This window comes from Macaca fascicularis, chromosome 1 (genome assembly GCF_037993035.2).
Source record: "Macaca fascicularis isolate 582-1 chromosome 1, T2T-MFA8v1.1".
Lineage (NCBI taxonomy): Eukaryota > Metazoa > Chordata > Mammalia > Primates > Cercopithecidae > Macaca > Macaca fascicularis.
In genome coordinates, this window is record NC_088375.1 from 130,606,478 (window position 1) to 130,678,566 (window position 72,089).

Here is a 72,089-nt window from a genome sequence, read left to right on the forward strand (position 1 = left end):
AGGTTTAATTGGCTCATGGTTCTGTAGACTGTACAGGAAACATGGCAACATCTGCTTCTGGGGAGGCCACAGGGAGTTTTTACTCATGGCAGAAGGCAAAGAATGAGCAGGTGTCCCAGATCGCAGAAGGAGGACCAAAAGAGAGAGGAAAAAGATGCTACACATTATTAAGTAACCAGATATCATGAGAACTCACTCACTATTTTGACAGAGTACCAAGGGGAAAATCCACCCCCATAATCCAATCACCCCCACCAGGACCCACCTCCAACACTGAATATTACAACTCCAAACAACATAAGTCCACTCCTGACCTCTCCAAATCTTATGTCCTTCTCACATTTCAAAATACAATCATCCCTTCTCAACAGTCCCCCAAAGTCATAACTAATTCTAGTATTAACTAAAAAATCCAAAGTCCAAAATCTCATCTGAGACAAAGCAAGTCCCTTCCACCTATGAACCTGTAAAATCAATAGCAAGTTAGTTACTTTCAAGATACATGGGAGGTATAAACATTGGGTAAATATTCCAATTCTAAAAGGGATAAATCAGCCCAAAAGGAAGGGCTACAGGAACCATGGAAGTCTGGATGAAACCCAGCAGGGAAATCACTTAAAACTACAAAATCTTCTTCTTTTTTTTTTTTTTAATTTATTTATTATTATTGTACTTTAAGTTGTAGGGTACATGTGCATAACGTGCAGGTTTGTTACATATGTATACTTGTGCCATGTTGGTGTGCTGCACCCATCAACTCATCATTTACATCAGGTATAACTCCCAATGCAATCCCTCCCCCCTCCCCCCTCCCCATGATAGGCCCCGGTGTGTGATGTTCCCCTTCCTGAGTCCAAGTGATCTCATTGTTCAGTTCCCACCTATGAGTGAGAACATGCGATGTTTGGTTTTCTGTTCTTGTGATAGTTTGCTAAGAATGATGGTTTCCAGCTGCATCCATGTCCCTACAAAGGACGCAAGCTCATCCTTTTTGATGGCTGCATAGTATTCCATGGTGTATATGTGCCACATTTTCTTAATCCAATCTGTCACTGATGGACATTTGGGTTGATTCCAAGTCTTTGCTATTGTGAATAGTGCTGCAATATACATACGTGTGCATGTGTCTTTATAGCAGCATAATTTATAATCCTTTGGGTATATACCCAGTAATGGGATGGCTGGGTCATATGGTACATCTAGTTCTAGATCCTTGAGGAATCGCCATACTGTTTTCCATAATGGTTGAACTAGTTTACAATCCCACCAACAGTGTAAAAGTGTTCCTATTTCTCCACATCCTCTCCAGCACCTGTTGTTTCCTGAGTTTTTAATGATCGCCATTCTAACTGGTGTGAGATGGTATCTCATTGTGGTTTTGATTTGCATTTCTCTGATGGCCAGTGATGATGAGCATTTTTTCATGTGTCTGTTGGCTGTATGAATGTCTTCATGTCTCACATCCAGGCACACTAATGCAAAGGCTCCCAAGGTCTTGGGCATCTCTGCCCCTGTGACTTTCCAGGCTTCAGCCCCCACTGCTGTTCTCATGGGCTGGTGCTGAGTGCCTATGGCTTCTCCAGGCAACAGGTGCAAGCTGTGGTGTACCTACTATTCTGGGGGCTGAAGGATGGTGCCCTCTTTTCACAGCTCTAGTAGGCAGTCCCTCAGTGAGGACTCTGTGGTGGGGCTCCAACCCCACTTTTCCCCTCAGCACTGCTTCAGTAGAGGTTCTCAAAAGAGGGCTCTGCCCCTGCACTAGGTTTCTGCCTGGATATCTTTTTTTTCATACATCCTCTGAAACCTAGGTGGAGGCTCCCAAACATCATCTCGTGCCTTCTGTGCACATGCAGGTTTAACAGCATGTGGAAGCCACCAAGACTTATGACTTAAACAATCTGATATGGTTTGGGTCTGTGTTCCAACTGAAATCTTATGCTAAATTGTACTCCCATATTTCCCACTTGTGGTGGGAGGGACCTGGTGGGAGATAATTTGAATCATGGAGGTGGTTTCCCCCATGCTGTTCTCACAGTAGTGAATAAATCTCACGAGATCTGATTGTTTTTATCAGGAATGTCCACTTTTGCATCTTCCACATTTCCTTTTGCTGCCACCATGTAAGAAGTGCTTTTCACCTCCTGCTATGATTCTGAGGCCTCCTCAGTCATGCAGAACTGTAAGTCCACTTAAACCATTTTTTCTTCCCAGTCTTGGGTATGTCTTTATCAGCAGTGTGAAAATGGACTAATATAGTAAATTGGTACCAGTGGAGTGGGACATTGCTGAAAAGATATTCAAAACTGTGAAAATAACTTTGAAGCTGGGTAACAGGCAGAGGTTGGAAGAGTTTGGAGGGCTCAGAAGAACACAGGAAAATGTGGGAAAGTCTGGAACTTCCTAGAGACTTGTTGAATGACTATGACAGAAATGCTGATAGTGATATGAGCAATAAGGTCCAGCCTGAGGCAGTCTCAGCTGGAGATGCAAAACTTGTTGTGAACTGAAACAAAGGTGACTCTTGTTATGCTTCAGCGAAGAGACTGGTGCCATTTTACCCCTGCCCGAGATATCTGTGGAACTTTGAACTTGACATGATTTAGACTATCTGGTGGAAGAAATTTCTAAGGAGCAAAACATTCAAGAGGTGACTTGGGTGCTTTTCAAAGCATTCAGTTTTAAAAGGAAAGCAGAGCATAAAAGTTTGGGAAATTTGCAGCTTGACAATTTAATAAAAAAGAAAAACCTATTTTCTGAAGAGAAATGTAAGCCAACTGCAAAAAAAAAAATTGCGTAAGTAATGAGGAGTCAAATGTTAATTGCAAAAACAATGGGGAAAAATATCTCTGGGGAGGCCGGGTGCGGTGGCTCACGCTTGTAATCCCAGCACTTTGGGAGGCCCAGGCGGGAGGATCACGAGGTCAGGAGATTGAGAACATCCTGGCTAATGCAGTGAAACCCATCTCTACTAAAAACACACACACACACAAAAAAAACATATCCGGGGCATGTCAGAGGTCTTCACAACAGCCTCTCCCATCATAGACCTGGAGACCTAGGAGAAAATGGTTTCATGGACTGGACTCAGGGTCCCCATGCAGTATGCAGCCTAGGGACTTAGTTCCCTGCATCCCAGCTGCTCCAGGCATGGCTGAAAGAGGGTTGGGCCATGGTTTCAGAGGGTGCAACATAGAACTTGGGCTGTGGCTTCAGAGGGTGCAAGCCCCAAACCTTGGCAGCTTCCATATGGTGTTGAGCCAGCGGGTCAAGAATTGAGGTTTGGGAACCTCTGTCGGGATTTCAGAAGATGTATGGAAATGCCTCAATGCTGAAGGGGCAGGGTGCTCATGAAGAACCTCTGCTAAGGCAGTGCAGAAGGGAAATGTGGGGTCAAAGCCCCTCACAGAGTCCCAACTGGAGTATCACCTACTGGAGCTGTGAGAGAAGTGCCACTGTCCTCCACACCCCAGAATGATAGATTTACTGACAGTTTGCACCGTGTGCCTGGAAAAGCCTCAGACACTCAACACCAGCCTGTGAAAGCAGCCAGAAAGAAGACTATACCCTGCAAAGCCACAGGGGCAGAGCTATCCAAGACCACGGGAACCCACCTCTTCCATCAGCATGACCCAATGCAAGAAATGGCATTGAAGGAGATCATTTTGGAGCTTTTATATTTGACTGCCCTGCTGGATTTCGGACTTGCATGGGCCTGGTAGCCCCTTTATTTTGGCCAATTTCCCCTATTTGGAATGGCTATATTTACTCAATGACAGTACTCCCATTGCATCTAGGAAGTAACTAACTTGCTTTTGATTTTACAGGCTCAAAGATAGAAGGGACTTGCCTTGTCTCAGGTAAGACTTTGGACTGTGGACTTTTGAATTAATGTTGAAATGAGTTAAGACTTTGGAGGATGGTTGGGAAGGTATGACTGGTCTTGAGATGTGAGGACATGAGATTTGGAGGGGCCAGGGGCAGAATAATATGGTTTGGCTCTGTATCCCCACCCAAATCTTATCTTAAATTGTACTCCCATAATTCCTATGTATTGTGGGAGGGTCCCAGAGGGAGATAATTTGAATCATGGGGGTGGTTTCCTCCATACTGTTCTCATGGTAGTGAATAAGTCTCATGAGATCTGACGGTTTTATGAAGAATTTCCGCTTTTGCATCTGCCTCATTTTTCCTGCCACCTCCATGTAAGAAGTGCCTTTTGCCTCCTGCCATGATTCTGAGGCCTCCCCAGCCATGTGGAACTGTAAGTCCAATTAAACCACTTATTCTTCCCAGTCTCTGGTATGTGTTTATCAGCAGCATGAAAATGGACTAACACTCCCTCTGAAGCAGCAGCCTAAGGACCTGGTACCCTTTGAGCCATGTCTGCTGCTAGCACAGCTGGGATCCAGGAAGCAGTGTTCCAAGGCTGCACAGAGCAGCAGTGGCCTGGGGGCCTGGTTCATAAAACCATTCTTCCCTGTTAGGCCTCCAGGCCTTTGACGGAGGGAGTGCCTGGAAAGTCTCTTAAATGCCTTCAAGGCCTTTCCACCATTGTCTTGCCTATGAACATTTGGCTCTTCTTTAGCTTATGTGAATTTCTGCAGCCTACTTGAATTCCTTCCCTGAGAATGGGCTTTTCTTTTCTACCAATGGCTGGGATAAAAATTTTTCAAACTTTTACACTCTAGTTTGTGCTTCCCTTTTAAATATAAGAGCTCCAGTTTTAGGTCATTTTTGTGCTCACACATATGAGCATAGTTGTTGTTTCAAGCAGCCAGGGCACAGTTTGAACACTTCGCTGCTTAGAAATTTCTTTTGCCAGATACCCTAAATCATCACTCTCAAGTTCAAAATTGCACAGATCTCTAGGGCAAGGGCATAATCCGACCAAGCTCTTTGTTAAAGCATAGTAAAAGTGACCTTTACTTCAGTTCCCCATAAGTTCCCGTTCCCATCTAAGACTTCCTCAGCCTGGACTTCATTGTCCATATCCCTATCAGAATTTTGGTCACAACAATTCAACAAGTTTCTAGAAAGTTCCAAATTTTTCCTTATCTTCCTGTCTTCCTCTGAGCTGTCCAAACTGTTCCAAACTCTGCCCATTACCCAATTCCAAAGCTACTTCCACATTTTCTGGTATCTTTATAGCAATGTCTCATTCCTCAGTACCAATATTCTGTATTAGTCTGTTCTTGCATTAGTATAAGGAAATATCTAAGACTAGGTAATTTGTAAAGAAAAGTGGTTTAATTGGTTCATGCTCCTCTGGCTGTACCGGAAGCATGGCAGCATCTGCTTCCGGGAAAATATCAGGGAGCTTTTATTCATGGCAGAAGACAAACTGGGAACAATCATTTTACATGGCAGAAGCAGAACTGGGAGAGAGCGAGGAGGTGCTACAAACTTTTAAACAACTGGATCTCACAAGAACTCACTCACTACTGAAACACAGTATCAAGAAGGAAATCCACCCCCATAATCCAATTACCTTCTACTAGGCCCCATCTCTAGCACTGAAAGTTACAATTCAGTGTGAGATTTGAAGGGGGACACAGATCCAAACTATATCAGGGCAACAGTATGAGCTTGTAGAGAAGGCAGGATGATGGGGAATGGGGAAAAGCCAAAGTACAAAGAACTTTGTAGGCTATATTAAGAATTCCTAATTTCACTCCGGGTGAGATGGAAAACCCTGGAGTACTTCTGAAAAGTGACGTGATGTTTTGAGTGATCTATGTGGCTTCTGTGTAGAGATTAGAAGGGGCAGAAGGGAAAATGCAAATTAAAAATGAATGGCTTAATTCTCTCTGTTGAAAATAAGAGAAGAGTCTCCTCTTCCTTTTCTTGGAGCATTTACTTTAGAAATCTTATTACTTCTCTCCCTGCCTCTTTAAAATACACATAAATCCTTTTAAAAGCTAAATAAGCCTATTGCTAGCTTTACAGCCCCAGAAATGTCTTTCTCAAGGACCTCAGAGTCACCTATGTGAGATGCAGTCATCATATATACATATACATGGCACCCTTGTCTCCAAGTTTCTGTGGGAAAGCAAAGACTAACTCTTCAGGGACTCATTCCAAGTTGTAAAACAAACTTTTTCATGAAGATACAAAAACTTCATTATTTCTTTGGATAAAGGCAATTAGCTTACACAGATGGTCACCCCAATTATGAAATGAATTTAGAATGAACTATGTGTGACAAATGGTGCTGTCAAGACCTCTTATTTGGGGCCTAGTTATTGTTTATCTTGAGAACATTTACGTAACGAGTTATAACTGCTTGGCTAAATAAAAGGGTGAATTTTTTTTCTGTCTTTTCAGTCTCTTAGTCCATTGCCTGTGGTACACATCACATTCTAGTTTAATGCTTATTTAATAATCTAACTGTTACTTTCTCTTCTGCAATTGTGAAGAGGTTTTTTGAGTTAGGAGGATATTTTGTTTCTAATTATATTTTCCAATGAAGAGAAAGAGCAGAATCAAATAAAATAGTTAAGAAATTACTGTGGTATTCCAAAAGACCAATAATGGTGAAGTGTGTTGTGTGAAGCAGTGGAAAGTAAAAACGTAAGTTTCATGAGTGCCAAGGCTGTGTTTTCAGCAACTAACAATGTGTCATACGGCCAAAGGCATCTATGTGTTCATTTATTCATCTAATTAGCATTTATAAAATTCTTTACTATCTTTCAAATATGAGCCTAGACTCCAATAGAAATTAAAAGAAATTCTACTTTTGTTATTTATCAAATTTCCAAGTTTTTAATTTTTTTCTGATAATTATTCCATAACTTCTTAATTATTCTAAGCTCTCAATCAGCATATAAGATACAGAGCTTATTTATTCCATTTCATATAAATTTTTAGAGTGTTTTCTTTTACAGATTATTCATCAAATCAAAATATACTAAACTTAACCATTCCAAATCATGTATTTAGCAATAAATTCCATGGAATTATATATAAGTCTATTATTAGATATAAAAATAATAAAAATGACAATTATCCTAAAATAATAAAACAAGATTTAAAAACAAAGTTTGTTAAAGTTTGTGTGCCCATTACTTATGTAGTTGGTGTCTTATTACCTTTCTTTTTTTTTTTTTTTTTTTCGGAGAAAGAGAAAAATTAAAAAAAAAAGGAAAGCATCCTGGATAATTTTTCCCATAATAGAAAAAATAGAATTAATTGATGATTTCCAATCTGCTCACATTTTCTGACTAACCTGTCTGATATGACTTAAAGGGAGACATTTCTACTGGAATTTTTGAAGGGTAAAGGGAATCTGTACTCATAATTTGAAATGCAGAAAAGTTCAGGCTTATCTAAAAAGAAAATAATGTAAAAAGAAATACTAATAAGAGTATAAAGTGAGCATCATTGAAACCAATCGGTATCAAGAGCTGCTTGAGCATTTTGTTTAGCATAATGGTCACTCCGGAGAGTTTCTTTGAATGCACTCTGATGGGTGATATTCCAGTATAACTCTCAACTTCTTGAAACAGGGCAATTTAATTTTCTCAGAACAAGAAAATGAAAATATCCAACTTGTTTCATTGACTTCTGGGCTACCACTGTGGCTAGCTCTCAGCAGGCCTAAGTGTCCCAAACATAAAGGAATGATTTTTATCCTCCTAATTGGTTTTATTTTATTAACACAAAACATATTCCATTATGTTAAGAAATAGGACATTTAAGATAAGCAAATCTAAGCATCTACGTAATCAAACCAAAACATGAAATAATTGTGTATGCTATTTTGGCCAAGGAAAATACCACATTGTAGAAATTAGTCTGAGTTCTTAAATCACTTTGAAGAGCCATCTAAAAAATTTAATTTTATTAGACGTTTGTTCAATTTTCTGGTTTGTGTTGATTAAGCTAAGTAAATGGCAATGCTTTTAAGTAGAAAAAACTTTTTGAATTTGAAATTAGAATACACATGTCCTTAATTTCTACACATGTAAACTTAAGCAAGTGAGGCAACATTAAATTGAGTCTTTCCTCCTCTGCAAAACAGAATTAATTATAACATTTTTCCCTGTGTAACACTGTTAGGATCGGAGGATGCAATTAAAACATGTTTGACAATAGTAATCTATTTCTAAATACGAGGCATGTTATTACCTCCATAATTAGAAATGTTAATTATTGAACGATATTACAAATGTACAAAAATGTTTTCACTTATTTTATTTGACGTTTAGAAATTTTATGATAGTCTATAGCTATTAAAAGTGCTCCAATAACCCAAGTGCTAATATCACCGTGCAGATGAGGATCCAGGTTGATAGGAACAAAATCTGAATTGTTTATGATATATACCTAATGTCTAGATGTTAGTAGATGATATACTCATCTGGAATAGTTAATAAGTAACATATTATATTCTTAGCACTTTAGTGTCCATGAGTGCAGTACCTTGTCATGCCTTTGCTTGAAGGAAGTAACAAAGAAAATTATCTGCCTAAAGGGAAGGAGGGCATTAGAGAAGGTAGAAACCACATTCACACTCCTCTCCTAATTAAGTTTTAAACAATTATTTATTGATTTCCTTTTGTTGCAGGCATGGGATAACTTTGATATAATATATCCTACAAAGGACAAGAGAGTAGAAAAAGGTAAAAGACACATTTATATGTATTGATTTATTCATTCAACAAAAATTTATTGTACCCAGGACCATTCTAAGCAAAAGGGACACAGCAATAAATAGAACCTTATTCTTGTCCCCACAAAACTTACAGAGAGATCAGTAAACAGATGTTTACAGTAAGGAAACCTGATATGATCGGTAAATGCAGAAAACACAAGAACATTAGCCTAAACTTAGAGTCACTGAAGTCTGAACGAATAACAAATGTATACATTGATACCTGAAAAGTGACTTAGACAAACTGAGAGGTGAAGAGTGTCCTAGGAAGAGCCACTTCTTATATAAATATATGCAGACAAGATGAAAGGAATCCCTCCACTCCACTCCTAACCTGGGACTAAGGTTCTTCATTAAACACAACCGTTATCACCCTGCAGTTCTAGAACACTCTTCACATTTGCAACTATTTATTTAAATGGCTATCTTATCAATTATTTTGCGATCTCCACAAAGAAAGTGAAATTATTTGCTTTGTTTATCACTGTATCCTCACGTATTATTACAGGGATGGTTATTTTTTTAAAGCTCAATAAATAAAAGCTAAATACAAAATAAGTTTTAAAAAAAAGTTTAGTGAAGGTACAACTGAGAACACTAAAAGTAGTTCAGAGAAAAAATGAGATTGAAAGTATGGCCAAAGGTCATATCTTTATTTTAATTTAATGATAAAATCACGGAACAGTCTTATGGGGAGACTAAGCTGATCAGAATTGTGCATTTTGGAATATCGCTTTAGCTTGACAATAAGAGGAATTTGAGAGAGATCTCATCAGGAGAAAGAGATACCAGTTAGGAAAGTGTTGCAATAATCCTTATGGTCGATAATGGTAGTCTGGTATAAGGTATAGTGATACATATGAAGAATAGTGGATGCATTCTGGAAATATTTGGAAAGCTAACAAAAAAGGAAAGAAAGAGACAGAGATCACTATTTCAATTCTGCCTTGACTAATCTCTTTACACAATAAAAAATATATTTAATATCTAATATAAATTCAAATGTGAGCATATAGGGAAGCTCACATCCATAATAAGAAACCATTATAATACCATAGCACAAGGGCTATAACAGAGTAAGTACAAATAAAAATTATAGAAACAAATAAGGAACTTCACTCATTTATTCAACAAATATTAAATGATTACCCATTATGTACCAGGTACCATGTCTGTAACTGCCTTCAAGAAACATACGGTATTGTGGGAAACTCAAAGGACTATAGTATAACAGTTAACTAGTGACAAACAGCTAGAATTTCCTGAGTGCTTACTAAAATTGAACCATGGAGCTAAATGGATTTAAAATGGATTTATTGCTGTATCTTTCTTAACGCTTCTGAAAAACTTCTGACGATAATGATTTAATGATTGTTATTTATTTATTTATTTATTTATTTATCTATTGAAATGGAGTTCACTCTTGTTGCCCAGGCTGGAGTGCAGTGGCACAGTCTCGGTTCACTGAAACCTCTGCCTCCCAATGATTCTCGTGTCTTGGCATCCCATGTAGCTGGGATTACAGGCATGTGCCACCCATGTTGGTCACTCTGGTCTCAACACCTGACCTCAGGTGATCCACCTGCCTCGGTCTCCCAAAGTGCTGGGATTACAGATGTTTGAGCCACCGTGCCTGGCGGTAATGATTGTTCTTTCTGTCACCTTTGTTGAGTTCTCTTCTCCTCAACCTCTTAATGTTGAACTGAGTCAAGGACTCAGTTCTTGATTCTCTTCTCATCTCCATCTACACTTATGTGCAATGTGATTTTATTCCTTTCAGTGACTTTAAATGCATGTATTTGCTGTGACTCCTACATATAGATCTGCTACTCAGACCTAGCTCATAAACTCCAAAGTTCTCTATCAACTGCCTACCAGAAATGTCCTCAGGTAACAAAAATGAAATGTTAATACCTGCTTCTTTATCAGCCTTTTCCATTTCAGTGGGTGGTACAGTCACTTCCAATGGCTCAGGGCAAAAAATTGGGGATCATTTTGCACACCTTTCTTACTCTCCTACTGTATAGCTGATTTTATCAGGAAATTCTGTTGGTTTAATCTTCTAAAGATATCCACAATCTGACTGTTTCTTACCTCCTGCATGACCACAAACTTGGTCTGAGCTACTATCATTCCTTACCTTTGTCACGACTAATAGGTCCCTACCTGGTCCCCCGTCATCTGCCATTGCACCCCTGTAGTCCAATCTCAGAGATATCTTTTTAAATTAAAAACTAGATAATGTTACTTGTCTGCTAAAAGACCTGCAATAGCTCCGGTTTCCGTAGAATTCAAAAACAGGGTCTTCTCAATGGCTTATGTACTTCATTGAATAGTCCCCCAAAAGGGCATGTCTATCTGGAATATTGAAGTTTGACTTTTTTTGGAAATATAGTCTTTGCAAATATGATAAAGTTAAGATGAGGTCGTCGTGTATTAGAATGGGCCCTGTTCTAATGACTGGTAGCTAGGAAGAGCAAAGGAAGGATATTTCTCTACAGCTTTGAGAGAAAGCTTGGTGCTACTGACATCTCGACTTTGCATCTATAGCCTTTATAGTCTCTAGAACTATGAAAAAATAAATGTATGTCATTTCAAGCCATCTAGCTTGTAGTAATTTGTTACAACCCTATGAGTCAAATATAGCTTAGAAGGTCCTGTGTGATCCGCACCATCCACTCCCCAGTCTCATCACTAGCTTATTCTACTGTAGCCACCCACAGTGCCTGCTACTTCTCATAAACAACAGGAATAGTTGTACCTTGGGCCAATTGTACTGTCTGACACATTGTCCTGGAATGCTTTTCTGCTGAGTATCTGCACAGCTATCTCATGTCTTTCAAGCCTTTGATCAACTGGGAAGGTCTCAATGAAGCTTGGCTTATCACACTATTTGAAATTGCAATTAGTCACAACTTACAAAAAGCAAATAATCAAATTTTATTGATACTGTGGGCTTATCACATTAGACAAAATGTATTGGTAGAATGCCTTGCAGGAGTTTAATGTACCATAATGGAAATAATGAACCCCACATATCTCTTGTGGACACCATAACATATAAACACAAGAAATATTTTGAGCATAAGTACTAAAGTGAATGGTGTGGGTTCTTCTGATGAATAAGAATTCACATCAAAGAAGATCTCAGCAGGAACAGGACACATGAAAGATGTTTGGAACTGTGAAACTTTGATGGGTCACTTAATATTTCTGGATATATATTCCTCATGTTAAGAACGGAGTGGTGAAACCAGATGATGTTTAAAAAATGCCCCATCCTTAACAATTTATTATCAACTCTACACATGATTAAACAAAATCTTACAGAAAAAGGTGAGCTAATTGGCTATATCATTTTGCTTATAATAGTTTGCTTTCGCCATTAGCATTTGATTTCCTGATGAGTACACAAATGCTACCTTCACAGGCAACAATATGAAAACCACAAATTCCCTAAACTTCTAAAAAATTGCCATTGTTGACAAGATTATAGAAGTTCATTGGCAATATATTTGTGTTTTATCATCCCCAATCTAATTATGAACTATGAAGAAAAAGGTTGATATTGAGGGAACAGTGAAGACTACAGTATTATACTGGGGAAATAAGATATAGTCAATCTGGTAAAAGACAGAAAATATTGAAGAAAGGATCAAATGCTGAAGAAAGAGGCTACTAAAATATATCAGACAGTAATGTATGTGTTTATATGAGAAAACTAGAGAAAGCATGTATCAATAAGATTTAAAATTAGAAGCTGGAATAACAGTCTTAAGAACAACAACAACAGACAAAAAATAAAAAAATAAAAAAAAAATTAAAAAAAAAAACACTACTACTTGGAAAACTTGAAATAGCAACAGGAATTTCCATAGATAAGTATTTTTTAAAACAAAGTTTGTCTAAGTCAGATCCACTTTATCCTTCAATTCACTGCCTGTTCTTCGAAATGATAAAATAACGATCTCAGAGTGCCCAAATAATTGAGTGCTCTTGAATTATATGAATAAGATTACATTCTTTGTTCTTTTACCCTCTACTGAAATTAGTGTAATGCTTGTAAAAAGATATTCACTTGACAGTTCTAAACATGTAAGCCCTCTATTAACCTAGAAAGCAGGGATAGAATACAAAGGAGATTCCAACAGCTTCACATGAGCTGTGTGCATGCTAAACACTGCTCTTATTGGACCACTTGTAAAGTGAGAGGTTCATAGTTCATAGATCATTCAGCTCTTTCACTGTTGCTGGCATATTCAGAGATGAAACTAATTAACCACATATTTGTAAAATTATTTCGGCTCAGAGAGAATCTCCAGAGATATGTTCCTCAGTTTAATGGTGAATTTGCCTCCATTCTGATATTGGCTAAAGAATGTTAATTCATTTCACTCAAGTTAATAAAATAAATGGACTATTCAACCATCCTGTACTCTTATTTTGCCTTAAACGATGTATTTTTATTTCTATGATCTACAATTTTGTTATTTTTACTATGTACGACCTAAATACTTAAGGTGGGAGAAAGATGTACTCTAACCTGAAAATTCCAGGTTATGTAGGTGACATTATAAAAAATTATCTTAAAAGCTTCGCACTCAACATCCATGAGCTAATGTTGAGACCTGCAAAGTGGGTGAAATATTTGAAATTATATCAAATATTTTATATCTTTATAAACTTTATATGTTGACTGTAGCTAATGTAAAAAAAATACACAATTTAGAAAATCTAAGCACCAAACTCATTATGCACTAGTACTTCCCAGGTATCAGCAATGTTCCCTTATACCAAAAGTTGTCCTCAAAGTGTTGTTCACATTCCTGCATTGGCACAAATTGCTAAGAATTTTATCAAACTGTGAAATGTAACTCCACAGATAAGAAAAAAAGACTCTCTATGATAAATCCCCATTTTTCATTTAATACATGTCAGTTTTCCAAAGTTGATGACCCAGAAAATTTAAAACTCAGAAGAAAAATTCCATCAATTTACAATGTGTAATAATATTGAGAAAAGTTATACAAAATTAGAAAATCAAAAGAATGAAGTCATATCGAGAGTATGGCACGCACTTTTAATGTCATACCAGGGAATTACTTAAGAATCTCTACGTGTGTTTGAATTTATTTTTCAGTTAGAGGTCAAACATTTATATGTTTCATCTTCAATTGTGGACTTATATCTGGTAGAAAAAAAAATTCCAAAGATTTTTTAATATTACCATATAGCAAATTAACTATTTAACACTGCAGTCTTATTTTAGCATTTTTTTCCTTCAAAATAGGTATAGACAGATTCTCAATATAATTTTGTTCTATCTTTACAATATTAAGTACTTTATTAAGAATTAATGAATTAAATTAAGATCTGTGGCATGGGTTTATTTATTTAAGAATCATATTTTAAACTACTTGAAAATTATGTTTTGATTATAAAACGTTCATGTTAAATAAACTTCAGTTTCTAAACTTTCCAAGTCACCTTCCTTGTTGCTTGATCCTAGGCAAACTATTTCATTCCTAAATCTCACTTTCCTAATCAAAATAAAGAAAATAATAAAATATAATTTTATTCTAATCAACAGTAGCATATTCCTTTGAAGTACACATGGACATTCTCCAGGATAGCTGATATTTTAGGCCACTAAACAAGTTTTAATAAATGTTAAAGGTTTAAAATTGTACAGTGATTCTTTTCTGATCACAATGGAATGAAACTGAAAAACAATAGTAGAAGTGGGAAATCTACAAATATGTGTAAGTTAAACAACCCACTTTTTTTTCAGTGACACATTCTTGCTTTAATACTTGTTGTCTTTTTCTGCTTTTGAAACGAGCTCTCAATTACAAAATACCAAACTACACTCAAAAGAGGGTGTAGAAAAAGCTGGCCATTGGCACAGCATGGAGAAGCCCACAAGTAAGCACAGATAGCAGCAGCAGGTGGCAAGAGGTGGGAGGTGACTGAAGCAGTGGTTACCAATGTTCACAGGAAGCTAAAAGTATCCAACAGGTTGTACTCTAATGTTGGCACAGGTTAGACAGGTTAGACTAGTTACTACCTTGCTGGGTTGCCTCAGTATGTTTGGGTTCAGATTCTACACAGCAATACGATTTCTTCCAGTTAAGAATTCTTGGCTTGCACTTATCACAGCATGACTGGAAGGTAGTGGACCAGTTTTGTTAGTTTTTCAAAATGCCATCCCAGACTTGATGAATGTATTGAGAGACTTCAGGAGCTCTGCGCTTCAGTGACAGCATATAATGGGGTTTCCCAGGTGGATACGTAGCTCCGCCAAAATCCAAATGCCATTAGTGAGCTTCAGGGACTTGTACAGCATGTCCTGCCCTTCCACATTCCTCTTGGCAATAGTATAAACATTATTGTTTCGCAACTTGCTGGAAACAGTGTCAGCATTTAAATGACATTCCTTAATCTAAAAGTGAAGTTCATTTCATTGGGAATATCCTTTCCTGCTGCAAGGAAGACCTGGTGCTCCATTTTGCTATCTTCTAAAAAGCACACTGAGTGGGGTGAGGTGGCTCAAGTAGAAGACATCAATATTGTTTTTCACAGCCACCAGCAGGTTATTCAGAGTTTCCATCTTCATGACTGCACCCAAGGTGTTGAGAGGAAGGGAGACATCAATGTCCTGGTTTGGCATCAGTGGTGTATGGATGGCCATTCTTGTTAAACTAGGTTGCAAAATCTGTCATATGCTGAAGAGCTGTATTGGTGAAGTTCATTTCCATAAAGATGTGCCCTTGGTGGTGAGTCAATGTTCCTGAAATCTCTAAGCCTTTATCCTTTAATTCAGGTAGCCAGAAAAAGACTTAGGAGCCACATACCCACCAGGCGCCGTGTCTATCCCTGTGGAGACTTCACACAGGTCATTCAGTCCACTGTTGACCACAGCAAGTAGGTGAAGAAACAAAGGTTGCAGACATCCATGATAGGATGAAGAATTTTCCCACCAGACTGTCTAGTCCTCCTCCCAAGAGATCCACTGCTCCCATCTGCATGAAGGACACCTGTGGCACATTGACTGAGGTCAAGTTTTAAAAGATGCCCCATAAAATCACCTTAAGAAGGGATTCCCTGAGGCTGTTTCGGGTTAGTTGCAGTGGTGGTACCAACAGGGCTGTCACCTCAATCAGTGCTCCCATGATGAAATGGCAACTGTTTACAACGGATTCCATGACTTCCTTCCACAAAAATGTTTGGAGACTTATGATACACAGGGACCAAAGAACAAATGTGGCACACGAGCTCTCCAGTAGAGTTAGCTTAATAAGGTCTGTCTCCTCAGAGAGCAGTGACTTCTCAGACAAGACTACTTGTTTAGCTGTGACTTGGTCGGTTGAGAGAACACACCAATAAATATGCCCCTGTCTTGAAGGTCAGGATTATCAGAATTCTGTACAGCACACTCTTAAACAACAAGTGGATCAAAAAAGAAATCATAAGGGAAATTATAAAATATCTTGAAACTGATGAAAATTATAGCATAACAGACCAAAGCTTACAGGATGCAGCAAACACAGTGTTATGTGAAAAATTTATAGGTGTAAATAAATGCTTATATTAAAAAGGAAAAAAAAAAGATATCACATCAATAAGCCTAACATTACACTTTAGCAAACTAGAAATAGAAAAACAAACTAAACACAAAGTTAGCTCTAAAAAGGAAATAATAAAAATTAGAGCAAAGATAAGCAAAATCAATAATAGAAAAACAATAGAAATAATAAAGGCAAGAGTTGGTTCTTTGGAAAGTTCAACAAAATTGATAAACTTTTAGCTAGATGGGCGAAGAAAAACAGAAGATTCAAAAAAGTAACATCAGAAATAAAAGAGAGGACATTACTACTGTTTCTAAAGATACGAAAATATTACGAGAGTACTAAGATAAATTGCACTCCAAAAAATTTAATAGCTTAGATGAAATAGACATGTTCCTAGAAAAACAAAGCATACCAAGACTGAATCATGAAAAAGTAGAATATCTGAATAGACCTATAACTAATAAGGAGATTAAATCAATAATCAACAACCTCCCAACAAAGTAAAGCCCAGGACTAGACAGCTTAATGGGTAAATTTTCTCAAACATTTAAAGAGGAATTAACACCCATTCTCCCTAAACTCTTCTGAAAATTTAGAGAGAACACTTTCAAGCCGATTCTGAGTAAAGTATTAAATTGATATCAAAGCCTAACCAAGAAAATACAGAAAAATAAATCTATAGACCAATACAATGATAAACAAATTACTCACCAAAAACATATTATCAAATTGAATTCAATAGCTCGCTTAAAATATTATACACCATTATGGTGGAATTTATTCCTGGAATGTAAGAATGGTTTAATATATAAAAATCAATCAATGCAATACATTAACAGAGTGAAGGGGAACTAAACCACAAACTGATGCAAAAAAATCAGCAACATGGTAAGATTCAACACTATTCCATGACCAATCAACCAACTATGAATAGAAAGAAATTACTTCAAAATAATAAAGTCCATGTATGAAAAACCCAGCTAACCTCATACATAATGGTGAAAAACTGGAAGCATTACCATTAAGATTTAAAACAAGACAAGAATGCTCACTTTTTGTCATTTCTATTCAACAAAGTACTGGAAGTCCTAGCCATGACAATTAGGCAAGAAAAAGAAATAAAAGGAATTCAAATAGAAAAGGAATAAATAAAATTATCTCTGTTCACAAATAGTATAATTTTATAAGAAGAAAACCCTAAATATTTCACAAAAACACTTTTAGAAATAGTAAATTCAGGCCGGGCATGGTGGCTCACGCCTGTAATCCCAGCCCTTTGGGAGGCCGAGGCAGGTGGAGCACGAGGTCAGTAGATCAAGATCATCCTGGCTAACACGGTGAAACCCCATCTCTACTAAAAATACAAAAAAAAAAGCCGGGTGTGGTGACCGGCGCCTGTAGTCCCAGCTACTCGGGAGGCTGAGGCAGGAGAATGACGTGAACCCGGGAGGCGGAGCTTGCAGTGAGCCAAGATCATGCCACTGCACTCCAGCCTGGGCGACAGAGCGAGACTCCATCTCAAAAAAAAAAAAAAAAAAAAAAAGAAATAATAAATTCGGCAAAGTTGTGAGATACAAATTTAACACAAAAAAAGTTGCATTTTTATACACTAACAATGAACAATATAAAATAAAAACTTTTTCACTTATAATAGTATTGAAATGAATAAAATAAAATTCTTAGGAATAAATTAAACCAAGGTAGTGAAAGACTTGTATACTTAAAGTATAAAACATTGTTGAAAGATATTTTTAAAGACGTTAATAAATTAAGGCATACTGATTTCATAGACTACAAAACATAATATTGTTAAGACATCACTAGCCCAGAGATATCTACAAATTCAATGCAATCTCTATCAAAATACTAATGATGACTTTTTTCCAGAAATTGAAAAATCTATCCTAAAATTTGCATGTAAACTCAAGGAATTCTGAACAGCCAAAACAATCTTGGAAAAGATGAATTAAGATACTTATCTTCTACATTCTGATTTTAAAACATATTACAAAGCTATGGCAATCAAAACAGTGTGGCACTGGCACAAAGATAGACATAAGATTAATGAAATAGAATAGGGAATCCAGAAATAAATCTTCATATGTATTTTCAAATTACCTTGGGCCAGATTTCCCAGACCATTTCAGTAGAAAAAGAAGTCTTTTAAACTAACTTTGTCAGAAAAATTGGAAATCCACATGCAAAAGAATAAAGTTGGAACTTTAACCCATGCTATATTAAAAATTAATGCAAAAGACATCAAGGGCCTAAACATAAGACCCAAAACTATAAAATTCTTAAAAAGAAAACATAGGAAAAAGCTTTATGATGTTTGACTTGACAATATTTTCTTGGTCACGACAACAAAGGCACAGGCAAAATAAGTAGGCAAATTAGACATCAAAAATATTTTTTCTTTAAGCAATAAAAGACACTATCAATAGAGTAAAAGGGCAGTGTGCAGAATTAGAGAAAAAATACTTGCAAATAACATATCTGATAAAGGATTAATATTCAGAATATATGGAGAATTTCTAAAACTCAACAACAAAAAACACAAACAATCCAATTTAAAGTAGACAAAGTAAATAAATAAATGTTTCTCCAAAGGAGATGTACAAATAGTCAGTAAGTACATGCATATATTCTCAACATCATTAATAATTAGGGAAATGCAAGTTAAAACCACAATGAGATACCATTTATCACCCATTAAGGTGGCTATTATGAAAGAAACAGGAAATAACAAGCATTGATGAAGATGTGTAGACACTGGAACCCTTGTGCTTTGTTGGTAGGAATGTAAAATGGTGTAGCCACTGTAGGCAACAGGATAGCATTTCCTCAAAAAGTTAAACATAGAATCATTCTGTGATCTACCAATTCCACTTTGATTACATACCTCCAACAATTGAAAGCAGGGACATGAAGTGATATCTATACAACTATTTTTATAGCAGCATTATTTGCAATAGACAAAAGGTAGAAGACAGTCAATGGATAAACAAAAGATAATTATATACATACAATGAAATACTATTCAGCCTTAACAAGAAATGATATTCTGGCACATGCTAAAACATAAATGGATCTTAAGGACATTATGCTGAGTGAAATAAGCCATTGACAAAAGGACAAATATGAGGATTACACTTAAGTATCTAGAGAAGTCACACTCATTGAGGTAGAAGGTAAAATGCTTGTTTCTCAGGGCTTCCGGGAGGGGGAAATAAGAAGTTATTACTTAATGGATACAGAGTTTCAGTTTCACAAAATAAATAAAAATTCTGTGGATGAATGGTGGTGATGGTAGCACAACAATACTAACACACTTAATTCCACTTAACTGTATACTTTAAAAGGGCTAACATGGTAAGTTTTATGTTATGTATGTTTTACCATAAATTAAAAACAAATATTGAAGAAAAGAAAACTATAAAAGGTGGATAGAATAAATATATCTGTGTTCCTCCTACAATGTCATCCTTAATCTAGCCTTTGAGGAATATAGTGCTAGTGAGAACTCCACAAACTGAATACATGGCTCTTGAAAGACTCCCACAGAAGCAAATTAACAAATTTGCCCTTGTGACTCCTTCAGTTACTAAATCTTCTTGAAGTATTCCTTTTGGTTTAGCGGGAGTATATTGTTTTTCTATAAGCATGAACATACGTTCTTCACTCTACCTTCACCCTAGCATTTCCTAGCATAGAAATTCAGAAACATAACATCCATGCTATTCTCGTGCTGAAGATCCAATATTTGCAAAAGGCAGCACTGTACGCATGATCTTTGTCCTTACAGTGTCTGCAGACTCAATTTCCTGAACTTCTCTCTGCATTGCTTCAAGTGGCAAAAGCATTTTCTATGTCTCTATGAACTGAATGTTTTCCCTCCAGAATTCAAATTTTGAAGCTATAACATCAAATAGTAATATAATAAATAAATAAATAAATAGTATAATAAATAGTATAGAATGAAATAGTAAAAATAGTATTTGAAGATAGGGCCTATAAAGCCATGATAAAGGTTAAATGAGGTAATAAATTGTGGCTCTAATCCAATAGGGCTGGTGCCCTTTATAAGAACAGACACCACAGCAGTCTCTTTTCCAGCACACAAACAAGAGGTCATGTGAGCACACAATGATATATGACCATCTACAAGCCAGGAAGGAAACCCTCACTAGAAACTAAATGCTGTTGAACTGTGATCAGTGAGAAAATATATCTCTGGTGTTTCAGACACCCAATCGATTGCATTTTGTTATGGCTGCCTGAGCAGACTAGGACATAGGCTCTTCTGGCCTGACGTTCTTCTTTTTCTCATATTACCACAAATGAAAATCAGACTCAAAAGATTTTTAAATTGGAAGTATCTTTCACGGAGTTCCCTAAGCCCAAGTGCACAGAGCTTTAGGGAAAAGCAGAGATCCTCAATCATGCTCTTTTTTTTTTTTTTTTTTTTTGGTTTTTATTGAGATGGAGTCTCCTCTATTGCCCAGGCTGGAGTGCAGTGGCACGATCTCTGCTCACTACAACCTCTGCCTCCCAGGTTCAAGTCATTCTCATGCCTCAGCCTCCCAAGTGGCTGGGATTTACAGATGTGCACCACCACTCTTGGCTAATTTTTGAATTTTTAGTAGAGACGGGATTTCACCATGTTGGCCAGTCTGGTCTCAAACTCCCGACCTCATGTGATCCACCCATCTTAGCCTCCAGAAGTGCTGGGATTATAGGTGTGAGCCACCATACCCAGCCTCTATCATTCATTTTTGCCTAAAAGTTCTGTGCTAGATTTCCGCATTTTCCCTGAGTTTCTCCTAAGGCACTATCAAAGACTCTTTTAAAATTGATTACATACTTCTTTGAGGCTGTGATAATTTTCCCCAGTAATAGTTTTTGCTGGTGAATTATGTCCTGTAATACCTGCATTCCCTGATCTGCTAACAAAGATTCTTAGAATTTTTATAAGAAGATTTAGACACACCAAGCAGGTTAGGCAGAGACTTGAAAACACACATGCGCAAACACACATAGATACACACACCTTTGAGTTCGTGATGATTGCATTCAGTTTTTCTCTCTTCACATTAGTTTAGGAAATCTTTCCATGTAGTTAGTTCACCACATGAAATCTATTTTTTGGCAAATTTTATCACTCACCCCCCATAATTGGATCTACATCTCAGAAGTCTTCATGCATGTAGTTTTCTAATATTCACAGGAGCCATCTAGTCAAGACAGAAGGTGGCAAGTCAGGTTGTAGATACCTGGTAGTCAATAAATCACCGAGGGCTGGTCTTCTCCATTAGATTGTTCTGTTTTGCTGTTTAATTTACTGTCAACAACATAGAGCAGGCAAACAAGAGGATTTGGTTGAAACAGTGTGGTTGTGGCTCTTCCAAAACTTTTAAACAAAATGCAACAATATCCCAGTTAGTTATTAGACAAATCATCCCTCCAAGTTTGCCAGAAAAGGTAATTACTTGCTCTTAAAATGGAGATCTTAACACAGGCTACCAAAGATTCCAAAGCCTGCCCTCTAAAGCCATGTTCTGCCTATTTGGAAAAGAGAATTCCTGGTCTATAAAGGATTCTATACCTTTTAAGTTGCTACTTATAATCTATTCAGGCTGTACCAGTCAAACTGGGATCCTTGCTCAATGTAATTTCTCCTTTTTGTGTGAGTCTGTGTGTTTAGTCCAAATTTGTTAAGTGTACAGTCGTCAGCTTTGGGCCTTCTAGGCAAGGTGGTTGTTAGAAGTGAATGTGTCCGTAATCCTTTCCATTCAGGTACCAACTCCTGCCATGCTTGATTCTTAAAGAATTTATGGAAAAGGAACACTCCAAGCAAATATGTACTTTTTATTCTTCTAAGAGCTCCTTCCAAAAATCCTTAAGTGGTTACCTATTCTTATTAAGGGGACTGAAAATGGTGTAAACTCAATAATGCCTGGCCTCTTGCAGCCTAGAATTAGATTGACTTAAGCAATTGACCCCAAAGGCAGCACTTTTTTTTTTACCATGATCCTCACTCTTACCTGCAAAGGGCCTTAGTAACCACCCCTAACTTACACTTACTATTCCAGTTCTGTGAAGATAAGAATAATGGATTTTTCATAATAAAAGAATGCTGGCCACTTGCATTCAGTATCTGAAAGTTTCATCCCCTGACATTGTTACCTAGAAAAGTTTTAGACTACAGTGCCATATGGAGAATGCATTGAAAACACTGGTCTAAGGACTTTTCTTAAACCTATGAACCCAAACTTCTAGACCAGGGCTATTTTAATGTTCTCTATATTGCATTTGTTTCTTAGTGAGAATGGGAGACAGAAGCCAACCATACTAGAAGCTAAGTTACAAAGTATTTTTGACAATGTATTCATGTCATGATAAATATTAATAAATATTAGTCATTAGTGCTTATTTTATTTTATTTTCACCCAGCATGTAATTTTGTTCCTAGAATATAGTAGGCTCTAAGTAAAACCGTGTGAAGTGAATGAATAAATTCCTAACCAGGTATAAAATATTTGCCAATTTACAGCTAATAAACTGTTAAATAACTTAGCCTATATGAACTTCTACTGGAATTATTTTTGAAAAATATTTATTCAGTTCTTATAGTATAGTAAAATGAATGAGTGAATGAATGAACAATAATAACATAAAATAGTATATAACAATGTATTTAAATATATTAAAAGATATAATTTTAAAATCCCTACATTTATTGGGTTTATAGTCTGGTGTTAGAGGTAAGCATTAAGCAAATTAATAAGTAAATATCTAATAAAATGATATCAACTACTGACAAGAAATTTTATGGAGAAAAATAAAGTAGAATGAGGGGACATAGAATGTGTTCGTGCCATTCTTCATAAGATAGAGGAGGGACAATGGGGCAAATACTTAAGGGAAGCAGCCACGGGCATAGCGGGAAAAGACAAGGCAAGTAGTTTTAAAGTATAATCGTAGTAAACAAGTATAATCCATACGTATATCTTATTTAAGAAAGCCTATTTAATATATCTGTGGTCTCTTGGAGAAGATGTTAGTTAAAGACATTTTAAGATAAATTTTAAAAATCAGTACGAACTCTCTCATTGCTGGTAAATATTAACTATATATCATACATATGCAGTAAAGAGTTCCAAAACCTAAAATCTTTATGTTCTTTTAGCATGGTTGCACCACTTACTGAGCATGTCATTATAATATACAGCTTAAGAAAGTGTTTGGAGTCAGAAAACATGAGCTCAAATCCAAGTTCTGTCTCTTCTCATAATTCAGTGCATGTATCTCAATTTGGATTCAGTTTTCTTGCCTGTAAAGTGAGGAAAATGATCTCTACCTCTAACTTCAATGTTTTATATGCATTAATTCATTCGCTCATTTGTTTAGTCATTCAACACATAGTTAATAATTGTTTACAGCATGGCAAGCATCATCTGACCGTGTGGATACAGGGCTGCTGTCCTAGACTTTGTGAAGAGGTCATCAGGAAATTATTAAACAAAGAAATTTGTAATGTGTCAGGTGGTAATAAGTATTAAAAAGAAAAACAGAACAAGAGAAGAGAAAGTACTTGGGACATTCTACTATTCACAATAATGTTGTAAGGAAAATTTGTCTTACAGCATGAGAGAAATTTAAAGGTAATGAGAGATCCACCCTTGTGCAATCATCTAGGGAAAAATGATCCAGATACAAGAATATAAGTCCAAAGGCCCTATGATTGATCATGCAGAGACAGGTGTGGCTATAGTGGAATGTGTGAGGGGCCAAGTGATAGAGCAAGGGCAAGCAGATAAACTGGAGGCATGATTTAGAGACATGTAAACCATGATGAGCATTTTAAATGTAATTTTGAGAGGGAACAGAAACCGTTAGAAAAGTGTATAAGATGTGGGAGAAGAATGAACCATACAATGGCAAGGTTAGAAGTAAGGGGATTAGCTGGAGGTTGTCCTTGAATCCAGATTACAGTGATTTCAACAGTTTGGGGTCAGAGAAGGTGATAAGAAGTGGTCAGACTATGGGTACATTTCAAAAGTAGATTTAGAGCTGGGTGTGGAACTTGTGCCTGTAAACTCAGCACTTTGGGAGCCAAGGTGGGAGGATTGCTTGAGCCGAGGAGTTCAAAATCAGCCTGGGCAACATAGCGAGACTCTGTCTCTATAAAAGCTTGGAAAACTGTAGCCAGGTATGGTAGTGTGCACCTGTAGTCCTAGTTACTCAGGAGACTGAGGTGGGAGGATCACTTGAGTCCAGGAGGTCAAAGCTGCAATGAGCCATGGTTGTGTCACTGCACTCCAGCCTGAGTGATACGGCAAGGCCTGGTTTCAAAAATATATGTGTATACATAGTAGGATTTGTTGATGAATTAGATGTGGTTTGTGAGAGAAAGAGAGCAGTGAAGAATGACTCCAAGGCATATAGTCTGTTGTAGGCTGAATTAATTGCATTCTGAATATGTGCTAATCCCAGGAACCTGTGAATGTTAAATTATATGGCAAAACGGATTTAGGAGTTGAAATTAAGTTAAAGGTCTTGAAATGGGGAGATTATTTTAGATTTTCATGGCAGGCTCAATGTAACCAGAAAAATCATTTTAAGGACAACTCAGGAATCATCACAGAGGAAGAGGGCTATGTGATGACAGAAACGAAGGGAGAAAATGCTATGTAATGTATGGTAAGGAGCCAGGAATAAAAACAGCCTCTAGGTTCTAGAAAAGGTAAGAGAATGAATTATACCTTTGAGCCATCAGTACAAACAAAGCCCTGACAACATCTTGATTTTAGCCTAATAAAACTTGCTTGAGACTTTTGATTTCCAGAACTGCAAGAGAATACATTTGTGTTGCTTTAAGCTATAAAAATTGTCCTAATTTGATACAACAGCAATAGGAAACAAAGTCAGGGTTTACGTAACTGAAAGGATAGAGAAGAATGGAGGAAGACAGGAAGAAGTAGGTTTAGGACTGTACATGAAAATCAAGGAATTTGGATTTGAATATGATTACTTGAGATAACTTTAAAATATCAAGGTGGAAAAGTCAAATAGATTGGTGGACACATAAATCTATAATACAGAAGAAGGTTTCTAGTTGGATAAATAAATTTAGAAGTAAGCAGCATTATGTGTTTGGTATGTAATTCATGAGTCTCAGAAGAATAGTCTAGGCTATAAGTACAGTTGGAGAAAAGAAAGAAAAATACTAAACCCAGCAGTTCTTCAAAGTTTAAAGACAGAAAACTCAAAGTAATTCAGGAAAGCAGTGGTCAGCGAAGTAAGGAGAAAACTAAAAGGCTAGTGTTTTGAAGGCCAGATAGAGAAAGTATTTTAAGAAAAAGTGAGGATTAGTTGTGTCAAATGCTGCTGATAGAATAGAGCAGACTGAAAATGCACCATTAAATTTAGCAGCTTGTGTTCATTTATAACTTTGATGACAGCAAAAACTATAACCTTAATAAGACCTGCTTCGGTGGAAGGAGGGGGCAAAGTCAAATGAACTCTGGAAAAAATAGGTGAAGAGAAAAAGGAGACCCTGGTCAGAGTATAGCATCCTTGAGCTTCAAGAAGGAAGGCACTCCAGTTTGCAAGTCAAGGAAGGCAAGTTAGATAAGAATATAAGCAGTCCACATATTGCTGTGAAGATTAATGAGCTAAAACAAAAGGTCCACATATCTACACAAAATAGTTACTCAATTCAATGTGGGTATTATTATTAACATAAAAATTATCCCCAGAATCTGATAAATTGTGTTAGTAGGATGTCCACGTTACAATCAAAGAAATTAACTTTTAGCTAAATTAGCTGAATTTCCCAGGTGTATTACTCTACCTCACTTTCCAGAATACCTTACAATATGAGCAAAGTTGCATAATGAAAAAAATTCTGGTCATGAAAGACAGAAAACTTGGATTTGAAAAACTTTTCTGTTGTGAAATATTTATCAATATTGTGGTTTTAAAAACAACTTCAATTATTCATGTTCATAATAGAACGAATGATACCTTCCTTACACAAGGTTGCTGACAGGATTAAATAAAATTGTTCAGGTTAAAAATTTTTATAAACTGTCCGACATTTTGAAAACGATATCACAAAACTGAGACAAATTTTTTCTCCATTGGAGAAATATTCTTAGAGCAAAGATATCTGAAAATTGACTTTCACTGAAGACTGAATGCTGGCAGACAGATGAAGAAAGTGACTCAAACATAGGAGAAAGCATAAAATAAATTATTTGACACACTAAGGAAAACTGTATTTATGTTTGAGCGCCAAACGCGAAAGTCAAAAGCAACAAAGAAAGGCATAAAATGCCAGACCTAGGTCGTCGATTTGAATGTTTGAGAAACTCAGAAATGGTGGGGGAGTGGGGAGATGCAGCAGTTGTCATGAAGGTGTCATCCTGGAAGTTTAGTTAGTGATAGATTGAAAATGAATGGAGGCCAGTGGTTCATATATTAGACTCACAGGTAAAAGAAACCAGGGCCCATGTGAGATGGAAATAAATTCAAATAGGATGGGGTAAATTACAGAGATTTAGTCAGTTGTCAATCAAGGTGACAATTCCTTAAATCCTCATCAGAAAATACTACTATGTTTACTTTCTTAATTAGACTCTTTCCTTTAGTGATCTCACTTACTATAGACCTTTCCTCCAAGTAAAAACAAGAAGAGTAGAGATTTAAAGTAGCCCTTCTGCTCATTTGACTTCTGGTAAATATTTTTTGTAAAAATAAGATAATTGGAAATAATCAAATAAATACAAATGAAGTAAGTGTACACAGAATCACACACACACACACAAAATGCTGGGACCCAGGCAATCAGAGCTCGGAGAAATACAGATTGTGTTCAGGCAATGGAGAAGAGGAAGTCGATTTGTCTAGGCTAAGACATTTCTTTAGTTTAAGGTATAAATGGAATGCAGTAAAATTTCAGAAAACAAAACAGAAGAATTAGTAGTTTCTAGGGTTTTCTTTATTATTCGCTTTTATTTATGTAAAACTTAGATCAGATACTTAGTCATATGCATTCCAAACTAAAACCATTAGACCTGTATGTTTCCTGATAAAGTTTGCATCATTGCTCTAATCATTCTCCAAGTTATTATCACTCATATTCTAAAGACTCTGTACTTCATTTTTCTTCACAGTGATGAGTACACTAAAGTCACTAACATGAGGAAAAAAAGGCTAACCTTTAAGGGCATTTTGAAAATAGATGTTGAGAATATTTTGTTAGTAATTTAACTAATTCTCAATATAGAGAATAAAAAGAGACACATCAGCTTTTTTTCCTTCCAAAACATTAATAATGTGCATAGGAAGGCAATGCTGTCATTCTAAAGCTCTAAGTTAAACTGTCTGTTAATGGAACCCACCACAAGGCAATTGTGAGGGTCAAATGATAAGATCTATGTACAAGATAAGCACAGTAGTTGTTCTATAATAAGGACTCAATAGAAGTAGAATATGTATTATTATTTTCTTAAAACAGATTTATATTTGTTGCAGAAATAATAATTACTTTGTTCCTAGACATGCTTCATTAATATGAAAGCAAAATTTGATGCTTCAGTGTATCATTGATTTTCTTAAATCTAATGTTTTTTTTATTTCCCTCATTAATACAAAGGAAAGCTTCATGTATATCCATCTTTGCTATTGCGTCTTTAAAACTATGATGCTTACATTGTGCAATAGTATATTTCATAAGACTGAGAGTATTGTATGGATTAATAAAGTGTATATAATTCATTAATAGATTTTGTTTTAAATTATGGAACTCCAGGATGCATAATAATTTTTTAAAGGAGCTTAAACTGTTCTGATGGCTTAAGTTAAGTATTTCTTTTGTGAATTATATTAACCTGTCTGTAGTAACTATACTATGATAGGTTTGTTTATTTTAGAATTTTTAAAAAATGCATTAACTATCTCAAATGTGTTTTCTGGTGTATTATCAGTAAAGAAAGTATTTTCTCCTCGCAATTGTCATCAGAGGAGTATCTATTCTTCTCAATAGAAAAAAGTATAAAGCAAGTAAACATTTTTAAAACAAATTTCAGCATAACTGGAGAAGTGTTTACTCAGGAAAAAATGGGTAATGCATTAGATTAAAAAACGAGTCTGTAGCATTCTTGCCTATAGGCATTTCCATCATATCAGTTTGGTTTGGCAAAATCCCACAGCTTTACTTGATGCTGGTTATGGACTCAAATCAGGGCCGTTAGAAGAGCAAGTAGAAATTCAGTGGGAAGATTTAGAAGCAAGAGAGCCAGAGAAGAACTGAAATAATAAATTTTTCAAATACAATTGGCTGGCAGCTAAAATAAAAATGTGTGAGAAACCCCAGAGACCTCAGTGAAAATTGAAAGCCTGGGGAGAATATGAACTTGCTGAACCTTTGCATATAATCCTCAACTCACATATAGCTGGGGTGGTAGGGGTAGAAAACTTACAGTATTACTTTAAGGTCCTTGAGCACATCCTTTGCTAGAATCACTAAGTAATGTCGAACTATGCGGACATAGGGGAGATCCCAAGGGAATCAGAAAAAAAAAAAAAAAAACAGAGCAGATACATGAGAGGCTGTGATATGACTTCGATGTGTGTCCTCGCTCAAATCTCATGTCAAATTGTAATCCCCAATGTTAGAGGTGGGGCCTGGTGGAAGGTGATTGGATTATGGGAGAGGATTTCCCTTTTGGTGCAGTGCTCATGGCAGCCAGTGAGTTACCCAAGATCTGGTTGTTTAGAAATGTGTAATATCTGCCACCTCAACCTCTTCCCCCTGCTCAGGCACTTAAGACGTGCCTGCTTCCCCTTCGCCTTTCATTATAACTGAAAGTTTCCTGAGGCCTCCCCGGCCATGCTTTCTGTACAGCCTGTAGAACTGTGAGCCAATTAAACCTCTTTTCTTTGTAAGTTATTCAGTCTCAGGTAGTTAGTTATAGCAGTATGAATATGGACTAATAAATGCTGCAAAACATAATGGAGACCTATTTCACAATTTGAGTGCAGATAATTGACTACTAAAATTAACAAAAACAGCCTTCAGGAGAACAAAAGAGTGCCCAAAATTGATATATATCTGTTATTATAATTATTAACCAAATTGCCATTCATGAACTAGACAAAGAAATAGGAAAGGGAACAATAACCAGGAAAAAACAAAAACAAAAACAAAAACAGACAGTAGAAATTGGCTTCAGATGGATCTAGACGTTAGAGTAGATTTTTTTTATAATTTATAAAAGTAGAGATTATGTATATATTCAAAGAAATGAAGGAATCCATGTTCAAATAATCAAAGAAAAACATGCACCAAATAAATCAATAATAAATCTCAATGGAGGTTGTAAATTATAAAATAAAATTGTAAATTATAAAAAAAAGATTGTAAATTGTAAAAAAAAAAAAAGGAAATGAGTGTAAATTAGAGGACTCAAAAATGTAATAGCTGAAATTAAAATCTCTGCTGTTTAATAAGCAACTTGAAATAAATCAAGAATGTGTAAGCCTAAAGATAAAACAACAGAAATTTTAAAATTCAAAAAATGGAGAGAAAAAAATAAAAAAAAAAAACCAGATATTTTGGGGTATGTGGAACAAAAGGAAGCATTTCAACATAAGTGAATTGGAGTTCCAGGAAATGAATAAAAACATAAGGGATCAGAAAAATGTCTGTAGTGACAGTGATTCCAAATGCTCAAAATTTGATGAGAAAGATTAACTTACAGATCTAACAACTTCAATGAACCCCAAACAGTAGAAACACGGAGTATCATACCTGAATATATCAAATAGCTGAAAGCTAAAAACAAAGAAAATTATTGAAAGTATACATCGAATAAACCAAATGATACAATTAATGGCTGACTTCTCACTAGAAAAAATGGAGGAAAAAAAGACATTGAAACATATTTGAACTGCTGAAGGGAAAAAAAAAACCCTACCAATTATGAATTTTCATATTCAGTGAAATTAGGTTTTAGAAATGTATGTGAAATAAAGGCTTTTCCAATTAATAACGAAGAATTCAAGACTAACACAAGTTCACTGCAGGAAATACTAAAGGAAGGACATCAGGTTGAAAGAAAGTTTATCAATGCATAGTCAAATCCATAGGGAGGAATGAAAAGCACTAGAAATGTTAACATAATAAATATAAATAAATAATGTATATTTATATATAAATATATAATTTATATTTCTTTAAATATATATATTTAAATAAATATATATAAGGTGAATATTCATGTAATACTCTTCACTTAATTTTTATAAAGGGCATATGATAGAATAGGTGATTGCAAAAGTAATTGCCATTTTTGCATTGTTGGAATTTGTCATTTGATATTGGAATACATTCTTAAATAAACATGCTTATGTTATACATTGTTTTAATGAGAATTTCTCACTTTATGTTTTTTTGTCTGTTTGCTTGCTTTTACTAATGATTTATTACATGCTGTCTATTTTATGTTTATTTTAGACTATGGAAACGATGTTAGACAAAAAGCATATTCCAGCAATTTTTCTTATTTGAATTCAAAATGGGTTATAAGGCAGTGGAGACAACTCACAACACAGTTTGGTGCAGGAACTGCTAATGAACGTACAGTGCAATGGTGGTTCCAGTTTTGCAAAAGAGACAAGCACCTTAAAGATAAGAAATGTAGTGACTGGCCATTAGAAGTTGACAACGACCAATTGACAGCAATCATCCAAGCTGATCTTCCTACAACTACATGAGAAGTTGCCGAATAATTCAAGGTCTACCATTCTATGGTGGTTCTGCATTAGAAGCAAATTGGAAAATATAAAAGTTCAATTAAGTGGGTCCCTCAAAAGTTGAGCAACATTTTTTTAAAATATGTAGTTTTGAAGTATCTTCTTCTCTTATTCTAAGCAAGAACAATAAACCATTTCTTGATCGGATTGTGATGTGTGATGAAAAGTGGATTTCATATGACAACTAGTGATGACCAGCTCAGTAACTGGACTGATAAGCAGGTCCAAATCACTTTCCAAAGTTAAAGTTGTGCCATTAAAAGGTAATGGTCACTCTTTGGTGGTCTGCTGCCAGTAATATCCAATACAGCTTTCTGAATCCTGGTGAAACCATTACATCTGAGAAGTATGCTCAGCAGTCGATGATATGCACCAAAAACTGCAATGCCTACAGTTGACATTGCTCAACAGAAAGGGTACAATTCTTCTCCACCACAACATTGACTGCACATCAGGCAACCAATGCTTCAAAAGTTGAACGGATTGGGCTACAACGTTTTGCCTCATCCATCATATTCACCTGATCTCTTGCCAACCGACTACCACTTCTTCAATCACCTTGACAACTTTTTGCAGGAAAAATGCTTTCAAAACTAACAGGATACAGAAAGATCTTTTAAGAGTTCATAAATTCCCAAAGGATGAATTTTGATTCTATAGGCATAAACAAACTTATTTATCATTGTTGAATATGCATTGATTGTAATGAATCACATTTTGATTAATAAAGATTTATTTGAACCTAGTTATAATGATTTAATATTCATGTTCTAAAACCACAGTTACTTTTGCACCAACCTATATTATGTAAAGATTATAGAGATTCTCGTTCAAGGTGGTAGACCAGAAGCAACTAGTGAGCTCAGCTCTCACAGAGAGGAAACAAGATGATGAGCAAATGCTATTTCTTCAAGTGGACCATCCAAGACCACGTTGGGATTCAGCAAGGAAGCAACAGAATCCATGGAGAACAGAGAGGTGCAAAGCTAGGCAGCTGCCCACCCAGGATCAGTACAGATCCAGGAGAAGCTCCCTAACATGGGGAAAGGGAGAGTGAGAAGCCCCCAAAGACCCACACTTCTGCCATAGACCTTTGCAATCCTGGCCATCAGAAAGCCGCCCACACCTCTTCCTGCCCAGGCTTCCAGACACAGAACACCACTTGATTCAGTAGATGCACCACTCAAGCCCATAAGGACTTCCATTAGCCTTGGATTCCTGAACACCTTAGTGCCAGCTGCCATATCCCCACCAACAAGAGAGGACAGGCTCTTTGCAGGCCCCTAGGGTAGATGCTGCATCGCTGGTGCGGAGGAGTGAACAGACTACAGACCTTGCCCCCATTTCTCCTTGCCAAGCAAGGGCCACAGACTTGGGTCCCAGGGCAGATGTTCCATCCAGGAGGTAATTTGGCAGGCCCTTCTCCAGAGGTAACTGACAGTCTAGGGAGAGAACAAAGGGACTGACAGCTTTCACAGATCACAGCCTGCCACAGCATGCCACAGCCACAGTACTGAGAGGCAACCAGATTGCTTACTATAGGACTCCCCTTCCTCCGCGACTCCCTGCCTAACAGGGCTTACTGCCTTCTGGCATCCTAGCTCCCTCACCCTTCCCCCACATGAGCATTTAAGCTGTGGCCCAGAACCTTTCTTAAAACCCTCACCCTGCAGGCCTGTGGTCTTCATTTGGTTTCCCACCACTGAGTCATTCTGCCTACCTGTTCCTGAGAGTTTGGCCAATGACTTGGGGACCAGGCCATCTCCCTCCATCACAGCCAGCACCTGAACCTTGGGCTGATCAAACCCCCATCCAGCCCTATAAGGACTCATACAGACTGCCCAATGGGCCATCTAGGGGCTGAGGAATTGGGAAACTACTTATCCCATTTCAACTCTACTGGCACCTGACCACTTTCGCTCCCCAGTGCCTGAGGTTAGGCCAACTTAACAAGCTGCCACCACCACAACCAACACACACTCACAGGAATCCAAAGGTGGACCCCCTCCTCCTTTATATAAAGCTGCAGCGCTACTATATCAGAGAACAGGCAAACCATAATGCTATCTGTATCAGGGTGAATGATGAAGTTCTGTTCCAAAACCACTCCTGCAGAGAGTTACCAAATAGGCATTTCCCAAGACTTTCAACCACGTTGTGATCTGGATCTACACTACAGTGTGCATCTTCACTAGGAGTTACAAGCTCTGGAACAGGGTTCTAAGAGAGTAACCGTCCATGTTCCTGATTACCTAGGATGAGGAGCCAGTGCAACCACCTCACTGCCCAGCAGATAGATACTTCAGTGCATTTCACCAAAAGCTCCTCCTAGCCACCCTCATTAGGGCCAGTGCTTGTGTTGCCATAGGGGTATTCATAGCCAAGTCAGGAATTTTTGCTCTGTCCAGCTGTGTCCCCTAACCCTTTTGAAAGAGAAAGTTTAGGACACCTAGCACTCCACTATCCAACCCATCACCTGAAGCAACAGAGAGTACCTCACAGTAAGCAAAGATCAGGTACATACCATCTGCTTGTACCACAGCTGGCTTTTACTTGTAGATATTATTTACTGGGCTGTAGATAGAACTCCACAGCCCAATGTAAAATCTGCTGTCAGAAGTGTTAGGCTTTAAAGCAAAGCAAAAAGACTCTAATCAAAATACTCTACAGTCACACACCCTAGGTAGGGAGAAGAAGGGAATTTTTTTTTTTACAAACATGATAATATAGAAAAAAAGGAAGAAAATTCTTTTGAGAATGAGAAATGCCAACATCTCTAGATGAAAAGGAACCAGTGAAAGAATTCTGGCACTGTGAAAAATCTGAATGTTGTGATACCACCAAAGGATAACATAAGCTCTGCAGAAAGAGTCCCTAACCAAAATGGAAACTCAGAAATGACAGATAAAGAATTTGAAGTATGGATTGCAAGGAAGCTAGTGAGATTCAAGATAAGGTTGAAAGTCAACACAAAGAAACTTCTAAAGCAATCCAGAAAATGAAAGGAAGTGATAAACATCTCAAAAATAAATCAATCAGAGCTTCTGGAATTGAAAAACTCAAGAAATTTCGAAGCATAATTGAAGCTTTTATCAATAGGTTAGACCAAACAGAAGAAAAAAATTTAGAGCTTGAAGGTTGTTTTGTTGTTGTTGTTGTTGTTGTTGTTGTTGTTGTTTTTAACTAACAAAATCAGGGGAAAAAAGAAAAAAGAATTTTTTAAATTAACAAAGTATTAGAGAAATATGAGATTAAATAAAATGACTAAACCTATGAATTATTGGCATTCCCAAGAGAGAAGGAACAAAAGTAAAAAACAATTCAAAACATATTGGAGGAAATTATTTTTTTTTAAATTCCCTAATTTTGCTAGAAAGGTAGATATCTAGATACCAGAAATCCAGAGAACACCTTATAGAATACTATACAAAATGCATGTCACCAAGATATATCATCAACAGACTACAAGGTAAATACTGAAGGAAAAAATTTTTAAAGCAGTTAGAAAAAAAGATCAGATCACTTAAAAAGGAAACCCAATCAAACTAACAACAGATTTATCAGCAGAAACCTTATAGACTAGAAGAGATTGGGGAACTATTTTTAGCATTCCGAAAGAAAAGAAATTCCAGTAAAGAATTTTGTATTCTGCCAAGTAAGCTTCATAAGTGAGGGAGAAATAAAATCATTTTTTAGACAAACAATCACTAAGGAAATTGATTATTAATACAGAAGCCTCACAAGAGATCCTTAATGCAGTTCTAAGCATGGAAACAAAAGAATCGTACCTGTTACCACAAAAACACACTTAAACACACCATAGACCCTACAAAGCAACTACACAATATAAACAACTAAGAAACAGCCTAACAACTCCACAATGGGATCAAAACCTCACATATCAATATTAACTTTGAATGTAAATAGTATAAGTGCCCCATGTAAAGGCTCAGAGTGGCAAGTTAAATTTTTTTAAAAAGACGGATTTATCTGCTGTCTTCAAGAGACCCATTTCACATGTAATGACATTCACAGGCTCCAAGTGAAGAGTTGGAGAAAGATCTATCACACAAACAAAAAACAAAAAAGGACAAGGGTCCCTATTCTTATACCAGATAAAGCAAACTTAAGGACAGCAACAGTCAAAAAGGACAAAGATGGGCATTACATAGTGATAAAGGGTTCAATTCATCAATAAGACTTTACTATTCTAAATATATACACACTCAACATTGGAGCACCCAGATTCATAAAACAAGTACTTTTAGACTCATGAGCAGATTTAGACCACCACACAATTATAGTGGGGAACTTTGACACTCCACTGGCAGTGTTAGGTAATTCAGGCAGAAAACCAGCAATGAAAATCTGGACTTAAATTCTACACTTGAAAAATTGGAGCTATAGACATTTACAGAATACTCCACCTGTCAACTACAGAATATACATTCTTCTAATCTTCACACAGAACATACTCTAAGACCACATGCTCAGTCATAAAGCAAGTCTCAATAAATTAAAAAAATGAAATTATATCAACCATACTGTCAGACTGCTATGAAAGAAAAAGGAAAATCAATCCCAATAAGATCTCTCAAACCCACACAATAACATAGAAATTAAGCAAACTTCTAAATAACTTTTGGGTAAACAAAAAAAAATAAGGTAGAAATAAAAAAAGAATTTGAAACAAATGAAAACAGGGACACAAGCATCAACATTTCTAGGATTCAGTAAAAGCAGCATTAATAGGAAAGTTTATAGTGCTAAATACGAGTTAGAAATATCTCAAATTAACAATCTAGTATCACACCTAGAGGAATTAGAAAAACAACAAACTAACCCCAAAGCTGGCAGGTGAAAAGAAATACTAAAGTAAGAGCAGAACTGAATGAGATTGAGACCCAAAAATCCACACAAAAAGATTAACGAAACCAAAAGTTGCGTCTTTGAAAGAATATACAAGATTGATAGACCACTAGCAAGATTAACACAGAAAAAAGAGAGAAGGTCCAACTAAACAAAATCAGAGATGACAAAGGTAGTACTACATTCAATCACACAGAAATACAATCTCCAAGTACTATTACAAACAACTCTCTATATACAAACTAGAAAATCTAGAGGATATAAATAAATTCATAAAAACAAAATCTCTCCAGATTAAATCAGGAAGACATTGAAACTCTGTACATACCAATATTGAATTTCAAAATTTAATTACTATTTTTTTTTTAAACTACCAACTAAATAGCCCCAGAGCAGATAGATTCACAGCCAAATTCTACCAGAATTCTACCACAAAGAAGAGCTCGTACCAATTCTACTAAAATTATTCCAAAGAAAATAGAAGAAAGAACTCCTTCCCAACACATTCTATGATGCCAACATCACTATAGTAAAAAATCTGGCAAAGCCACAACCGTAAAAGGAAACTACAGGCCAGCATCCTTGATGAATATAGACACAAAAATCTTTAACAAACTAATAGCAAACCAAATCCAGCAGCACATCTAAGTGTCAATTCACCATGATCAAGTAGGCATTATTCTTGGAATGAAAGTTTGGTTCAACAAATGCAAGTCAATAAATGTGATTCACCACATAAATAAAATTAAAAACAGAAAGTATATAACCATATCAATATGTACAGAAAAGGGTTTTGATAAAATCCAATAATGGTTCATGATAAAACCCCTCACCAGACTAGGCATTGAGGGAACACAACGAACAATGAGAGCCATCTATGACAAACACATAGCCAACATCACACTGAATAGGGAAAAGCTGGGGGCATTTGCCTTAAGAACAGGCTCAAGACAAGGTTGTTCTACACAGTACTGGAAGTCCTACCCAGAGCAATCAGGCAAGAGAAAGAAATAAAAATCATCTAAATAGGAAAAGAAAAGGTCAAATTATCTCTCTTCACAGAGATATGATTCTACACCGAGAAAGTTCTAAAGACTGAGGTAAAAGGCTCCTAGAACAGATAAATGAGTTCAGTAAAATTTTAGGACACAAAATCAATGTATAAGAATCAGTAGCACTTATATCTACAATAATATTTAAGCTGAGAGCCAAATCAAGAATGCAATCCCATTTATAAATGCCACAAACAAAAATAAAAAGGAATATATCTAACCAAAAAAGGTGAAAGATCTCTACAATGAGAACTTTAAAACACTGCTAACAGAAATCAAAGATGAAAACAAACAAATGGAAAAATATTCCATGCTCATGGATAGGAAAAATCAATATTATTATAATGATCATACTGCCCAAAGCAATCTATAGATTTAATGTTATTCCTATCAAATTACCGAAGTTATTTTTCACAGATGTAAAATAAATTGCTCTAAAATTCATATGGAACAACAAAGAGCCTGAATAGTCAAAGTACTCCTAAGCAAAAAGAACAAAGCGAGATGCATCACATTATCAAACTTCAAACTATATTCTAAGGTTACTGTAACCTCGTCAGCATGATACTGGTACAAAAACAGACACACAGACTAAGAGGACACAGAAATAAACCTTAACACCTGCAACCATCTGATATTTGACAAAGTCAACAAAAATAAGCAATGAGGAAAGGATACATTATTCAATAAATGACACTGGGATAACTGGTTAGCCATATGCAGAAGATTGAAACTGGATTCCTACTTTTCACCATATACAAACATCAATTCAATATGGATTAAAGATTTAAATATGATAGTTAAAACCATAAAAATCCTAGATGAAAACTTAGAAAATGCCCTTCTTGACATTAGCCTTAGCCCAAAAGTTTATGGCTAAGTCCTCAAAAGTAATTGCAACAAAAACAAAAATTTGAAGTGGAGTCTAATTAAAATAAAGAGATTCTGAACATTAAAATAAATTATTAAGAATATACAAACAACCTATAGAATAAGAGAAAATATTCTCAAACCATGCACAAGATAAAGGTCTAGTTCCAGAATTTATATGGAACTGAAACAATTCAACAAGCAAAAACAACCCCATTTAAAAGTGGGCAAAGAACATGCACAGACATTTCTCAAAAGAAGACAAACATTAGTGGCCAAAAAAGGTGAAAAAATTCTCAACATCACTAATCCTCAGAGAAATGCAAACCAAAACCTCAATAAGATACCACCTCACCCCAGTAAGTATGGCTATTGCTTTTTGAGTTTTTGTCTGTTTGCTTTGTTTTGAGATGGAGTCTCACTCTGTCACCAGGGATGGAATGCAGTGACATGATCTTCGCTCACTACAACCTCCACCTCCTGCATTCAAGCAATTCTCCCACCTTAGCCTCCCAAGTAGCTGGGATTACAAGTGTGCACCACCATGCCCAGCTAATTTTATATTTTTAGTAGACATGGGCTTTCACCATGTTGACCAGACTGGTCTAGAACTTCTGGCCTCAAGTGATCTTCTTGCCTTGGCCTCCCAAAGTAGAATGGCTATTGTTAAAAATTCAAAAAATAATAGATGACAAGGTTGTGGAGATAAGGGAATGCTTATACACTGTTGGTAGAAATGTGAATTAGTTCAGTCACTGTGGAAACCAGTCTGAAGATTTCTAAGAACATAAAACAGAGCCACCATTCAACTCGTTCATCCCATTACTGGATTTATACCCAAAGGAAAATTAATCATTCTACCCAAAACATGCATGTACTATTACATTTATGTCACCACTAGTCACAGTAGCAAGGACATGGAATCAATCTAGGTGCCCATCCACCATAGAATGAATAAAGAAAACGTGGTTCATATACACTGTGGAATACTACACAGCTATAAAAAATAATGAAATCATGGTCTCTGCAACAACATGGATACCACTGGAGAGCAGTATCCTAAGCAAATTAATGTGGGAACAAAAACCAAATACCACATGTTCTCACATATAAGTGGGAGCTAAGCATTGGGTACACATGGACATAAAGAAAATACTCGATGGGGACTACTCAAGGAGGGAGTAGGAGAGAGGCAAAGGGCTATAAATTTAGGTATTATGGTCACTTCCTGGGTGATGGGGTAATTTGTGCCCCAAACCTTAGTGTCATGAGATATACCTATGTAACAAACATGCACATGTACCCCCTGACTCTAAAATTAAATTTGAAGGTATAAAAAATTATAACATCCATTAATGGATTTATAACATATACATATATAATAGTTATGGCAGTAATAGCATAAAGAAGTGGGATCTGGTGCAACATTTCTATGTTTTTTTTCTAAAAGCAAGTTAGTACACAGTGTATGATAAGTCATAGATACATATTTTAATTTCTAAATGAAACACTTTAATCAGTGTGAAGAAATTGGTATTAATTTTGCAAGGAAATTGATTGTGGTAATAGTTACATGACGTTTGTCAAAACTCACTTTTTAAAGGTAGATTTTATTGTATGTAAATTACATCAGTGAAGCTGATTTTAAAAATGAAAAATGAGCTTTCGCAGACTTTTTCTACAAAAAAAGGAGGTCTTATTTGAATACAAACGATCTTAGGAACAACTCAAAATTGACTAAAACTGGGAAGATGTAGGAAGCTGTGATAGTTAAACAAACTCAGAATAGAAAAAAGACAATGTTTTCCCTCCACACTAAACTGTGAACCAATAAACAGCATATTGAAGAGAGAACATTTTTTAAAACAATGGTTGAAATATGAGAATTTCGAATAAAATAGGCAAATAAAATACAGCTTTAACTTTAATCAAATAGCAGAATGTCATAGAACTTTTCTTTCTTATTGAATGTACAATTTGTGTGAAATATGGCAAAAGTTTGTCAAAGGCATCAAGGAGAGTCACACTGTTAATGCTTTGACCTCTGCAATAACACTAACGATTCTAATCTGAAAGTATAGCTTTCACATATCAATCTTAATTTAGCAACAGTATCAACTAAATAATTTAGTAAACACAATGCTTTTTAATTTAACATTTACCAAAAGCAGTACCTATGGTTTTGTTAAGGGAAATCACCAAATGGTAAAAATAACAGGCTCCTGCCATGAGTGCATCTTTCCTCAGTTCAGCAGATATACATAGCACAGGTTTTTTTTTTTTTTTTTTTTTTTTTTCCAGAGGTATTTTATTGTTTTCCCACTTTTCATCAGGGTTCTGTTGCCATAGCAATAAAGTAGGCTATCTTGTTGGCTTTCACCTTTACTGTCTTGCTTCATACGGTTCTGTCTGCTCAGAGCAAACATGGTGGGTACCGCACACATACAAATGTCTGATTTCGTATTTCCTTCTTGAGAGTGCTTGGCAGCTCTTCTCCAGAGACAGCTGAAACAGCACTTCACAAAGTGGCATTCATCCTTCTCTCTAATGGCCTCCGTCATATGTCTCACTTGTTTTGTGATCTCTCTTTTAAGGACACAGCTCCTCTTGAAAGATTTCTTTTTCCCATTGAAAACAGAGGTCTTCTAACATTTCAATTAACTTGGTTGTCAGATCAGCTCTAAATACATTCCCTGTTTAATGTTACCCATTGTTAGGGTGTGAAATAAAAAAGAAAACTCAAAAGAGCATATAGGCTCACCACAAATACAAGCGAACAGATTTATTCAGTGCACAAACACTTTAACTTTTAGTCTCTTCTCATTTACCTATAGCAATTACCAATTCTTTCAAGTATCTAAATGTAAATCATGATTCCTGTCAAGGGCTATTTTAGTCTTTGAACAGGGCAAAACAGCATGCATTAAATATTTGTTGAAGAGATGAATAAAAAACCACGTAAGTAAAGGACACACGTGCACATAGACACACACATACCAAATGTTGTTGAATTAAAGCCAGAAAGAAACTCTAACAGGGATTAAACCTTGTGCTTATTTTTTCTGGGAGAGGTAGAGATTGATTGGAAAACAATGTAATATGTTCCATTTAAAATTTTGGTATATGGCATTTTCTAACTTAGGAAGCCACAATGTCTTGGCCCATCATGACATAGGGTAGCATTAACTGTAAGTTTTATGCTTCCAAATCACTTTTTGGTTTTTAAGAATTTCTTGATACTCTTGTAGCCTGCCTTGGATTTTGATCCTTTATTCTATTTGTCAGGTGCACAAGATTACCTTCCTTTTTTAACCTTCTGTCTCATCACCAACACTTTCTACTTGGTGGCCATGTACTTGGAAAAAGGCCGCATGATCTTTCTGGCTCCACTCAATGTCTAAGGCACCCTGCTTCCTTTGCTTGCACCCCACAGACTATTTCCCTCATCCTATTTACTGCAGCAAATCTCTCCTTAGTTGATGAGATTGTGTTTATCTCCCTTTAAAACCCTACCTATTCTGAATGGTCTGTCATTGTCTGCCTTTAAAATCCTTCCTCTTTCTTCTTCCTCTATTCTCTAAATAATGATGGGGCTAAGTTATACCCAAAGGTCACTTCAACAAAATATTTCCTCAGTACTTTGCAGAAAACACTAAACAAAAATGCCATTTTAAAAGAGGTGTATTTTTTCTTTTAGAATGTAAGTTCCTCAAAAGCAGGGACAATGTTTTCTGTATGTTCTATTGTGCCTAGTACACTGTAAATGCTCAATACATTTTGATGATGGGAGGCACTGAGTCTTGATGACAAGGGTGAGAAAGTGAAATCCCAAACATTGTTTTGTTGCTTGTTTTATTATGACCTCAGATTAAATTGGGAAATAGTGGCCCTTTTGAATAATTGTCCCAAATATTACATTCAAATAAAAGTGCAATGGTAAAAAAATAAAGATACAGGGAGTCCTTCCACACCACCAGGCTTTTCCTTTGTGCCAAAAACAAATATTTCCCCCCATATTTCCTACCAATTTTTGATTTCCTAAGCTTAATGTTAACATATTTATTTGCATCTTATAGCCAGTGTTCTTCAATAATATTTATTCATCAGGATTTTGGGCTTGTAATTCTTTCCAAAGGAAATTTTTAGTCCTATTACTTCCAGATTAAAATATAACTTTTATATATCATTCATAAGACAGATTTCTATGAATTTAAGCAAAGTTTACAAAAAGAAAATGGTAATTTTTTAAGATTTCATAGTTCTGAATTTTGTTTAATTTTATGTTTGTAGTCAGCATTGCCTAGATAATTGTTACCACATTATTATTATTAATCTCACACTTTAAACATTTTTCTGTCTTAAAAATTGATGACTTATTTTATTTAAGCAGTCCTTTTTGCATCCAGGTGCATAGAATGTTCATCCCATATTTTCTAAACCATCAATATTATGTAGTATGGGACTATCATTAGTTCTTGTTGGCAGTACTATTTTTTTTTTCTGCCTGTCAGGATTTCCCTATCCCTTTTTGTCTAGTTAATTTGCGGAATCACTTCACTGACTTCCCCATTTCTGAAGCATCCATCCATTATAGTACTCATTTCCAATTCCAGGAACAGTCCTATGTCCCAGGTTGGCCAGAGATACCACCCCTTCTCCTGAGTGATTACTTCAGGAATGACTATATTACCCCTTTAGAGACAGGGAGTTCTTAGAGGAGAAATCTCTGCATAAACAATGTAGATATTAAGTAGTTAAGATATTTATTGTGAGCCATCTTGCTCACAATATAAAGTTCTTCTCTGTGGAATAATGCCACATAGAGAAAAGCTGAGCGAAGAGAGAGTGAGACATGGAGGTGACTATATGTATATCTAAAACCAGCTTTTTACATAACTGTTTCAATTATATGTCCTAATATAGACCACTTTTCTTAAGCTCAGGTAATACATAACTTCAGAGAGCTTCCTTGCCCTCAGTAACTAAACTTTTAGTTTTTCTTTTACTGCAGATTTTTGTAACAAGCATAACACTACTCTGATCTGAATTCTCTCATTTATTTATTTTATTTTTATAGTCTCTTTCCCCTAGTAAAACATAAGCTCCACTTTGGCAGAATCTTTGCTAGCAACATGCCTGGCTTTCAATAAACTGTTGTTGAATGGATAAATGAATGAATAAAGCTTGTTTGAGGGGAGTTTCTATAACTAGAAACTGAAAGAACCTGACTAACGCATAGTTTGCTTTTCTAGGTTATAGCAATAACATAAAAATCTGGGTATGGTTGACCCTATTTTATTAACTTTTTGCATTACTTTTTCTTCACATCATTATGGCTTTTATCTAATTTTATTCTCTCAAATGGGTTTTCAAAAGAGTCTTCTAGCAGCATTTTCTGTACCTTAGCTTAACCCTTTGTTTTGGTCTCCATACTGTCACCAGAGTAATATTTATGAGAAAAAAAAAATGATTATGTTAACTCTGTGTACTCTGATTTTCAGCAGAAATCTTCCAATCTTCAGGTTCTTCAGATGAAATCGTATTTCCCATGGCTTCCACATATCCATGGACAGGAATTAAGAGGGATCCAAGAGCTCTAGGTACTTCAAATTAAACCTTGTCTCCTGCAAACTCCACATCCCCACTAACAAGTGAAAACCATGGAACTTTATGCTTCTGGCAAGACTCACACCCTTCCTTTCCAATATTCACACCTCACCTCCACCTGATTTGAGACCAACATTTTATTTTGCCCTTTATCCATTTTCAAATCAGTCATCACAGGACATTCAGAACTCTTAGTTCACCCTTTCCTCTAGATTCTAAACAACTTGATGCCTCCATAAGCAGAAGTGCAACACTCTCATTCTCTCCCCACGCCCAGCAATCTTTAAATCACTTTCCTGCTCTATTTTTATTCTTAGAATCTACATATATCATATACTGTCTTTCCTGACAAGAATGAATATAAATTTCCCTATCATTGCTTCCCAATTTCTCTCATCCTTCCATTATCTTCTTATAGTCTGGTATAGACACCAGACTCAGACCTGGCCAAACATAGTACTTCATTCTCCTTCCCGTAAGAGATGGCTATGTCTGGTTTGCCTGCCAAAGTTGCCTCTGTTCTAATTCCTGGAGCCCATTAATGTATTGTTCTATGTGGCAAAAGGGAAATAAGGTAACGGAAGGAATTAAGCTTGCTAATACCTTAATCTTAAAATAGAGAAGTTATCCTGGATTATCCAGGTGGGCCCAGTGTAATTGCAAGGGTCATTAAACATGAAAAAAAAGGAGACAGAAGATTTCAGTCCATGCAATGTGAGTATGGCTTTGAAGATGATTGAGGGGCCATAAGCCAAGGAACACGGCAGGCTATGGTAGCTGGAAAATGCAAGGAAACAGATCCTCCAGAAAGAAATGGAGTCCTCCTGACACCTTGATTTTAGACCAATGAAACCCATTTAAAACTTCTGACCTCCAGAATTGTACATAATATGTGTGTGCTGTTTTAAGCCACTGTTTTTGGTAATTTGTTAAAGCAATTTCTTAGTCCATTTGCTTTGATATAATAAAAAGTACCTTATTTATACCTTATAAGATAAAATATATACCGTATTATGTTATAAACAAGAGAAATGTATTTCCCACAGTTCTGGGGGCTGGAAAGTCCAAGATCAAGGTGCTGGCTTTGACACTGACTCAATGTCTGGTGAAGGCCCACTTCCTTATAGATGGCACCTTCTTGCTGTATTCTCACATGGTGAAGGAGACTAGCAAGCTCTGTGAGGTCTTTTGTAAGAACACTAATCCCATTCATGAAGGCTGTGCCCTCATGACCTCATCACATCTCAAAGTTCTCACCTCTTTATATTATCACCTTTGGGGTTACGTTCAACATATAAAGTTTGGGAGGATAAAAATAATCAGACCATAGCAAGCAGGAATAGGAAACTAATAAAAAAAAAATCAGACCATAGCAAGCAGCAATAGGAAACTAATACATCATGTGGCCCCAAAGGGCCAGTGTTTCATGAAAATATTTATCATATTGATATATCGATAATGTAAGAGAAGAGAACTCTTTTCAGTAAGATCTCAAGATGTAAGAACTATAGGGCTGAGGCCACCAGGAGCCTCTTTCCACCACAGGAAAAAACAAATAAACTCATTCAGGAATTTAACCCACACAAGGATGTCACATACAAGAGAACAAGCTCTGAGTAAACATTTTGTGTATACTGGACTTTTTCAGTTACGTGAGTCAATGCGTCTTTTTTATCTTAAGCTAGTTTGAGTCACATTTTTGCCACTTTAACACGCAAAATAATTATTAAGGAATATAATCTTATACTTCCTTGATTATGCCTTTTATCTCCTAAAATATTTCTATATATACATAAAGATTTTACTTGACTCTCCTCTCTCAGTAAGGTTTCCCTGACTCTCACAAGTAGATTTATCGCTACTCTGTGCCTACAATATAACTACATTATTAAACTTACTGTATCTTACAATGATTTTAGTGAGAAAGTGAGCTAAGGTTGTCCTTACACCCCCTGCTATGCCTTCACCCCGATGAGGAAAGAAGACTTGAACACGGGTCTTAATCACAAGAATGCTTTCTAATATAAGCCAGAGGAAAAAAAGAATAAATTAACAGTATAAGGCCAGAATACTAGTTCATAAGAAATAAAGCCAATGTCACATTAATCACAGGGATATGTATTTTTCAATGAAACAAAATGAAATGTTTGGAAAGGAATTTTGCCCGCCCTTGAGTAGATACGTTTGATTTTTTTATACATCAATGTAAAATCAGTGTCAATATCAGCCAAATATCTTACTTGTCCTCTCGATAATTCTCTTCACCCATAACATTATAGTTTAGAGCATGTATAAATGTATGCATCCAACTGCGCGCGCGTGCGCGCGCACACGCACACACACACACACACACACACACACACGCAGTGCCTTTCCTGATAAACCAGTGGACTGAAATAATACCCTTTTCCTCTGCAATAATGTGAAAAGACTATAAGGTATTTTTTAGTTTGTTGGTTTTGTTTTTTCCAAGAGTTTTCAGTATATGGGAAAGGAAAAAATAATGTTACACAAAATAGTGTAAGAAGGTAGTGATAGAATAGGAAAATCAGTTTCTTTCAATTCCCTTTCCCACCAGGCCTAGACAGTGAGGTTCTGTACTTTCACATTATGTTAAAGTAGCTATCTCAGAGACATCATACCCAATGTCCTACTACCCCTCATATCCACTCTGTATAGTCTTTAAACAACCATCAAAATTTCAAATTCCTTTAATAAATAACAACTTAAACCTTCAAAAGTATCAGGGTCATATTAATTTTAGAAAAAAAAAGAGTTTAGAACGATATTAGATCAGTAATGTAAATTCACATTATTGTGCTATAGATATTCAGAACCTTTCATCTTGCAAAATGAAAACTTTATACCTGTTTAACAATTCCATTTCCTCCTCCCCCCAGCCCCTGGCAACCACCATTTTACTTTCTATTTCTATGAGTTTGACTATGTTAGATAGTTCTGTTATGGTTTGAATGTTCCTCCTAAAGTTCCAGTGCAATAGTGTTGGGAACTGGAGCCAAATAAGAGGTGATTAGGTTGTCAGGGCTCTGCCTTCACGAATAGGTTAATGCCATTATGTTGGGAATGGTTTAGTATCATGGCAGTGGGGTGAGTTTGGGCCCATCTTGTCTTTGTTTGAGCAATCTTGCCCTTCTGTTTTCCACCATGAGATTATGCAACATCTTGCCACATGTAGGTTCCTCAATCTTGTAATTCTCAGCCTTCAGAACTATAAAAAATAAATCTCTTTTATTTATAAATTAGTTAGTCTCAGATATATAGCAACACAAAACAGACTAAGATGATTATATATATATAATCCTCGAAATGTTTTGCTCGAAGAGTTCGATGTTTGAAAGAGTAAGAGAATCCCTCTGTTCCTTGTAAAATCAGATAGTAGCAGTAGCAATACCATCACTGTAAAGTATGGAACTCAGGGAGTATCTATGGATGGCTGGCAGACATTAAGGGATGGTATGTACCTAACCTACTGGTGAAGCTACTAACCTACTGGTGAACCTACTTGGTTCAATGGGTTTTTAAACTCTTCCTGTCTCTATCGATAAATAATATTTGTAGATAAATCTTAACAAAAGAAAGAGAAGAGTTCTAGCACCCAGATATATTGGTTTGCATCTCTAACTCTCCTAAAGACTATAGGCTCCTTGAGAAAAAAGAAAAGAAAAAAAGACTGAGTTTATTTACCTTCGAGATAGATCCAGTTGGTAGAGAACCTTAGAATAAGTGTTAAAATTTTGTATTAAATAAAAACTGGAGAGTAATTATAATGAGTAACAGCAAGGCAGACACACACACACACACACACACACAGAGAGAGAGAGAGAGAAAACAAACATGTTTAGAAAATAACGTTCAATTCCTCAAATTAGTAACAAGCATAGCCAAAATTAAAACTCTCATTTTCAACTTCCTTGTCATAGTCTGCCATTGTTTACTGTCTCTTTCCAAATTATCACTTGGTGAGTAACAGAAGATATTTTCAAGTCTCTTATAGGGCTTGTACTGAGACTTAAGGTTAAGAATATTCTTATTTCTTTTCACTTTCTCAGCAAGTTTATATTTCACGGATATAAGAAGCTTTACTCATAAAAGTAGACCACATTTCCTGTGTTCTTCCTGTTAAATATGTATGTAATCTGTTCCATTCTTGTAGTTTCTACTTAAGAGAATCAGTATATTCTGCAAAATTAATAAAATTACTGAATCTATATTTTACACATATCCACATATCTTTGCAACACTTATTGTCTAATAATATTTAATATTATATTGCTTGTTACTCAATCAATATTAAAAGTGATTAAAATAAATCTATTCTTGTTTTAACAGTATTAGTTTACATTTTGCCCAACATACCCCAAAGCTCCTATTGTACTTTTCTAAGCAGATATTACCTTCAGTACAGAAGGGGGTAGTGAATGTATTACTAAATAATGTCAAAACATTTGTGGATAGAAAATTCCCATTGATAGAACAAAATATTGATATTATTTCTAAAAGTAAGTACTGAAAATAAACTCAGAAAAATAAATACAAATAGTATTCAAATAAAAATTGGCAGTGTTTAATAAGAAAAATAGTGAGGTAGTTTCCATAAATAAAGAGTTCATTATGGAGCAAACATAAATTAACAATAAGTACAAAATATTAAATAAATATTCTAAGAACAGAAGATTAGGATGCAAAGATTTTCCAAAATAATAGATTTGCTCAGGATGACAAAGTGTACAAATGCTGTAACATGCCTGTGCATCCAAGATTTCATGAAATAAGAAAAAAAGATATCATATATATTTACATACATGCATGTATTTTCTATACCAAACATATGTATACACACAATGGAGAATAAATCCATAATAGACAATAAAAAAAAAAATTAAAGTGCCATTGTAGTCCAAATGTTATGAGCAATACCTGAAAGACATAAAGTAAGTAGGATCAGATCCAAAGAAAAGCAAGAGAAAAAAAGACATTGTAAAATATATTCTGCAGCAGACTGTTGCAAAGGTAAAGGCATTTGAGGTTCTGAGGAATGAAGCAATGTTAATGAAGCAATCAGAAGAGTTTAGATAAAGCATCACTGATACCTTCAGAAACAGCTAAGGGGATATCGCAGCCATGAAAAATTTGCTAGAAGTCTTGGCATTTAAAAGTTGATCACCTACACTGGAAACACGAGTCTAAATAGCAGAATGGGCATGGTTGAAGTATAAACTACCGGGCTAGAAATCTACCAAGGTATTATCTCAGACTACAGAGATAAATGCTAATGAGAGGGAAAGTGTAAGTGATGAGAAACGAAGTACAGATTCATAGGTTCCAATATCTCTCTAAAATGAGTTCCAGAAGGAGAAGAGGAATACATGGAATAGAGTAAAACATTATAATAATGTAGTAAAAATAACACTTCCAGTAACAAAAAAGGAATGAGTCTATAGTTTAAAAACCATGTGAAGCAATGGTGAAATCTCAGAACATCAAATGTTAATGTTAATTGTGTTTTCCCAAAAATTCCTATGTTGAAGTCCTAATACCCAGTACTCTAGAGAGTGACTGTATTTGAAAATGGGGTTTTGAAGAAGTTATTAAAGTAAAATGAAGCCATCCAGTAGACCCTAATTCAATACGACTGGTGTTCTTCTAAAAACAGAAGATTAAGATTCAGAAAAACATATCAGTGATGGTCCCTCGCAAAAGAACGGTAATGTGAGGACACAGTGAGAAGGCAGCCATCTGTGAGACAAGGAGAGAGGGTTCAGAAGAAATCAAACCTGCCCACACCTTAATCTTGGACTTCTAGCCTCTAGAACTGTGAGAAAATAAATTTCTGTTATTTTAGCTACCAACTCTGTGGTATTTTATTATGGTAGCCCTGGCAGACTAATACACCAACAATTAAAATATTATTCTAAAAACATCTTGTAAGAAAACACAAGCACTCTAACAAAAAAAAAAAAAAAAAAAAAAAAAAAAAATCAGCTTAATATTATCTTTCATTTAAACATGACTTCTACCTTTATCGTTATCACTCAAGGATAATTTTTTTTTTTTTTCCTAATAGCATCTATATGTGTTTACTGGTGTCTATTCGCCTAATCCACCTGTAGTCAATTCCTTACTATGCAGGCAAAATTATCTTGTGCAAATAAGATCACATAATGCCTTCTGTTCAAAACTCCTGATGGCTTTACATCCAAAATAAAATCCCAAAGAATCGAAGAATGTATTATGACCTACAATATCTCTTTTATCGGTCTTTCTTTCCTTTTCACTCTTTATCAACATTGAACATCTTTTAGTTTCTGGAACTAACCAAGTTAATTAATATCTAACACAGTGATTTTCTTTTTCTTTTTTTTTTTTTTTTTTTTTTTGAGACGGAGTCTCACTCTGTCGCCTAGGCTGGAGTGCAGTGGCCGGATCTCAGCTCACTGCAAGCTCCGCCTCCCGGGTTTACGCCATTCTCCTGCCTCAGCCCCCTGAGCAGCTGGGACTACAGGCGCCCGCCACCTCGCCCGGCTAGTTTTTTGTATATTTTAGTAGAGACGGGGTTTCACCGTGTTAGCCAGGATGGTCTCAATCTCCTGACCTCGTGATCCGCCCGTCTCGGCCTCCCAAAGTGCTGGGATTACAGGCTTGAGCCACCGCGCCCGGCCAAACACAGTGATTTTCAACCTTGGCTGAGTATTGGAAACACCTGCAGAGACATTAAAATATTGATGCGTGATTTCTACTCCCTAGAGTTCTAAATGCATTTGGTCAGGCATTCAACCGTGGTCTCAGAATGTTTTCTAAGCTCCCAGGGGATTGTTAGGGTCAGAGAAGTTTGGAAACCACTAGCCTAAGGAAGTCCCTGTTGCTCGAGTTTATAATCCATTTGCCCACACCTCCACCTGGCTCCCTTCTTTATTTCTTTCAAAAGAAGGCCAAATGTCTGATCAAATGCTCTCTGACATAAATGTCTCCTTAGACATCCTTTAAGATCATCACATATAAAGCACCTTCATCTTGTCCCTCCACGCATGTATTCACTCACTAAACATTTACTTTATTTTTTTGTAGTACTTATAACCACCTGACCCAATTTGTTTATTATCTGCTTTCTCCAACAGAATGTGAACGTCTTAGAGAACAGCTGCTTCTTACTCAACTCTGTATTCCCAATGACTAGTACATAGTAAAAGCTCATTAAATATTTGTTAAATCAATCAATCAATTCGTCAATAGGTAACAAAGTGGAAATTCAGAGTTCTAGGACAGAACTACTTTGAGTGTAAAATCCTAACCCAGCAACTTAATATTAACCTAGGAGGGAGACGGTTAAACAGGGCCATCCAAAAGTACAAAACAAGATAGGGAAATAATGAAGAGATAATTAAATAGGACAGAAAGAGCATAAGAAGGCTGCATGTCTACAGTAATAAAAGACCTTGAGATTTCAACAGAAGACCTGGGTTCATATAAATTATCTGAGTCTTGGTTTTCACAATGTTGAATTGCAGATATTATCTTCTTTAAGTTTTTTCAGGCCCCTTCTCCCAGGACTAAAGTAGACTGAGGCAGTAAAAGGTTTTGGCATTTCAAGAACTGTGTAATGGATTTTTAAAGTAATTTAAAATAAAAGCCTTCTATTAGTCTCCTCAGGCTGCCATTCAGAATACCACAGACTAGGTGTTTTAAACAACAGAAATCTATTTTCTCAGGGTTCTGGAGGTCAGAAGTCCCAAGTCACTGGTTCAGCAGGGTTGGTTTCTGAGAGGCTTCTCCTCCTGGCTTGCAATGGCTGCCTTCTCACAGCTTCCTCTCATGGCCTTTCCTCCCTCCATAGACACTGCTGTTGTCCCTTCCTCTTCTTAAAAGGACACCAGTCCTATTGAATTAATGCCCTACCTTTATGAATTAATTCAACCTAATTACGTTCTTAAAGACCTTTTATCCCAAATACAGTCATACTGAGGAGTTAGGTTTTAAAATATGAATATTGCAGGGGAGGGAACACAATTCAGTCTACACCAAGCTTCAATTAACAAATACATTGACAGCCTGGGCAGAGTGAGACCCAGTCTCTACAAAAATAAAAATAAAATAATTATCCAGGTGTGGGGGCATACGCCAGTAGTCCTGGGTACTCAGGAGGCTGAGACAGGAAAGGGCTTGAGTCCAGGAGTTCCAGATATTGCAATAAACTATGATCATGCCACTGCCCTAGGTGACAGAGCAAGACTATGTCTCTAGAATAACACACACACACACACACACACACACATACACACACACATAAATTGAAAGTTTAGTTAGGAAACTAGAAGAAAATTCATAAAATATCAACCGTAGATTGACGTTCAACAGATGTTTAAACGCTACATAGTTTCTTATTTACTAGGTTTTGTCTGTGATGAGTAAAGCAATGTGCTAGCTACTTTTGGTTAAAGCTCAGAAACAAAATTAGAAAATCAAATTTTTAAGGAATATTTTCAAAACCTGAAGTGTTTCACAAGCAGTTCTCAGTGATAGAAATTAGCGTTGCAAGACAGAAACTAGAGTCATTGCATCTCTTTCCTAATATAACAGGTTAAGTAGTATATTCTGCAGAACACCAACTCTTTCAGAATTTTCTCAAAAAGTTTCAAAATCTAGAATTTTGAAAAACATTTTGATAACATACTACTTTCTAAAGATTCAAAATGTGAATTAGCATATTTTACTAAATGAACAGATGCTACAGAAATGATATATTTTATTTTGCTTATTCTAGCACTTCCAAAGTTATCTGAGTCTTTTTTCAAACATTCTTTAAAACCATTAGATACTAATATCTTGGGGACACAATAACAAACACCTGTGTTTATTTAAGAATAAAAATGAGAAGGGGAGAGAGGCCCAGAGTAATTGATCTTATAAAATATAAATTCTAAAGTGGCACAGCTTTATTTCCAATTAGAAATTCTGGATAGAAAAAGAAAATAGGTGTCCTTTGAAATATTTTTAGTGGAAATCTTGAAAATAAAAAATAACAAGAAATGAAACAAAAAAACACTTAGATTTTACGTAAAAGAAATTTCTATTTTCAGGATCTGTCTTAAGCTTCTTAAAATGCATATGGTCCACTTATTTTAAAGTAGCAATGTACATAAATTTTCTATTAAGACTTCATATGATGAATGATTTATAGATACAAAATAGTCATTACTCTCCCCTTAAAATCATATTTTCTCTTTCTTACCTAAAATGACATAGATGTGAGGTGGCCACTTGAGTTAAATTACCAATGGCATTAGATACCGTAAGTGGAATAGAGTCTTATTAAACAAATCCAGGAGGATCTTTTCCTCTGCACTCTCTAGCCTGCTTCACCAACTCTCTTTGTTGCTTCCCCTTCTCTGCCCTTTCTCAAATTGATTCATTTCTATGCAAATGCTTGTCTCTCTGTAAGGAGGAAATGTGATAAGAAACCAGGCTTTTTCTATAGACAGGTTGCTTATTGAGTAATTTATCCATCCTTTACTCAAACAGAAAATCTATGACTATCATCATTTATTCATTCACAAGAGTGTTTTCCCACCTGAGGCAAGGACACTATTTTAATTTTGCTTTAGAGCTGGTGGGCACATTTCTGTTCTATTATGGTCAGCAGCTCCACTTTGAATGTATGTTCCAGGGGCAATCTCCCCTCAGAACCTTCCAAATATTCTTAACTCACAGAATGCCATTAATCTTCCATGTTTTCTGATTTACCCAAACCTTGCTGTCTTTTCGAAAGTGCAGCCTCCTTGGCTGTTGCAACTCACCTTTATGTCATTAATCCGTATTATACAAGTTAGCACTTAAGTGGTTCACTTTTCTTTGTCTTGTAATCTCCCTAAAACAGATAAGAAATTCCTTGAACACAAATAGTACTTCTAATGTGCTTTCTGTTCTCAACACTTATTATAATGTGCTTAGCCCATAATAGATGTTCATAAAGATTTGCTGAATTAAAATCAGTGGGGTTGATAAGAAAGATGAATTAAAATCAGTGGGTTAGGGGTGAACTTGGTTAAAGGAGGATAAAGAACTGTAGACCTAAGTTAGTGAAGTTATATTATCTCATAGGTCCATGTCTTCAAAGTGTGGAAGTTTCTGGTTGCACTTTGTGATGATTAACTTTATGTATCAGCTTGAGTGGGATATGGGATCCCCAGATTAAACATTGTTTCTGAGTGTGTTTCTGAAGGCTTTTTTTGGGTGAGATTAGCATTTGAATGTGTAGACTCTGGTGTTCATCGCTCTCTTCGATGTGCTTTGGAATCATCCAATCCTTGTAGGGCCTGAATAAGACAAAAAGCAAAGAAAGGAGAAATTTCTTCCTTTTTCTTCTGTCTCACTGCTGAGCTGAAACATCTAATTTCATCTTCCTCTGGCCTAGGACTGGGATTTACATCATCAGTTCTCTGGTTCTCAGGCCTTCAGACTCACACTGAATTATCCCAACAGGTTTCTGGTGTTTCCAGCTTGCAGAGGACAGACTGGAGGACTAACCGGTCCCCATAATTGTGTGAGCCAATTTCTCATAATAAATGTATATGTTTTTATATATACTACATAAATATCATTTAGATATTATGTATAAACACATATATAATAAATATACATAAAATATATATTAATTTATAATATATAAGATAGATATATGTGTTCTGGAGAACCAAATACAAATATTCTATTAAGATCCTAGAAAGTTGCCAAATAAGAGGCTCAGATGAATTAAGATATATTACATTTCAATCACAAACTTTCATGCCTTAAAAAATAGCCATGTTTTGGCTTTTGTTCTGTTTTGTCTTTTTAAACATTGTTTTGTTTTGAATATCAAATTCTACTATAGTTAATGCTGCTTTCAAATCAATCATTTTCTTTACACATAGATCTACATTTGAAATAACAACAATATACAATTGAACTTGAGGGATAAATGTTATACAGAGATTTTTAAAATAATACATTGGCAGGAATAAAATAAATTGCTTGCTTTTTTGTTAAGTTTATTTCCACAACTGTTTAGCAGTTAATACAAAAGTACATAATTTTGAATGCCCCACATTCACTCAAAAAGACGGAAATTGTATCAAATGTTTATAACCTGATGCTTCAAATAGCCAAATCAGAGTATGAGACAGTTTTATTTGGCAGTTACATGTTATATTTAAAAATAGGCTTTCTTTTATTTTCTGTGTTCTCTCAAGCTATAGCTACAGAATTCAATGAATAATTACAAATCTAGTAAGATAAACATCATTATTATTTTTCCCTGTACACACATTTGAGTAGGCACTGAGTATAAAAAAGTGAACACAAGAGACATGGTTCCTTTCTTTGTGGACATTATAATTCTATGGAGATGTGTGAATAGCCAATAAAAAAAAAAAAGAAAAAATACACAAAAAGGAAAAAAACAAGAAAAAGTAATAGGTAATCAACAATATATTTACACAGTAAATTCATGGAAAGGAGAGTTAGGTGCTGAGAAAATAGACAGTGTTTTAGAGATTTGTTTTAGAAAGTGACATTTAACCTAAGACTTCAAAGATGAGAATCACCACCACAACAAAAAAATCCAGATAGAAGAGAGAGAGGAAAAAAAAAAAAAAAAAGAAAAGTATCTAAAGCAGGAAAGGATTTGATAATATAGGGGAAACAAGGGGGAGTAATGAACATGTTAAGGATGGAGAAATTGGCAGGGGCCAAGTTGTAAGGGGACAATAGAACAGGATAAATACAATGGGGGGTTGTTAAAATTTTCAAGCAAAAAAAAAAAAGGGCAATATTAATTTAAGTTTTTAAAAGTTTACAAGCTGCTATGTTGAAAGTATTGGAAGGAAATTAAGTGTGAAAACAAGAGGAACAGTTAAGACACAATTGTGTTATCTTAGAGGTAGATAAGAAATAATTTTGACCTGACTTGGGGTAAAACAGTGGACATATTAAGTGATACCAGTTAAAAAATATTTTGGTGGGAGAATTGAAAGAATATGAAAGAAAGAAAGGGAAAGGAGGGATTTGAGCAACTAGATGGATGTCTTAAACACCAAAATAGGCACTGTGTTAATTTGGATTATGTTCATTATTAGCGACAGAAACTCATCTCAAATTATCTCATGTAAAAAGGGTAATTTATTAGCCCAAGACTATAGATTGTTTTTCAGGTAGCGCTGGATATAAGGCTTTAAGCCAGGTGGATTGTTTTCTGCTTCCCTCTGTGTGTTCCTTTCATTTTCTTAAAGGCTTTCTCCACATGATGGGAACGGTGCCCAGTTACGGTCATCGTAAGATTCAGCATTTATACATCAAATTTTAGAGTGGAGCCAAGTAACCCCTTCTAGTTCGACCTCTGTTACACCACTCAGTTGACCCCTCCATCAATGTTATATGAATGAAGTGAGTCAATAGTGGAATAAAACTGATGGTCCTGGCTGGGTGTAGTGGCTCACGCCTGCAATCCCAGCCCTTTGGGAAGCCGAGGCAGGCGGATCAGGAGATCAGGAGATCGAGATCATCCTAACTGGCTAAGATGGTGAAATCCTGTCTCTACTTAAAAAAAAGGAAAAAAAAAAAAATTGGCCGGGCGTGGTGACTGGCGCCTGTAGTCCCAGTTACTCGGGAGGCTGAGGCAGGAGAATTGTTTGAACCAGGGAGGAGGAGCTTGCAGTGAGCTGAGATGGCGCAACTGCACTCCAGCTTGGGTGACAGAGTGAGACTCCGTCTCAAACAACCGAACAAACAAACAACTGATGGTCCTTTTTGTTTCCTTAATTTTATTCTTTTTTGATTTTCATAATATCATCTTTTACTCAGTTCTCTTCACACTTCTGTATACTCCTTTTCTTTATTCTCTTACAGTCCTTGGCTTACACCTTAAATACTGACGTTTTTCCACCTCAACCCAATTCTCTACTGCTCATTCTTAGTATCTTTCCCTGAGCCTACACATCTATTATCACAACTTTAAATTTTCTTATAATTACTCAGAAATTACTCATTGGGTGCTACCCAATACCAGATATTATTCCAGGCACTATGGATATTATTAACAAAACATCTATTAAAGTATATCTCTCTACCTACTTGTCTATCTACCATCTATCTATCTATCATTTATCTATCAACTATAGATTGTTAACTGAAAAAAAAAAAAAAGGATTGACACAGAAGTCAAAGGAAATAGCATTTATTTGTGAAACAAAGAAGGTACACTGAGTCAAAGCAGCCCTGAATAGATGCAGGAGAGTTTGTTTGCAGGGGATTTCCACAAAAAGTTGTTTTTGGAGTCAGTTTATTGAGTGGGCAAAAATCCGAAATTGCAAACACATTCAGATTGGTCAGTTAATTAGAGTATTCCCAGCTAAAAGATACTGATGGCCAGTGGATGCTGACTTCAGTTGTTATCCAAATCTACTGGAACATTCTGTGGCTTGACCTTCAGCAGGTGTCAGTACAATTTTCTTCAGACCCCACTTTAAGGCCGTAGTTATAATGACTTCATTTTCTTTCACACTGGGTTCCTTTCCCATCATGTGGAGAAAGCCTGTTTATGTCATTTTGTCATCTCCTGACACCTCTCAAATCTATATTCTCGCCCAAAACTCTCTCATGAGAGATTCTATCTCCACTGAGTTTCAGACTGATATATACAACTTCCTGTTGTACATATTTGCCTAAACAACTCACAGACACTCAAAAGCTCCAAACAAAAATTATCTTATCTCTTAAACCTATTTATTCTTCCTCATTATTTTTCACCTCTACAGTTGATACAACCATCCATTCAGACATCAGGGGGTCTTTCCTTCCTCACCTCTACTTCAATCAGTCACCGACATTTTAAATCCAAATTACTGTTTGAGTTAATTCAAGCCCCCGTCATCTATCAGCTGATCTATTGCTGTAGTCTTCACACTTACCTCCCTTACTCCAATCTCCTTTCCCTCAAATCAAACTTCCACACCAGTGACAGAAGGGTCCACATAAAACAAAATTCTGATCACCCTAGTACTCCTCTTATGACCACTATAAAAATTCAAGCAACTTAGCATGACATAGGTCATCTGACCATGACCTCCCCCTTCCTCAACCCATCCTTATCTTTTGGCCAATTCTCCTTAAGAATTTAATGTTCAGCATTTACTCTTGACACCCCCGGCCTTGAAATTTCTTACTTTCCATTGGTCCTTGTTCATAAAATTAATTACTTATCCTACATCACAGATTATTTCCAGAAGGCTCTCTTGGAATCTTGAGATTGTATTATATGTCTCTCCTTTGTGCACTCATTCTTTCATTCATTTATTAACTTACAGCAACTTTTGCTTACTCTCCTATGTGCTGTACTTGACACACATTCACGTGCTGTTTTTCTTGATAGTCATGAGAGAGAAGAAATCATGTGTGAGCCATGAGAGAAAAGCAAAACATCTTATTTATCTTCCTCTATCCAGTTACTAATTTAGTGCTTTACACAACAGATGTTTATCAAGTGAGGGAATAATGTCCTTCTGTCTTAAAGCTAAATATTTCAAACCACTGTCCATACACATTCCTCATTATAATAATTCATATAACCTTTACATTTATAAAATGGTTTCACATTTATTATCATGTTCAATCCAAATCATTCTTAAGGGATTATTAATAGGTTTTTATATTCCCATTTTTAATAACAGGGAAGTTGAAAGATTTATTTAAAGTCAAACAACAAGTGATGGACCTGTAACTCTGGAAAATTCTCTGGACCCCAAACTACATAAATTTTCCCAACATAGCACATTGCCTGCTCGCTAGTGTGGTGACCCAAGCTCCTCAACTCCTTCTTTCTGAAACGTGCCAGACATGTTTCTAATTCTGGAGAGCTTAACTTAATGAAAACAGACACCTCTGTTCAAGCAAGCTTGACCTTTTCCCCCTGAGCTCCAACCTATTTCTAGCTACCTACTTCATATATCTCTCCTTGGGTTTGCTGTATCATTTCAAAAGCCAACATGTCTAAAATAAAATGTATCATTGCTCTGCTCCCATACCCTATGGTTCCCACCAGTACTAGCTTGACCTCCAAATTTTATGATTTCTGTCATTGCTGCTTTGTCTTGGGAATCTGGAAATTAAAGTTACACCTGTATCTACATATTCATCTCATGAAAACAAACCTCTTTACTGATAAATTGTCATTATTTATTGAAAACCTGCCAGGCTATCATTCATCCCTTCAGGCCCTTACTGAACAAGTTCATTTTAGAGAATTAAATATGGCATACTGAAAATAGTACTCTCCCTCTTGCATAATTTAGGTTTAGGCATAAAAATATTTCAGTGACAACCTAAGCTGATAAAAGGTGAAAATCTCTAACAATTAGGAGATTACTTTCATTACCTCAGTTACATTTTTTGAGTGAAAAGTATATTACTATTATTTTTCATCTTGTTTTTATTTCATTTAATTTTTTTATAATGAGGAGGGCAGTGATGCCATCTGTTTTATTTCTGTTTATTCCTATTTTTGCTTCATGCCTGTCAGTTATTTAGCTGCACTAATGGAACCAAGGCAAAAGAGATTTACCTTTTGGATTCACCAGGTTTGGTAGTGGTGGGGTTAACTCTTTCTGCATTTTAACAACTTTCCTGTTATTTTAATATCTGCTTGAAACAATTTAATAAATGAACATGTAATTGTTAAAATTAAAGTATCTAAAAAGGCAAGAGAGTTCAAAATATGAATTAACTACCCACTCAGTAAACCACACCTATATTACATTATTGTACAAGTGAGGCATAAATATTTTAATCAAATCATTTATCTTAATTGGTCTTTAAATTAGATTTTAGAAATGAATTAAGAAAGTAACTTCTGTAAATAAAATTAAAGAAAGAAAGCTGACAATTTTAGGGTTAGGTTTCTAAGAACTTGGATGTGGGCAGCACTATGATGTGTCATCCAGATGCCATCTGTAGAAGACTTTGTTGCCTCAGCTGCCGGGAAAGCTGTCAAGTAAACAGGCTTTGGCTATCAGCCCCCTCAGATACTACATCTGCTGCAGGGTGACCTAAATCACACCCCTTTCTGGGTGTCCCACTCAATGAATGGTCAATGGAGGGAAGTTCAACTTGGGACAACACTGAGGGCCATTCTAGCTCCCGAAGATGATTGCCGTATAAGATTGAGATTGCCTGAGGCTTTATTGGTTCTGCCAATAAAGCTCTGCCCTCTGCATCATAGTTCTGTCCTCTGCCCAATCTTGCCTTCATGCCCTGCTTTCCACAGGTGTTGCTCCCTAATAAATGTTCCACATTCTAAACTCTGTCTTACAGTCAGCTTCCTCATTCTACCCAACCTGAAACATGAGGCTTCAAGAAATCTGTGACTTGTCTAAAGTTACATGCAAAGTTTTATTTAATAGGTATTTGTGCATTTTCCTGGGAGAGGTTCTTCTTCATTGACCTTTATATGAAAAAATGTAACTACTCTTGTTCTAGTGTATTGAGAAACATCTGGTTACCTAGAAATGAAATGCCGTTAGTTTTAGCCTTTGAATTAACTCTGACAAATTCTGTGCCATGACTAATGAACACCAATCATTCAATGGCTATCCTATTATATGAATGGATAAAAGTAAAACTAAATCAATGAATGTTTAAAAAGCAAAGAACACCTTGCTAAGGTAAAAAGATAAATGGCTTTATACCACAAATTTTGAAAAAAGAGATGATATTCTTTGTGGCCAGGAGACTCAGGTCATCCTTTTCATTTTTATAATTTTTTTAAAGGACACATGAAAACACACCAAGGTGATGATACCCCCTGATTTTTTTTTAAAAGACTGTAATGCACTTTTGAAATTGTGTGCATGATTTCTTGCCTAGAGCCCTGCTGAATCTTTTTTCAAAGTTATCAAAAAATTCCCTCAGGATATTTCACAGTGTGAGGATACACGATCTCCTTTCCTGACAGGTCATTATTGCATAGCATGCTGGGATTGAGTACGGGACTGGAGAGTGGCTGCTCTCCCTGCCTCTTCTGTAAATGTACGTGGGATTCAAGCTTCGGAATCTTAAATGTCCACAAGAGCTCATAGGGTACTTGGTGATTGATTTGCACTATAGGACAGAGCTGACACAAGAATTGCAGTCTCGTTCAGCAGGATTGCACTCAGAGTCCTTGGCAAAAGTCACATTGCATGAGGTTGACCACCATGCGGCTGTGACCACCTGCTGCAATTTTTTATGACTTGACGATAGGTAAGGTTTCATTCTTCCCCTTTTAAAATTTTGTAATTAAAAGCAATTTTTTCAAAAGGAAAAGTTTAACTGCAAAAGAACACATCTACCAAGTTCTGACTGAAGAATAGAAAGCAATATAAAGTAAATGAAACCATAGGGAGGCATATGGTGTGTGTCTAATTAGTCTGCAGTCTTCTAAGCTGAGACATAACACAGCAGAGAGTGTGCTTGGAGCAAAGCTACTTCCTTTCCTTAATGATGGTATACTTCCAAATCATTAAAATATTTAAGCCCTAGCAAATGTTATGGCACACAATTTATGGTTTCACGATATATAATTGAGAAGTCAGTGGGAAAAAAAGTATGCTTTTTTCATTAATATGCTATAATAAATTATGTTTTTCCACTGCTAATCTCATCGCAAGAAAATTTAAAACTGCATAAGAATATATAGAAATAAACGAAAATAACTTAGAATCCCATTAGGTACAAAGTATCACCTGGACCCCCAGGAGTAGACCAACAGAGAATCCAAATCCACTGAAAATGTTAAACAAATTTTAATTTGTTGTTGAAAGCTATCAATAATTTAAATTGACTAATCTTTCAAGTAAATTAACTAATTTTTTTTTCAGTTACACTGATACTTTTTTTTGTTTAATATATGTTAAGCACACGGAATCAAAAATAGTTGGTTCAGAGAACTGATTTGAACCAAGATCAAAGACTTCTCAAAATGAAGTAACATAAATGATTCTAAGGGCTTTGGTGTAAAATAAGCACTCAAATACAAAATCAAATTCTATTAATACTTTAATAATATTAGAAGTTTATTTAAATCTTCACGGAACATTTTTATATGCCAGTAATATTTCTTGTCAAATTTTAATTAATAATATTGGTCTATTGAGGGAATATTTTGACTCTAAGAATATACATATAAAACGTATGAGTCTTGAAAAGTGATGGCCAAATCCTCACTCAATCCCAGATGGCTATATGTTTTATTTCTGATACTGAAGGGGATTGTCTGGGTTTTTAAAAATTTTTGCTTTTGTTTTATAACCTCAGGGATGTTTTCCTTATAGAAATAAATATTCAGAGGTTTATTTTGATCTTTTAAAAATTCAATGAATTAAATTTATAATTATAAATATTTAGTTCACTCTTAATAAGGTCAGGTTACTTGCCTTATTTTAAATATATGTCTAACACATTCTCAAATTATTTTAAGGGCTTTTCAATAATTTCTGGTCTCACCTACAAGCACAATTAAAAACATCTAAACAATGTAAACTAAATTAAATATTTAATAATTTATTTTCTTAGGTTTTCGAGTTTTCTGACAAATTTCCTGAACACTAAATACTTCTTATAATTCTAATAAATTAAATTTATAAAGTAAAACTGGAATTATTTTACATATTCTTTAAAAAAGTAAGATTTCAACAAAAAAGTATAAGCCAAAAATAGTTACACATTAGATATTTTGATTTTAAATCACAGAAATTTAAAAATTGAATGTCTCCTTATGATTTCAATTGGCCAATTATCTTCAGCATTACAGAGCCCAACAGAAAGTATGCTCCTATTTCTTTTTTTCTTTTTTTAAAAAAGGGTCTCACTATGTTGCCCAGACTGGCATGCAATGGCTCTTCACAGTCACAATGATAGTGCACTACAGCCTCAATCTCCTGGGCTCGAGTGATCCTCCCACCTCAGCCTTCTAAGTAGCTGGAACTACAGTAACGCACCACCACACCCAGCTTCCCATTCTTTACTAAAGAATATAATGTTAATAAGTTTGAGTCTTTCACATTTTTTATATTCAATTCTAAATCTTTCTAAGACTGAAAATTGCCTTCTCCTCTCCCCACTGAGAAATATTTTTGACATTCCTTAAATTTAGAGGGCTAACTTTACAAATTTACCATACACTTGACCCTTGAAAAATGTGGAAGTTAGGGACAGTGATCCCCACTTTCCGTGCAATCCAAAATCCACATGTAACATTTAACTCCCCCAAAACTTAATTACTAGTAGACTTTGTTGACTGGAAGCCTTAAGGATAACATAAATAATCAATTAATGCTTATTTTGTATATTATATGTATTATATTCTGCATTCTGAACGTAAAGGTAAGCTAGAGAAAGGAATGTGTTATTGAGAAAATCATACGGGAAAGAAAATATATTTGCTATTTGTTAAGTGAAAGTGAATTCTCACAAAATTCGTTATCATTTTTGTCAATTTGAGCTGGCTGAAGAGGAGGAGGCAGGGGAGGAGTTGGTCTTGCTGTCTCCGGGATGGCAGACGTAAAAGAAAATAAGTGGACACAGGTAGTTCAAACCCAAGCTATCAACTGTATTTATAAATTATCATATTATATCTGTGCCCGTAGATTCATTTGCATCTACTCTATATATTGATAGTTCTTACCCAGGTTGACAGCTTGATTAGGTTTTGCATTTCATTGTCTTTGGAGATAGATAAATATATTTTCTGCCAAAGCCTAAAGATTTTTAAATTTGAATGGGAACTTCATTATTTCATATGCTTCCCAAGACTATGCAACTCTTTTGGGTATTAAATATTAGGTCCAACATAAAACATGTTTCCTCAGAAACCAACATTTTCCATGTTTCTGATATTGATGCTATGGGAAGAGAAATAACAAAAGATGGCAGTCAGTATAGCCTTGCCCAGAATATTTGAATAGACTAAAAATTCAACACATGCAGATTATAGCAGGGAAGTGGGCTCTAAGAGGATAATGCAATTTTTTGAACTGGGATTTGAGAATCTCGGTTTTGGGTGACTGATTTCTGGGAACTATTTAATGCAGCATTGTGATAGCATGTATTGAGAGTTATCTGCTGCAGTAGCGGTGGCAGTAAGAGCAGAAAGCATAAAACTAAGGTGGTATGACTTTTGGAAAGCCTCATAATAATGCCTTCTCTCTATCACAACCTTACACCATCACCACATTTCACTTGCAAAATAAGAGAATTAGTCATGGGGTTGGGGGAGAGGAGGTATAGCATTAGGAGAAATACCTAATGTAAATGACGAGTTTATGGGTGCAGCACACCAACACAGCACATGTATACATATGTAACAAACCTGCATATTGTGAGCATGTACCCTAGAACTTAACGTATAATAGTAAAAATTAAAATTAAAATTAAAAAATTTTTTAAAAAGAGAATTCGTCCTCACAGATATTCTTCCTTCTATTTTACTTGAAGCACACGGGTCTTTTTTGTATATCTTTCATTTGTCCATTTTTGATAAAAGACAGAAAACTATTCTTCCTCTACCAGAAAAAAAAAAAAAAAGCCATGGTCTGTGGAAAAACAAAGAACGGACATTCTACCTTCGAGTAAAAGGAGGCAATAGAACTTTGTGAGATCTGTAGTCACTTAGGAAGTGTACAGGGCTTTTATATTCTGTTAAGAAACTACCACTCAGCTTTAGCCAATTCTTTTCATGTTGGAATACAGACACAACATTGCCAGAAACTCGAATTTTTATGTGAAATGGCACTATAGTCAATTATTTGTTCAAATCCTTAATAAAACATTATTAAGCATAAACCAAATGCTCCAGTAAGATTTATTCAGGCCCCAGGCAGCTAGTTTGCCTTTGAGTGTCCTTTAATTCGAAGTGCTGCATGCTTTCTAACATGAATTATCTCAGTGCCAGAAGGGTCCACCTGCCTGCTTGAAAAATTTTGTAATAGTCATTTCTGTAAGTCAAGATTGTGGTTTACATGCCTTTTCTGTTAAAACTTAAAGCACCCTCCTTCAGTTAACATAATAAATTATTTAAGCTAATAGAAATAATATTATACCTTATCATGAATAATTAGGTATTATTTTCCGATTGGCTAATTTTACTTTCCCATCCTTCATGATCCAGAGCAAATGTGTTTTCCATTGTGAAGGGCTTCTAACATAAACATTCCATTTTTCATCTTTCTCTCTATATTCTCAGCACTCTATAAAGTACCTCAACGGTGACAAATTGCCATGAAAGTAACATGCCTTGGTCAGTCTTCTTGTTCAGAAAGGAATACTAATGTGTGAAGCAAAGCTGAACCCAACCACAGCTTGGAGCCAAACCAAGCCAAACACAGACAAAATAATTCTATTCCAACCAATATATGATAGGTGATTAAGAAAAAATGTATTGTATTTTTTGGGTGGTATGTTATGCAGCAGTATTGTGGCAATAACTACCTAGTACACCTGATTAGAGTCTTATCACAATTATAAAGGGATCGTTTGAGGGCACTGTATTCCTGGACATTAGAGCACTGAAATAAAAGTAAAAATTTTGGCCAGGTGCAGTCACTTACGCCCGTAATCCCAGCACTTTGGAAGTCTGAGGCGGGCAGATCACCTGAGGTCAGGAGTTCAAGACCAGCCTGACCAACATGGAGAAACCCGGTCTCTACTGAAAATACAAAATTAGTAGGACATGGTGGCACATACCTGTAATCCTAGCTACTCAGGAGGCTGAAGAAGGAGAATCGCTTGAACCCAGGAGGGGAGGTTGCGGTGAGCCGATATTGTGCCATTGCACTCCAGCCTGGGAAACAAGAGTAAGACTCCATCTCGAAAAGAAAAATAAATTTGCTTTTAATAATTTTTCTGGAAACTATTCCTTGAGAAGAAACAACTGCTCATTTTGAGTAAATATATAAGTGATCCTTGAAGTCCATGAGGTTCTTGTTTATTATTCTGAAAGGAATATTTGTGATATAGAAAGAAATATAGAAATCATCATTCACTTTCCAGTTGAAAAAACACCTTTAAAAGTGTTAATTCCATTCTCTCTCTCTCTCTCTCTCTCTCTCTCTCTCTCTATATATATATATATATATATATATATATGTGTGTGTGTGTGTGTGTGTGTATATATATATAGCCCTTACTCTATACTAAATGTAAAATGAAGAGATCTAGCGATCGCAGGTGAGGAAGAGATCGTGAGTTCAATTGGGAAACATCCATGAATGGATTTCAAGTAAACTTTTGCTCTGTTAGCACAGAAGGTTACTAGGTATCATCAGTGGTCAAGTAGCCACTAAAGGAAAGATTGGAAATCATCTTCCAAGAAGAACATATAGAAGAGAGGAGGAGAAAACGAAGATAGAACTCTGGATAACACTAACATTTAAATATAAGACAAAGGAAGAAGAAACCAAATATGAGAGCAAGGACTGGCCCTAGAATTAGAAGAAACGTTTAGAATAATTGGTGTCACAAAAGCCAAAGGAGGAACAAATTTCGATTAGGGTAGTTGGTAGGGTAAAATATTTGAGAAGATGTAGGCTATATAACAAGGAAAATTATTCATTAGATTTGGCAATTAGGAATTCACAGATAATTTCAATTATAAAAAATTTTAAATACAGAAAGGCAATTAGCCATGTTATAGTAGATTGAGGACTGGATGCGCTGTTTAATGGAAAAGACTTAATGGATAAAGCTTTTCTAGAAGCTTGACTGTGACTGAAACTGGGATTAAAACACATCTATCTGACTCATAATTTTCACATACTTGCTTATGAATGTTCTATTAAGCTTTCTTTAAGATACATTGATGAATTTTTAAAAATTTTCATTTTCCTTTATCTTATCATTTTGCTTTTTTTTTTTTTTATTATACTTTAAGTTGTAGGGTACATGTGCATAACGTGCAGGTTTGTTACATATGTATACTTGTGCCATGTTGGTGTGCTGCACCCATCAACTCGTCATTTACATCAGGTATTTTGCTTTTTTAAAATTATTTTTTAAAATTTCAACTTTTATATTAGATTCAGTGAGTACATGTGCACATTTGTTACATGGGTACATTGCGTTGTGTTGAGTTTTAGGGTACAAACGATCCTATCACCCAATTAATGAGCATGGTACCTAATAGGTAGATTTTTCAGCCCCTCTTTATCTCCTTTCCCTCCAGTAATCCCCAGTGTCTATTGTTCTCATCTTTCTGTCTATATATCCCCAATGCTTAGCTGCTGCTTATTAACAAGAAAATGTGGTATTTGTTTTGCTGTTCCTGCATTAATTCACATAGAATAATGGCCTCCAGTTTCATCCATGTTGCTGCAAAGGATATAATTTTGTTTTGTTTTTTATGGTTGCATACTATTCGATGGTGCATATGTACCACATTTTCTTTACTCAGTCCACCATTGATGGGCACCCAGGTTGATTCTATGTCTTTGCTACTGTGCATAGTGCAGAGATAATCAAGTGCACATGTCCTTTTGGAAGAACGATATATACCCAGTAATGGATTTCTAGGTTGAAAGTTATATTTTCCATTCTTTGAAAAATCTCCAGACTGCTTTCTACAGTGGCAGAATTAATTTACATTTATAAATAATTTTTTTACATTTATAAATTAATATTAAAATAAATTTACATTTATTCCAACCATGTATATGCATTCTGCTTTCTCTGCAGTCTTGCCAATGTCTGTTATTTTTTCACTTTTATTAATAGCCATTCTGACTGGGGTGAGATGATATCTCATTGTGGTTTTGATTTGCATTCTCTGATGATTAGTGATGTTGAGCTTGTTTTTCACATATTTGTAGGCAGTTTGTGTGTCTTTTTCTGAGAAGTGTCTGTTCATGTCCTTTATCTACTTTTAAACGGGATTATTAGCTTTTTGCTTGTTGAATTAAGTTTCATATAGATTCTAAATATTAGACCTTTGTCATATGCACAATTTGTAAATATTTCCTCTCGTTCTATAGGTTGTCTATTTCTTCTGTTGATAATTTTTTGTTGTTGTGAACAGCTCTATGATATAACGTAATTTAAAAAAAAATAAACACCAAAAAATGATACTAGGACAAATTACATCAACATGCAAAATAACAAGTTTTTACTTCTACTTCGTATCGTACAAAAAATTTCACTGACAATGGTTCTAAGAAGTAAATGAAAGAGATAAAACCATGAAACTCTTAAAAGATAATACAGGCATCAATCTTTGTGAACTTGGATTAGGCAATAGTTTCCTAGATATGACATCAAAGACACAAACAATTAAAGAAAATAGTAAAAAAAAAAAACTTTGTGCTTCAAAGTTTCAAAGCCATGAAGAAAGTGAAAAGATAACCCACAGAATAGGAGAAAATACTTGCAAATCATGTCTGATCATGGAATTGTATACAGCATATATAGAGAACACTTACAACTCAATAATAAAAAGACAACTCAATTGAAAAATGTGGAAAGGATCTTTTTTTATTCTTGTTTTTCTTTCTTGTGAGACAGAGTCTCACTCTGTTGCTCAGGCTGTATTGCAGTGGTGTGATTTCAGCTCACTGCAACCTCTGCCTCCCGGTTTCAAGCAGTTCTCCTGCATCAGCTTCCTGAGTAGCTGGGACTACAGGTGCGTGCCACCACGTCCAGCTAAGTTTTGTATTTTTAGTAGAAACAGGGTTTCGCCATATTGGCCAGGCTAGTCTCGAACTTCTGACCTAGTGATCTGCCTGCCTCTGCCTCCCAAAGTGCTGGGATTACAGGTGTGAGTCACCACACCTGGCCACAAAGGATCTTAAAAGACATTTCTCCAAAGAGGATAAACAAATGGCCAGTAAACAGATGAAAAAAGATGCTTAACATCACTAGCCATCAGGAAAATGCAAATCAAAACCATATGGGAAGACCATATAGTATGCACTAAGATTACTATAATCAAAGCAACAAAATAATAGCAAGTCTTGGCAAAAATGTGGAAAAATTAAAATCCTCATATGTTGCTTATGGAGGTAAAATGGCACAGCTGCTTTGGAAAACAATCTGGAAATTCCTCAAAACAATAAACATAGAGTTACCATGACTTACTAATTCTAATCTTAGGTATATATTCAAATGAAATAAAAACATACATGCATGCGTACAAAAATTTGTTGACAAATGTTTATAACAACACCATTCACAACAGCCAAAAATTGGAAATAAGCAAAATGTTCATCAATTGAAGAATGGACAAGTAAAAAGTGATATATTCACACAATGAGATATTATTTGCCAATAAAATAAAGTACTGATACATGCTAAAACATGTATGAACCTTAAAAACATTATACTGGCCAGGTGCTGTGACCCAAGCCTGCAATCCCAGCACTTTGGGAGGCCAAAGTGGGCGGATCACCTGAGGTCAGGAGTTTAAGACCAGCCTGACCAACATGGAGAAACCCCGTCTCTACTAAAAATACAAAATTAGACGGGCGTGGTGGCACAGGCCTATAATTCCAGCTACTCAGGAGGCTGAGGCAGGAGAACTGCTTGAACCCAGAAGGCAGAGGTTGCAGTGAGCCGAGATCGCACCATTGCACTCCAGCCTGGGCAACAAGAGCGAAACTCTGTCTCAAAACCAAACAAGAAACAAAACAAAACAAAAAACATTATGCTAAATAAAAGAAGCCGGTCACAAAAGACCACATATTGTGTAATTTCTTATTTAGGAAACATCCAGAATAGGCAAATCTGTAAAGACAGAAGGTGGCTTAGTGGTTACCTAAGGTTTGTGGTGGGGTGAGATTGGAGAAGTGGGTAGTAACTGCTAGTAAGTATGGGGTTTCTTTTTGAGTTGATGAAAACATTTCAAAATTGATTAGCTTGATGATTGTGCAACTCTGTGAATACACTAAAAACCATTAAATTTTACATTTTTAAATGGGTGAATTTTATGGTATATGAGGTTATCCCAAATAAGCTCTTATTAAAAGAAATTTATAAGTATACATTTATTTAATATTTGTTAAAATAATGCAGTGACTAGGTACTTGTTATGGTTTCCTTTCTTTAACTTTTATTTTAGGTTTGAGGGTACATGTGAAGGTTTGTTATATAGGGAAACTTATGTCATGGGGGTTTGTGGTACAGATTATTTCATTACTCAGGTTACTAAGTAATTATTTCATTACTCAGGACACTAAGCCTAGTGTCAGGCCTGGTGTGATGGCTCACGACTGTAATCCCAACACTTTGGGAGGCCAAGGCGGGTGGATCACGAAGTCAGGCGTTCAAGACCAGCCTGGCCAACATGGTGAAACCCCGTTTCTACTAAAACTACAAAAGTTAGCTGGGCGTGGTTGTACGTGCCTGTGATCCCAGCTCCTTGGGAGACTGAGGCAGGACAATCGCTTGAACCCGGGGAGGTGGAGGTTGCAGTGAGCCGAGATTGCACCATTGCAGTCCAGCCTGGGTGACAGAGTGAAACTCCATCTCAGAAAAAAAAAAAAAAAAAAAAAAGACTAGTGTCCATGGTTATTGTTTTTTCTGCTCATCTCTCTCCTCCCACCTTCCATCCTCAAGGACAATCCATGTCTGTTGTTCTCCTCTTTGTGTTCATGAGTTTTCATTATTTGCCTCCCACTTATAAATGAGAAAATATAGTATTTGATTTTTTGTTCCTGAATTAGTTTGATAAGGATAATAATCTCCAGTTCCATCTGTGTTCCCACAAAATATATAATCTTATTTCTTTATGACTACCTACCATTCCATAGTGTATATGTACCACATTTTCTTCATTCAATCTATCATTAATTAACATTAGATTGATTCCATGTCTTTGTTATTGTGAATAGTGCTGCAATGAACATTTCCATGCATGTGCCTTTATGGTAAAATAATTTATATTCTTTTGGGCATATACCCAATAATGGGCTTGCTGGGTCAGTGGTAGTTGTCCTTTTAGCTCTTTGAGGGATCGCGACACTGTTTTCCACAATGGCTACACTAATTTACATTCCCACCAAAGTGTTTCCTTTTCTCCAAAACCTTACCAGCATCCGTTATATTTTGACTTTAATAATAGCCATTCTGACTGGTGTAAGATACCATCTCACAGTGGCTTTAATTTGCATTTCTGTAATAATCGGTGACATTAAACTTTTTTTCATGTTTGTTGGCTGCATGTATGTCTTCATTTGAAAAGTTTATTCACATCTCATGCTAACTTTTCTATGGGTTTTCTTTTTCTTATACATTTAAGATCCTTATAGATACTGAACACTAGACCTTTGTCAGATGCATATCTTGCAAATATTTTCTCCTATTCTGTAAGTTGTCTGTTTACTCTGTTGATAGTTTCCTTTGCTGTGCAGAAGCTCTTAAACTTAATCATATCCCATTTGCCAAGTTTTTCTTTGGTTGCAATTGCTTTTGGTGTCTTTTTTATGAAATCTTTGCCTGTTCATGTGTTCATGGTGGTATTGTCCAGATTTTCTTGCAGGGCTCTTAGTTTTGTTTTAAATTTAAGTCTTTAATCCATCTTGAGTTGATTTTTCTAGATGGCGTAAGGAAGGGATCCAGCTTCAATGTTCTACATATAGCTAGCCAGTTATCTCAGCACCATTTATTGAATAAAGAGTTTTCACTATTGCTTGTTCTTGTCACCTTTGTCAAAGACAGACTAAAGATGATGATGGTTGTAGGTGTGTGGCCTAATTTCTGAGCTCTCTATTCTGTTCCATTGGTCTATGTGCCTGTTTTTGTACCAGCACCATGCTATTTTGGTTACTGTAGCCCTGTAGTATAGTTTGAAATCAGGTAACATGAGGCCTCCAGTTTTGTTCTTTTTGCTTATGATTGCTTTAGCTATTCAGGCTCTTTTTTGGTACTATATGTATTTTAAAATAGTTTTTTTTTTTTTTCTAATTGTGTGAAGAATGTCATTGGTAGGTTGATAGGAATAGCATTGAATGTGCAAATTGCTATGGACAGTGCGGGTATTTTAATTATATTGATTCTTCTTATCCGTGAGCATGGGATGTTTATCCATTTGTCGGTGTCTTGTCTGATTTCTTTGAGCAGTGTTTTGTATTCTCATTGTAGATATCTTTCCCTTCCCTGCTTAGTTGTAGTCATAGGTATTTTATTCTATTTGTGGCAATTGTGAATGGGCTTGCTTTTGTGATTGCGCACTCAGCTTGGTTATTGTTGGTGTATAGGAATGCTAATGATTTTTCTACATTTTGTATCCTGAAACTTTGCTGAAGTTGCGTATTAGCTGAAATAGCTTTTGGGATGAGACTATGAACTTCTCTAGATATAGAATCATGTCATCTGCAAACAGAGATAGTTTGACTTTCTCTCTTCCTGTTTGGATGTCCCTAAGTTATTTCTCTTAACTGATTGCTCTGGCTAGGACTTCCAGTACTATGCTGAATAGGAGTGATGAGAGTTGGCATCCTTGCCTTGTGCTGGTTTTTCGGAGGGAATGCTTCTAGCTTTTGCCCATTCAGTATGTTCGCTGTTGGTTTGTCATAGATCACTGATATGTTTTTGAGGTATGTTTCTTCAATACCTAGTTTATTGAGAGTTTTTAACATG

The 72,089-nt window shown here is 35.9% G+C and overlaps 1 pseudogene; it reads right to left on the reverse strand.

Annotated features, from left to right (window-relative positions):
• Positions 1 to 14,841: 14,841 nt before the first annotated feature.
• Positions 14,842 to 32,900, reverse strand: LOC102128374 (AP-2 complex subunit beta-like; annotated as a pseudogene).
• Between the last annotated feature and the right edge of the window lie 39,189 nt (positions 32,901 to 72,089).